The sequence below is a fragment of the Enhydra lutris genome, unplaced genomic scaffold, assembly GCF_002288905.1.
Source record: "Enhydra lutris kenyoni isolate GAN:26980312 unplaced genomic scaffold, ASM228890v2 scaffoldscaffold52, whole genome shotgun sequence".
Taxonomy (NCBI): Eukaryota; Metazoa; Chordata; class Mammalia; order Carnivora; family Mustelidae; genus Enhydra; species Enhydra lutris.
This window is the reverse complement of record NW_019154136.1, coordinates 4181488-4253576: the sequence shown is the minus strand read 5'-3', so window position 1 is coordinate 4253576 and position 72089 is coordinate 4181488. Positions and strand designations below refer to the sequence as shown.

At 43.5% G+C, this 72089-nt stretch overlaps 2 pseudogenes; both read right to left on the bottom strand.

Moving 5' to 3' along the window:
• Positions 1-32187: 32187 nt before the first annotated feature.
• Positions 32188-65367, bottom strand: LOC111157106 (annotated as a pseudogene).
• Positions 65368-65578: 211 nt separating this feature from the next.
• On the bottom strand, positions 65579-66073 carry LOC111157172 (annotated as a pseudogene).
• Positions 66074-72089: the final 6016 nt, after the last annotated feature.

Below are 72089 nucleotides of genomic sequence, written 5' to 3'. Positions count from 1 at the left end.
AGCACATAAACATGTTGCCACAGGGAAACTGATGTACCAGGGACTTCAAATGTGTCTTGAAGAATGGTTACGTGGTCAGTTAGATGAGAAGGAAAAGCATTTTAGCATGACTGAAGGCACATTCCAAAGGGTCTCTTCCTCAGTCTTTCCGTTTTTCCTTCTCCAAAAATGACTTGATATGACAAAGGACTCCTGTGGTATCCAACTTCCAAGATGGCCCCTGGTGATTCTCCCCTCCAGGTATTCATGCTCCTATGTAGTGAGTCCCCTCCCACACTGAATCAGGGCTGGTCTGGGTGACCAATGGAATATGATGGAGGTGAGCGTATGTGACTCTTCAGGTTAGCACATAAAGGGGATTGTGCCTACTACTTTGTTCTCTTAGAGTGCTCACTCTTAGAGAAGCCAACCACCATGTCATAAGGGTTTTCAAGCAGCCCTTTGTGAAGAGGACCACGTGCGAAAGGAGCTGAAGTGCCATTCCAACAGTCCGCACCGACTTACAAGTCAAGTGAGCGTGCCATCTTGGAGGTGGAGCTCCCAGTCCCAGTCAAGCCCTCATATGACTGCAGCTCCGGCTGACCTCAGTCTATAACTTCCTGAGAGACCTTGAACCAGAACTAGCCCAGTCTACTGTTCACAAATTCCTGACCCACAGAAAATATGAGTTAATAAATATTTCTTGTTTCAAGCTGATAAGTTTGAACTAACATGTTACATAGCAATATGACTAGGATTCAGACCAAAAAAAAAAAAGCGCCAAACCGAAACACCTCCTTAAATGAGTCAGAGAAGCACAAACAACATGATAGAACAATAGGCGAACAACTTGAAGAGACACTTCACCATAAAGAAATATCCAAATGGCCCGTAATTGTGTTTTTATACACTGAACATGTCCCCCTAAAATTCACATGTTGAAACCTCATCCCCAACATGGTAGTAGTTGAAGGGGATAGTATTTGAAGGGCTTTGAGAAGTGATTAGGTCATAAGGGTGGAGCCCTCATGATTGGTATTAATACGCTTGTAATGGAGACCCTGGTGAGCTCCCTCACACCTTCTTACACAGGTGCACACCGCGAGAGACAGCTGTCTATGAACCAGGAAGCCAGCCTTCTTCTCCAGACATCAGATGTACCAGTGCCTTGCTCTTAGATGTCCAGTCTCTAGAACCATGAGAAATAAGCATCTATGGTTTATAAGCCACTCAGTCTATGACGTTCTGTTATGACAGCTTGAACTAAGATCGAAATTGGTCCCAAGAAATGGGGTTGCTGCTAAAATAAATACTTTAAAATGTGGAAGTGGCTTTGGAATAGGATGATGGGTAGAGGCTGGCAGACCATGGGATGATGGGTAGAGGCTGGCAGACCCACACCATGGGTGTGGCCTGCTAGGGAGAGCATGGATGGCCAGGAATGGGCCATTTTGGGGCAATGCTGAGCACCCGGAAAGGAAAGAGGAGCAGTGTGCAGAAAGCTTCAGACTTGGAGAACCCCGAACCCAGAACAGAACAGCAGCAGGAATATGGATGGGAAAGGCTGATGGCGTCTTGGCCAGAAATAAGAAACGTGTTATTGGAAACCGGAGGAAAGGCTCTCTTGTTATAAAGCAGCCGAGAACGTGGCTGAGTGTGTTCATGTTCGAGTGTTTCATGGAGGGTAGACCTTGCCAGAGACGCAAGCAGAGAGGCGGCTAAAGCTATCAGTGAGGCAGGCGTCGAAGGTGCTGCTGGGCTCCTCCTGACACCGCTCACAGCACCCCATTGGAAGAGGGAAATAACTTCAAGACAGAATTGTTACACGAAAAGGAAGCAGAACCTAAAGACTGGGGAAATTGTCAGCTTATCCATACTGCAGCAAAGAGGATGTGAAGGGCGTTCCCTGGCAACCTAGATAAGGAGGTCAGTGTGACTAAGCCTTTTCTCCAGAAGCTGGGAGCTGCTTCCAAGACAGTGGAAGAATGATGCCCAGGGCAATTCAGAGAGGCTCAAGGTGGCCGCTCCCAGAGCTCCCCCAACACCCCACTGAGTATCGGGGGTTGGGGGGGCACCCAGCACCTGCAAGGCCCTCAGCACTCACTGCCCCGGGCCACCTCACCTGGCAGGCTGTGCTCCCCTCACTCTGGCACCCCATTCCTTGGCTGCCTCTGTCTGGCTCTGGCACGGGGGCAGGGGGTGGGTGGTGGCAGCAGTTGTCCCTCTAGAGGCTGATGGCAGCAGATGTGGTGGCCTCTCCCAGAAATGCCCTTTCAACCAGTCTGGAACCACCTGTTAGTGCTGGTGAGGGATCAACCCAGCAGACCCTTTCTGTCCCCTGCAGGAAGGTGACCTTGGCTGAAACAATCCACTTTTTGCTAGAAACTTCCTTTTCTCACCTCTTTCTGCCTATGAAAGCTTCCATTTTGTACAGCTGCCTTCAGTTCCTTTCTATCTGCTGGAAAGGATGCCGCCTGACTTATGTATTGTTGAATAAAGGCAATGAGACCTTTAAAATGTACTCAGTTGAATTTTGGTTTTTAACGCCGGCAGAGCCTCAGGCCTGGGACAGAGGTGGGGACCCAGGCCCGGAACTGCCGTGGGCGGCGTCCCCAAGCTGTAGGGTGATACTCCCCACACACAGAAGCCCTCTGCGGCAGGACCCTTGAATGAGTAGCCAGGACACACCGTGACAGGGCGGTCTCGCCGCATAGTGTTGAACTTCAGTGGGGAAGGGGACTGGGGGTGGCATTTCTCTACTTTGTAATCTGGATGCAGATGACACGGATGTGTTCAGTTGGTGCAGATCAGCCTCAATGTGAAAACAGATTTTGAAAGCACCCATTTTCCATGATGTATTAGAAGGCGAGAACCTTCCAGTTCAGACCCTGCCTGCCATCCATAGTTCTGAAGTCCAGGTTCAAGGTGAAGTCACATTTGGCTGCCTGTTCCTCTAATTCAGTGGTGAGCAAATTTATAGTTGGTAGGCAAAATCTAGCCAGCCAGTGTTTTTTTGTAAATAAAGTTTTACTGGGGCACAGACACATCCATTTCCACAAGTGCTATCTGTGGCTGTTCTGACCAGACATCGGCGGAGCCGAGTGGTTGTGACAGAGACCATTTCCTTGGCCCACAATGTCAGCAGCTGTGATTGACTGAGAAGCTTCTGATAGTGCTGCGTTTCTCACCTCTTCATCCTCCCTTCCGCTGGCTGGAGGCTGTGGATGGAATGCACGTTATCCAAGTGCAGACAAGTCCCCCGATGCTCTGGACAAAGAATAGGTGGGGCAAGGACCTTGCTGGCCATTGTCCTGCCATTCCATTGCCACATACCCCAGGTTTTCCTGCAAGGTGCACCCCGAGGTGGAACTATCAGACTGTTCATTTGGCTCATGACTAAGGTGCTCCCGGGGCGTGATTGAATCTGACAGCAATGGCTATCCAATTCAAGCTCCTAAGCAGAAAGAGAGCTGTGAGTGCGTAGTTTTTGGAACAGGACATCTGGATGGGATCGTTTTGATCGCTAACTTCAACTCCACTGTAGCACAGGATCAGAAATGGGCTCTGGGTTCTGACGGCTTTGTTTTGTTTATAGCCAAGAGTTTGTGACACACGCCAGGTGTTTGGCGATTATATCTTCCTGAATGCGGTCACTTACATGGAAATACAAAAATCATTCACTGAAAAATTGTCACTGCCAGACAGGTTCCAGACGTTCTTTCTTCTGAAGTATTTTCTCTCCCCCGTCTATAACCAGCTGTCTTTTCGGCATCGTTTTTTCCCTTAAGAAGGGAGTCATTGGAATGAAAGAAAACACTTTCATGAAGGATCATCCTGTAGTTAGAACTCTCAGTTTCAGCTGAAAAAGTTGGCCAGCTTGTCTGCATTCTTCCAAGGCTTTGCTCTGTGACCTTGGGCTTGCTTAGCCTATCTGGTCTTCCATCTGTACAAATAAATGTTTTAGTTCATGCTCACTGGATGTTCTCGACTGATGTAGGCAATGATAGTTGTCCATGAAGTTCTTTCAGCTGTCTAGGTGGACTAGAGATGGAATTAGCCCCTGTGACAAGGGCCAGTACAATTCTACTGCCAGTACTTTGTGATAAAGAAGAAAGATTAGTGTCCAGAGTTGGTCTTAACTTGCACAGTCTTGCGGAGTGATAGTCATTGTGTGACTTCACATACCTAGGGGAGGTGAAGAAGAGTCTGGGTCAGGAGAAAAATCCACTTCTGGGAGGGAGAAATTGTACAGAAGAACAAAGGGAAAGGCCTTCTAAAAGTATTTGTTATTTTTTCTTTTTCTTTCTTTCTTTTCTTTTCTTTCTTTCTTTCTTTTTTCTTTTTTTTTGCTTGTATTGGTTGAATGTTCAATTAAACCAGAAACACATATTCAACAATATATAATATTTCAGCCACTATTAGGAACCCACCTTGTGAGCTACACAAGCTTTCAGATGAAGAAACCACAAGGGCAAATTCTATCTACACCTGTTACCGGATATGTGATCTGGGGGAACCTACTTAGTTTATCTGAGCCTTAATTTTCTCATTCAAAAAATGGAGATTATCATCCATTATCCACGCATCTCTTAGCATTGCAGGGAGAAGGAAATGAAATAAAGGATACAAAGCGCGCAGCAGAGCACCTGGAAAGAAACCAGCGGTAAATCTTAGCCATGTGATTGTTGTTATGTTAAACCAGGTTTCACAATTGAATCTACTTTTGTTAAGAAACAATTTCCAAAACACAGAACACAGAAAGATTACAGTGTGCCCTTTCAAGGCTGCTAGAACATTACCTACAGGCCCACCTAAGGGGCAGCAAATGTAGGCAACTTTGCTTGACTTATTATTTATTTGATTAGACCCAAGTCTTTACCAAATTAAGTGGTAACTTGTAGAAAGTTGGTCAACTGAAAAAGGTTTTTGTCAAGTGGAGATGTCAATGGTTTCTAACAGAAAAGTATTATGGTTTTAGTACTCCGTCAGATATTAACCATGCTGTCGCTAACGTGGAGATCTTCTTCTGGCATTCTTTCTTTCAGAGACTATAAATACACCAGTCTTTGGTATCCTCTTTTTGACCTGCTACACCATCCTGCTGGCTGAAACATGCTTATTCACTGTAAGTATGTACGCTTTGTTTTTAGCTTTTCGAAAATTATAATCTGATGGTTTATAGCTTCATCTTTTTGCTCTCTTCTTTGAACTGAGTAGAGAAGGAAGGTATTTGAATCGTCCAGGATGCTCATTGGAGTTGCTGAAGTTGTTCTGGTATGAGAGGGCTAGAGTCTTTCGTAACAAAAGATCCATAGTTAAGGCAAAAAGTCACTGTACCTTGGTGCCTGACACACAGTAGATGACCTGTGTACTCGTCCACCCCCGACATCTACCCCCATCCTTACACGTTGACATACCATCACATTTTGAATCTAAAATGTTTCTCTTGTGGACAGCATAGAGTTAGATCTTGTTTTCTTGATCTCATCTGACAATAATTGTCTTGCGACTGCATTGTCTAAGCCATTACAGTTATTATCAATACGGTTAGATTTATGTCCACCATTTTGTTTCGTTCTCCAAACGCCTCAGATATTTTCTGTTCCTGTCTTCTACCTTTACTACATTCTGTTGCAGTAAGGGGCTATTTTCTGGTATATAATTTTAATTCTCTTAATCATATTTTTACCATCTCTCTCTCTCTTTTTATCTTAGTGGTTGCTCTAAGATTTACAGAATATATCTTATCATAATCCGCTTCAAATATACTAATTTAATCCCAGTAAAATATACAAACTTTATTCCTACACAGCTTCATTCCTTACTCCAGTAATGTGTGCCATTACTGCTCTACATATCATGTCTATATATGTTAGAAACTAAAACAATACATTGTTACAATTATTGCTTCATATAATTTTATGTCTTCTAAAGAAGCTGAGAGAAGAAAGGAGAGCAAGTATATATTTACAGGATTTGTTATATTAACCTTATTTACCATTTTTGGATTTCTTCCTTCCTTCCTGTGGATTCAGGCTAGCATTTGGTGCCATTCCCTTACTCCATACCCTCACAATTTAACTTCTTTATAAGAAATAGACTTTACAGTCTCAGCTGTGTGTGTTGCGGGGGAGGGGTTCAAGAGAAATGAACATGCCTTCTCTGATTCAGTGTAAGATCTTTGTCAATAAATTTTAACCTTACATCTTCACATCTAGAATATCTAGATGTTAGCTCTTCTACACACAGGAAGACAAATAAAACCGTTTCTCATTACTTAATCCCACCCTAAATCCTTTCTTCTATAAAATCTAAAACATGAAGAAATCAGAGGTCTTTTTATGGATACTGGCTTATTCAGACAAATGAATGATGGAATGTCCTTTGACTTCAACCTAAAAGCTTTTCCTGGGAAAAGACAAAAGTGGTTTTTAGGAGGCTTTTGCTTTAATCTGTTTTTCCTTAAGTTGCTGGGAGTTTTGATAGGTGACCACGCTGTCTCTTAGCACACTGTGCATTTTAATTACAAAAATCTAGTTCTGGTGACACATTCTTACTTTCTACAAAAGAATGTCTGCACTTCTCTCCACCGCTAGCGATGTTTCTGGTTAGATGAAGAGGTAAGGGAAGGGAGAAGGTGTCTCTTCTTTGGGCTAAAGTATGGGAATTGATCCTAGCGTCTCTCCTCATAGAGAGGCCGTGCTGAGTCTGTTTAGAAGCAGGTCTTCCCAAACCTCCTGCGAATGACCTGGTAAAATGCAGGTTCTGATTCAGTGCAAGGAGGGTTTAGCCCGGAACGCGTAATTGGAGTAAGCTCACAGACAATGCAGGTTTCCTAGCGGCTGGGAGACCACAGCTCCAGCAGCAAGGGTTAGAGCATGCATCCTTGAACTTCCAGAGCCTCGTAATCCCCTGCGGAGTTTTCAAAAACTCCTGGGGCCCATGCTCAAAGTTTGCAATTTGAACAACTGTGATTGTGATCAGAGTGTGCGGACAAGTTTGGGAAACTCTTGGGAGTTGCAAGTCGAGCGGCCGGGGAGTGACGGTCAAGCCGGGAGTATCCTGTCCTGGTCCCCGTGTAACCCACCCCAAGCTGGGTAGGCTTCCAGGACTGAGTCTCTTCTTGGTGGGCAGGTCCCACCCTTGGCTACCAGGTACATCTGCCATGTCTTCGTCTCTTTGGGGAGACAGCTCTCTTGTCCCTGAACTTGCTGCCTGTTGAGCCCACTATCTCCGCACCAAGGGGCTCCTCCATGTCCTGAACCCTTCCTACGGCTGCAGCCCTGTTCCAGATCACATCCCTCCCCCCTCAAGAGGTCGCAGCCTCTGACTCACTCCTCTCCCCCTTTCTTCCCGGCAGCAACCCCCCCCTGCCCCCCAGAGACCAGCCCGGGGCAGGGGGGTGGGGGGGGGCAGGCTCCAAACCTCAGCCTTTCACTTGGGTTTCTGTTTCCTGCCAATTGATCCCTGGCCCAGTGAAAATTAACATTTTCAGCCTTGTGTAATTTACATGGGATAATCTAAGTGGCTCTTCTCTATGAAAATACTCACAAAGTGTGTAATTTAAAGTAAAAAATGCAGGTCAGGAGCTGCTTCCAAACCAGCTGACTGGTTTCTCTGTTAGGGTACATTAAGCCTATAGTTATGTGTTTTGTTTTATTTTTTTTTAAGCCATTTACTTTTGTTGTTCCGGTTTGCCTCATTCTCCTTCCCCAAAGCCACCATCCTCACCACCCCCCAAACCCATCTAAATTCTTCACATTTCTGGGGTGTGTTGAAAACTCTCACATCGTGAAAACTAACCTACCAGCACATTCTTCCCACTATCTTGATTCTGCATCAATGCAGGAGAGAAATAATGTGTAAAGTGTTAAGAAAAATGATCCAAGTCTCAGCAAAAAGGCCGGGAGCGGTCAGGATCTCCTTTCAATGTCATCGCGGTGCCCTTTTCAAAGAGCCCAGCCCAGGACCGCGCAAGTGGCTACAGAAGGTATCTTTGTTTGACTTGCTCCTTACTATTTGTTACACAGGAAGCCCGGACTCTGTGAAGTTATGTGTTCACGTGTGTATTTTGTCTGGAAGGCATGCAAATCACTTCTGGCTAGTGGAAAAGATCACCCCGAAGGTCATGGTGGCATAGGCCCATAGGACACAGAACCGTGTCACGTGCAACCTGGCGAACTCATTCAAACATCCTTCTTTTTTAATGCCTCCAAAATACACAGTTCCTCCCGTGCTCCTTGCAATACCTTGACTGTCTCATTGATCCCATCATTAAGGAAGAGCAGAGAGTCTTTGACGGGAACCATGTTTTTAACGTTTTGGAAATTACACTTTGAAAAGAGTCCAGAACAGCCGGCGTATGAGCTTCTCGTGGCATCTAAGTCCTTCAGTGCAGCTGTTCAAACCCTCTCATCGAGCCCCCCTCGCAGTTTTTTTTTTTTTTTTTTCTCTTCAACCTATACTAGTAACGTCCCTCCGGGGAACGAGAGCCCCGGAAAAGCTTTTCCACAACATTAATTAAAAGGGGAATCTGAACACGTAAATAACATTTGTGGCCTCCACTGTGCCTGGTAAAGCGTTTCTGGCACGCAATGAAAGAGCCCCAGAATACAGTGGGTTTTCCAGCAACCGGCCCACCAGCAACTACCACGAAGGGGGAAAGGTAACTGGTTTTCCCAGAATAATGAGGGAGGAATAAAGCAGAACCCACTCGGGGCTAAGCATCAGCCACAAACACGCGTGCTGGAGCGGTGGCAATTTCACAGCAATCTGGAAAAGCCTAGGCCCCCAGCGAGTTCTGACAGCAAAGCCAGGCCAGACGGACAGACCCTTGCCTCCGGGAAGGGACCCAAACTTGCTTGGGAAAATCTGTTGGCAATAAAATATTTGAACAGCTGGGGTCCCGCGCTGAGCTCTGACATGAGCTGTTTTACACAAAGGAGTCTTTTTTTGTTCTTTCCACTCCAAAAACGGAAAGGTCTTTTCATGTTTGTGTTGAAAAACTAGCCAATCGTCCCAAAAGGTCAGTTGAGCTTTTCGTCTTCTGGCTTCTTTAACACAATTCCTTTTATTAGCTGTGTGTTTTCAATCACCTGGCGTGCGTTTAAGTGGATTTTACGAAGATAAAAGGCGTTTTGCTTTTTGAAGATATTAGAAGGCACGTTGGTCTCTTTGTCGTACTGGTGGTATTTGGGCGCTGTTGGGCACGGTGGGCCACTGTTTCCTGTTTCATATCCATCTGCCTCTAAAGGGTCAGCTGTCAAGGACACGGCTGCTTGGGAGAGACTGATAGTGTTGATCTCAATCATTCAGATCTCAGATCTTCGGGTTTTTCCATTTTGTTTGGGTTTGAAATATTAAAGTGACCGAGTGAGAACATAAGTGAAAAGCTTATTTGAAAAATAATCTCCTTTGCTAAAAGTACCCGGAATCCTTCCATGCTTTTTTTTTTTTTTTTTAATTATTTATTTGAGAAAGAGAGAGCATGAGGTTTGGGGTGAGGAGGGAGTGGCAGAGGGAGAGGGAGAAGCAGGCTCCCCACTGAGCAGAGAGCCTGAAGCAGGGCTTGATCCCAGGACCCCAGGATCCTGACCTGAGCTGAAGGTAGATGCTTAACCCACTGAGCCAACCAGCCTCCCCCATTCCCTGCTTTGGTAACTCTTTGGTGAAGCTGTTTTGTATTTATTAGCAGAAACACAAAAGGATTGGCCAGGGCCTAGGACAGTGCCCTTGTAATTGCTGGTTGAATTTTCTTAAATAATAAAACAACCTAAATGGTCAATTTGTATGTATTTCATTTTGCCTTAGTCTAAGAAAGTATCTGTGCCCAGATAAATCTAGAAAGCTGAGCCGAGGAATAGTGTAGGTTAAGGGTTTTACTGTTACCCTTCTGCAGGGCGAAACAGTACCTTCATCCATCCTTGGACCTGAAAAAAGATTTTTTTGATCGGGGGTTCCCTTACCCCCATGGCTAGTCCCCAGATCAGTGATGTGTGACATTCACTGCCTTCCAAGCTGGTGACAGGCTGCTCTGTTTGCTTCTGGCTTTCTCTGGCTCCCCCTCCTCCCGTGTAGTATGGCTGCTTGTCAGGAAGGAAACACAGGGAGGTATACAAAGATTGCAAACTTACAGCCTTTTCCTTAAATGACTTTAATGCTGCTTATTTTGCAATAGATTGAAAAGAGCTTCCTGAAAATGTGCTGCTTCCTTTTGGCGGTATCAGCTCAGGCTTTGCCCTTGCATTTTCCAGAAAATTCCATCTTCAAAGAGTTGAACATTCTTGCCCCGTCCATATAACAGGTTCAGGTTCGGGGTCTGCCTGACCCCCTCTGGCTTTCGTGCTGCTTTTGATACTCAAATTGCTTGTTCTTGGAGACCTTCACTTACTGCTTCAAATTGGATTTGTAAAGGCTGTATTTATTCAAGAGGAGGAACTTGTCTGTTTTTTCCTTTTGCCTTGCCATGAAGCTGAGATTAATGGCCGCACATAAATTGTTGGTCTGCTCCTTTATCTGCAATACCTGAAAAGTTCTGACCCCCGTAATACAGGTAATGAAAGTCAGCAGTAGCAAATAAATAAGCTTCAAGGGGGTCAGTCCATTAGAATAGTTTGCTTTGCTGCATTTGTCTTGAACCCCTGAAGTCTTGGCTCTACACTTTATGGTTCTGAGACACCATCAGGATGTCCTGGCCCCCGCCCGTGATCCTCCCCCCTCCTCAGGGCAAGCTGCTGTTGGGTTTGGGGCAGGGGACAAGCTCCGTGCAGGTTAGTGGCAATCTTTTCCTTTGGCCTATTCTCCTTCTCACAAGCCTCTTGGACTGTCAGGGGAGACCTGGCATCCTCTCACTGCCCAGAGGCCTAAAGGAAAGGTTGACCTCCTTCCAGGGGCCACTGCTTCCGTGGCTACACTCCTTTCCACCATGACAGCCATAAGCCACACTGTGGCTACAGGGCACTTGAAATGTGGCCTCTCGGAACGGAGATGTGCAAGAGATGTTAACATTCATACCAAATTCCAAAGACTTCATACAAAACAAATAAGTAAATGAAAAACTAGCAGATACTGCAATAATTTTTACAGATCATACATTGAAATGATGATATTTTGCATCTATCGGCTTCAATAAAATGTATTATTAAAAATAACCTCATCATCTTCTTATACTTTTTTAAAAATTTATTTATTTATTTATTTGACACAGGGAGAGGAAACACAAGCACGGGGAATGGGAGAGGAGAAGCAGGCTTCCTGTTGAACAGGGAGCCCAATGCAGGGCTCCATCCCAGGACCCTGGGATCATGACCTGAGCCAAAGGCAGACGCTTAACTGACTGAGCCACCCAGGCGCCCCTATATATATATTTTTTAAATGTGGCCACCAGAAATGTAAAATTCCATATGTGGCTTGCATTTGTGGCTCCCATTCCATTCCCATTGGGCCACACCGTCCCCCCCACTATGTGTCTGCCTTTGCAGGTCACCCCCTGTGGTGCCATGGCTTCTTTCCACCTGCCGCTGCCACCCCGACAGTCCTCAGTTGTCCTCTGAGCTGGGATTCCTGCTCTTCTCCACCCAGTTCCTAACTCTGGGCCAAGACGATTGTAACTGTAGCTGCGTGAGGCCAGTGAGCATTCATTTGGCGTTTACTGTAGTCAGGAGCTTTGAGGCTCTGGATCTATATTTCCTTAAAGAGTAAGAAACAGATTTAAAAAAAAAAAAAAAGAAAGAAAGAAAAGAAAAGAAAAGAAGTAAGAAACAGATTGCAAAGAACATACCACCTATGGAGAAAGAAGGGATTACGAACCAACAGGACAAAATGGGAAAGGTTCTGGGACACGTCTATGTATAAAGGACTATCAGAAGTGACAGGAGTGCAGTAACCCGGCCTGTGGTTATGGGGGGAGAGGGAGCCCCAGGAGGAGGCCACAGGCAAAGCAGACCACGGGAGACAGAGGTGGAAGTGCCTCACAGGATCAAATGAGCAAGCTCCAGGAGGCCAGGATGGCAAGGCTGCAGGGCGGGGAGGGGACCAGCCAGTGCTCTGGCCGGTACACTGGGTGGTCCACCTGCAGAAGAGCAGATGATGGCGGGAGAGGAGGATGAGCTGATGGGGCTGCAGGGGGGAATACATCTACAGTCCTGCCGGCTCTGGAGGCCGCAGAGGAGTATTTGGGTGTTAAGGCTGGAGCAGTGCACAACACTGAGGCCCTTACAGGACAGGGGTGGAGGCCTCCGTGGCCTCAGCGCTCAAGCTGGATCAGTGCTGAGCCTGGTCACGCGTCTTTGTGAGCATGCACCGGGCACTGGTGGCAGGGGGAAGGGCCTGGAGAACTTGCTCACGGGTCGCGGCTTCTAGAAAGGTCTGCAAGTCTACTCTTTGACAGGAGAGCTGCTTTTGCGCTCCAAAGTTGAGCAGAAACTATGACTTAGTTTCACCAGTCAGTGCAAAACACCGACGTTTATTAAAAGTGAAAAATTATTTTCCAGAAAACGCCTTACTTGTCAGAACCTTCTCCCCACCTCTCGGTGACAGGATATCCAGGGCAATGAGCAGTGAGTGGAGTGCATCGATTTTCTTGAAACCCAGAGACAACATGTTGGAGGATCCACCCTCTCAGCTCCAGGATCTTGCAGACCCTTTGCTGGGGGCGGGAGCAAGACTGAATTTCAGGCAGCAGGAAGCTCCAGGTCCCTGTGCCCAGGAGGAACACAGCCACCCCTGCTGGCTTTCCCTGCCACGTGTGGACAGGGTGCTCAGAGGGGAGAAATGTCTTGCTCCCCCAAAAAAGTCAACACTGGGGTGAAGTTTATTTTATAACAAAAATTAAGGCAGAATCTCTCCATGAAGCCAAGGCCAGAGCATTGCTTAGAGACTTTCAGCTCACGGGATTACATGGGGACCTTAAAAAAACAACCAGTGCAGCAAAGAGCTGCATCTTGCCCCCGTTCTCTGATGTCATTGGCCTGATCTGGGCTTTTTTTTTTTTTTTCTTTCCTTTCTTTTTTTTGTTTTCTTTTGAGCACTCCCAGGTGATTCCAGTCTGCAGCCAAGGTTGAAAAGCTGAGAACGACTGAATTCGATTTTAAAAGTCCATCTTAAAAAATTGATTTATTTATCTTTATTTTTATATTTTTAAAATTTATTTATTTATATTTTTATCTGATTTATTTTTAATTTTATTTATTTATAGATATACATCTTTATTTATTTAGCACTTTGCTCGGTTCTGATTTTCTGCCTGAAGTGGGAAATTCTGAGGGGAAATTGAGGTGGTTGATTCAAGGCTTAGGAAACCCAACGGAGCAGTCCAAAATGCTGGACAAAGTCCAAGGTGTGTCCAGGCTGGAGAAATCAGGACCGCAGCTGGAAAGCTCACCCGGAGCGGGGCTCCCCACTTCCTGGACTTTTTTTAGTGCTCAGCAAAAGCCACGGCAATTGTCCTGAAAGAGCCAGAAAGACGCAGTTGCAGATCAATTTCTCTAAGGCGCCTGGTGCCCAAGTAGATCCCCCCAGAGGGGCTGGAGAAAACACTGATCGCTCCATCCCGCGCCCAGAATTGCAGGTTCTCTATCTAGGCAGGTGAAGCCAGAAAATGTGAATTTCCAACAAGATCCCAGGTGATGCGGCTGGCCCCCGGAAGGCAGAGGAAGAAGAGAATTATTTCAAATGAAAATTCAGCAGGAAGCAGCAGACCTCTGCACTGAGCACCCGCCCTGTCCTGGCAGCATGCCACACCTGGGGGTCCAGAGCCAGAGCTCGTGCCCTGCCCCCCAACTTGACTGTCTAGAGACAGAGACCCAGAGTCCCGGGAGGGGACTTCCACTTTCTTCTTGGAGATGGACAGGGCTAGAAAAGGCCTGGCTCACACCCTTGCAATATCGAAAATACAGACAAACACCAAGTTTGTCAACCAACCAACCCAGAACGGAGGAACAGACAGACACCCACAGCAAGACATAGGACGCAAGCCCTTACCCACTTCCTTGGGGGCAGATGCTATAAGAATTTTCTAAAAAAAAAAAAAAAAAAAAAAAAAAAGAATTTTTTAAATTTTTTTTTTTTTTAAGTTTGTTTTATTTTTGTGGAGGTCCTCTGTGGGTTTTGGGCCCCAATTGGAAATTCATTTTGAGACAAGGTCCCCAGTTCTGCCACTTCTGGTTTCCCCAAATGACAGCTAGGCCATAGGGTAGGAGTGACAGAATATGAAAAGCCCCCAAATGTTCCATTGTATGAGGGTCCTTCAAGCCAGGAATGAAACAGGATGAGTTTGAACAGTTGAAGAAAGCCCTTAGTTTGAGGGTGCGAGAAAGGCCGGCTGGAGGCAGCCCACTTAACAGCACCCACACTAAAAAATGGTATTTGTGCCAACAAGCTACACAAGTAGGATCAACAAGGATTCTTTTTACTAGCAATGTCCACCACTGGTGGACTCGCCCCCTTGCACATGGGGGGACATTGCTAGAGCTTTTCTCTCCTGGCAGTGTTGGCTTTCTAGCACCATCCACGCACGGCCTCGCAGTAAATCCAACCTGCGTCCTTATAATAAAAGAAGTTGACTAAGTGCAGTCTCTTAAAAATTGCGAATTGCTGGGCAACTCCTGTAACTTTTTCTATATATAAAGTTTTAGCCTTGGATGTCTGAGATAAATCTGGAATGTTATTGGAAGCTCTGAAATCTGAAAATATTTTTACTGGACTCTGAATCCTTTGACATAAAGCCCATGAAAGTATATCATTTTTCTTTTCTGGGGACTTTTGCATAACATAAAAGAATTTCATGGGAAAAAATGCTCGTCTTCCAGAAAGCGCTAATAACCAGGATTTGCTGCTTCTTTATGAGAGGCCAAAAGAAGTCAGACTAACTGGACAGGGGAAGGGTAATTCTTCACCTCCTTTGTGTTTCTTATTTGTTGTATCTCATTCTTCATAGCTTTCAGGATTTCTCCATCTCTCTATAGCCCATACTCACTGGAAAGATGCCCGACTCAGTTCTTCCTCTCAGAATTTGTGTGGACGATTTTTACTTCCTGTGAAGCCTTTATTGCCTAAACCATCCTTTCTGCAACACACAGCTTGGCCCGCATACCAGGAACCCGGGGGGTGGGGGGAGAGATGTAGGCCCTAAATTAAGAAATGTTCTCTCTTTAGTTGTCAACATAAAATAAACTTTCTAGAATTTCCAGGAATTCATTAGTAATCTATGGTGAATCCTTGGCATTTCCTGGAATCATTCGCTTCCACTCATCCTCCCTTCAAGCTAATTGCATCATTTAGAGAGGAATCAAATCCATTTTCCAAATATCTGATGTTGTGTGTCTTCTACATTCTATGCTTAAACGAAATATTGACTAACTATCCCATACATGGTTCCTGGTCTCGCTGGCCTTGGTTTGGACCTGCTAAAGGAGTCTCACATCTACAATCTTTAAACTGGACAGTTGTGACCCTGATTCCCAGTTCCATATTCTGGGCTCCACATACACTGCCCAACATACAGATTGACATTGGGTTTGAGAACTCTCTTGGAACTGGGCAACTTCTCCCCACCAGTAGTTAACCCAGGTCCAAATCAGATCTCCTGAGCTGCCATCGACCTCAAGCTGACCCTTTGTGTCTACGCTTACCTTAAAGCCGGTGGTGTGTTGTTGGTGTGCAGGACCGATGTGCCGTGAAATAGGCTTGGGCCAAAAGCACCTGGAGTAACTCCCCACCCCATTTCCCTGGCAGCCGGCTTACCATTTGGGTTGAAGGAGATGATCTTTGCGAGTGACCAACCAAAGCTAGGCATGACATGAGATTTCTTTCACTTGGACATTCACGTAGATTTTCTAAAAGTCCTTACCTACCCCCAGAACCAAAAGCCTCATGTCTCAGGAGAATAAACACATCTACACCCCGCCCCCGACACAATCACTCACACACACTCACAAATAAGTCACGGAGGAGTATCACCACACGGGAAAGGGATTACGTTAATGAAACGCTACACCAAGGATCGGTCCATTTGCTCATTCTTCTTAGGATTAAACTGAAAGCTGTTTATCTGCCGCTAGTCACTCAGGGATAGATCTTGGCTTTACTTTTGAAAGAGCTTCTTGGCACAGTTTCATTGTTAGGGATACAGGATCCAAGACAAAAAAGAAATTGTCCTGAAGGAGTATAAAAGAGTTACGCTCCTCAGATCTTTATCTGTCTTGATGTTTGGAAAACTTGCTCCGAGAGCAATAACATGGGGCTGGAGAAGAAGGACGGGCAGGAAGGGGAAGCCGAGAGAGCCGCCAGGAAGCGGGGGGCTAGCCCCTCTTCTCTTTTTCTTAGGGGAATACAATTAGAGAAGAGCTATAAATACACGAGCGTAAATACACAGTGTGTCTGAGCCAGAGTGGGGCGGTGCTGAGTCCATATGGCTCATGCATGAGGGACAGTTGAAATTCGTTCCTGGAAATTCCATGAAGATGAATAAAGTTACTGCGCTTAGCATGGCGTTGGTCCCTAACATGGGCTTCCCCAAGTTGTATCAGGTCTCTCTCTCTGTCGATTTCCACTGAACCAGCAGAGCGAGTACCAACTTCTCTTGATTTCCACTTTTCAACATTAAACTGAGGTGTGCTTCGTGGTGACGACAGCTCTGAACCCAAGGCCACACGGATAATCTTGCAGGTCTCAGTGGCACATCCCCCTGGATTCGTCTTTATATGGAGGTCTTCATTTATGCCTTTCTTCTTGGCTCTTGGTCCAAACCCGGTCCCTGTAAACTACACAGCATGGTTGTTTATATTTCACTTTTTAGAATCAGAGTAAAGGCAGGGGCGCCTGGGTGGTTTAATTGATTAAGCAGCTGACTTCACCTCAGGTCACGATCCGGGTGTCCTGGGATTGAGCCCTGCGTTGGGATCCCGGCTCAGTGAGAAGTCTGCTTCTCCAAACACCCTCCCACCCTCACCCCAGTCATGGTCTCACTCTCAAATAAATAGATAATTAAGAATCTCAAAAGGAAAAAACAAAAAGAATCAGTTAAGGCAACAGCCATCTCAGACATTTGCTTTTTCAATATCGATGTCATAAATATGCACTCCCTCTTGTGTTTATTTGCTTTTCGCTCGGGGCCTGTCGCTGTCCAGATGTGTGAAGAGTATGTCTTAGCGGGGAAAATTACTACTAAAAAGAGTCTTCTTGTCGATTTTTTCCAACACCCGATGGATAAAGTGCTTGGACTGCATTAAAATCAGTTCGATCATTTATCAAAATTATTGAGTCCATAATATATACCAGATACCATCTTGAGCACTGGGCACAATGCAGCAAATAAAATAGGACAGAAATCTCTGTTCACCTGAAATTTACATTCCCGTGGTGATATAGGGAAAGATGAAAGAAGGGAAGTGGGTAGGGAACGCCAGCGTTCACGTGAATAGGACAATTTTTATAGAGGTCAGTCCCCAAAAGCAATGTTTGCAGAGATGTTTGAACAAAGAACAGAAGGAGAAGAAGGGTAAGACGAGTGGATGCGTGGGGCAGCAGATTGCTGGAAAAGCAAGTATCAAGTATGAAAGCCATGCAGTAGAAGGCTGCTGGGGACACAGAGGCCAGGGGGGCTGCAGGGAGTGAGGGAGGAGGGGAAGTAGTGAAATAATAATTAATATTTCAAAAAAGTGTTTTTTCTCAATGTGATTCTTAACCAAATTACTTTTCTAATTTTTCCTTCTCCATCCTGACAAGATAAATGACTTGAGGAGTCGGCTGTATTGTCACTAGAAATATTAAAAATTATAATAAGGGCGTGCTATCTGATCTGCTTTCCTGTATTACATTGTGTATTATAGTGTATTACATGGCACTGATTATTATCCTAATCACAATAATTTCCACTGTGATCACCAGTAACGCAGTGGCTCCACGGTCTACATCGTCTCATTTGACCCTGCAGTAATGCCTGGATAACTGTTATTTCCCATTTTGCCAATTGAGAAATTTTTCAGACTCATTAGGTGACTTGCCTAAAATCGCTCAGCCAGTAAATGCTGGTGGATTGTGGACTAGAAATTCATTGTTATTTTTGCTCAGTACTACATACTGCTTCGATGCCCACAGCATTCCGTATACCTGGTCAGAATATCTTTACCTTCTATAATTGTTCCTTTCAAGAGGAAAGATTTATAGATGGAAAAAATTGGTTTACCAAATAAGGAAAAAGTAAACTAAAAGACAACATTTATTTCAGTGTTCTAGTTCATAGTGAAAAATGAGAAACAACCTGCAGGTCCACTAATGAGAAATGGAGAAGGATGGTAGGCCGGATAATGGCCAGCCGAGGAGGTCAGCGTCCTAATTCCTGGGACTGTGAATGTCCCCTCACACGGCAGAGGGGCGTGGGGCTGGGCTGGATTAAGGCCATGGGTGGATTTAAGATTACTAATCAGGGGACGCCTGGGTGGCTCAGTTGGTTAAGCGTCTGCCTTCGGCTAACGTCATGATCCCAGAGTCCTGGGATCGAGTCCCACATTCGGCTCCTTGCTCAGCAGGGAGCCTGCTTCTCCCTCTGCTTCTGCCTGCCACTCTATCTGCCTGTGCGCTCTCTCTCTCTCTCTCTCTCTGACAAATAAATAAATAAAATCTTAAAAAAAAAAAAAAAGATTACTAATCAGGAGATGATGGAGCGGCCTGCTACAAGCATGAATGTCCTTAAAAGTAGAAGCAGAAGAAAGGCACAGAGGAAGGCCATGGTGCTGGCTTTGAAGATGGAGGAAGGGCCACAAACTGAGGAATCCGGGTGGCTTTTAGAAGCTGCAGAGGGCAAGGAAATATTCTTTCTGGAGCGTCCAGAAGGAACGCAGCCTTGCAGACTCCTGGGCTTCAGCCTGGTGAGACCCAAGTTGGACTGCTGAGTTGTCAGATAGTAAGTCCATGTGTTTTTGTGGTTTGTTTGTTTAAGATTTTATTTATTTATTTGGGAGAGAGGGAGAGAGAGAGAGAGAATGAGCAGGGGGAGCAGGAGAAGGAGAAGCAGGCTCCCCACTGAGCAGGGAGCCCGATGCGGAACTCATTCCCAGGACACTGGGATTATGATCTGAGCCGAAGGCAGACACTTAACTGAGCCCCCCAGGGACCCCAAATCCATATGGTTTAAGCTGTTTTATTTGTGCTAATTTGTTACAGCAGCGATAGAAAACTAATACAGTAAGTCAATAAGGACTGTACTTAAGGGTCTGTTGTGCACGCATTTCAATATGTCTGAGGTCTAGGTGGTAACACGGAAAATTTTTAGGGTCTACATTTAAAAAGCATTACACAGACATGTACACATAGGGTGGTTAAAGTTACACTTGAAAAACATAAAAACTAGTTCGGTGGATGAAAAATCTGGGAGAAAATTGGCAAAAATGTGAAAAATGGATAATGTGGGTGGTGAAATGATGCCAATTCAACTTTCTTTCAAATTTTATATATGTTTCGAATTTCCTTTACCGACTTGTATGGAGAAAATACGAAAGTGAAGTTTTAGGTTGATTTATGAAAGTAAAAATCTCATTCGGAAAACTGTAATGATGTATGTTGCCCGGACAGAGCACTATCCATCATCGCATCTGTGGGAAAACAGTATTCTTTCCTATTTTATCTAGGAAGCCATATGGAGAAACGGTTATCATTTTAGCAGCTGGTACCAGAATTTCTAGGTAGGGAGAGACCTGCCTTAATTGAGAAGTTGAAAAAAAGCTTTGTCAAGGGCACGAGAGAAGGCAGCCCTCAGGCCTATGTGTTGGGCTAATGCTTACATGGCAGAGTAGAGAATGAGCTGGAGGAGCAGGGGGACCGCGGCTGTTTGGGGATGGGGTCCGAAGAACGTGGGGTTGGAAGAAGATCTTTGAAGAAAATCATATACCCACAGTGTGTTTTCAAAGGAATTCGGTGTGTTGTAGATTGGGCAGCTCCTCGTCGCCCCAGATCTTCAGCGAAACTGCAACTTACCTGCACTGGACTGGATTTCAGGGGGAAACGCTAATATGGTGTGTGTGGCCTGTGTAGATGGGGAGAGAGCTGAGATCTGAAACACAGAGGCCTTCAAAATGAGGTCAGACATCCATTGGTGGCGTGCCTACCCTGTGCCTTCAACGTGGCTCAGTCACCAGTGCCGCTGCGGGGGATGTCTCCCCTTCTCAGGGTAACTCCCGGGCCTCCCGTCTCACACGGTGCAGGACAAAGTAGCAGGTGTTTACAGAGCTATTTCACTGCCTCGAGTTGCATTTCCATGTAAAAGCCATCTTAGAAACCAGCCCTGGGATTACCTGGGATTTGGGCCAGCGTGTTGCAAAGCAACCACTCGTGGGGTCCCCTAAGAGCCTAAGGCAAGCTCCCCACTACTGTTCCCCAGGCACCACGCTGCTACTCATTCTCCAGCTTCGGATGGTTTCAGGGCAGGGAACCTGCTGTTACTCCAAGGCGGCATGGCGCTCGGGCTGCATGCAGAAGCCCAGAGGGTGCTGGAAGGGGGAGGCTGTTAGAGAATCCACTGAGGGCTGTAGAGCTCCCAGGATCCTCTTGAGAGCTGAACCAACTCAACTCCCCTAGATGCTCCAGAAACAGTTCAGAACTCCTGAGGCGCCCATGGCTGAAAACAAGGAGCCTTCCCTAGAGGCCCCTTGGGTCAAATCCGTCTTTGTTCACACCGGTCTCTCTAGAGTTGCAATGGCTTCTTAGGTTTTCTCCAGTCCTGTTTGGAGGGCTCAATGCCCCAGAACTCGCTGGGGATCAGATGGTGTCCCAGAGGCCTAGTGTCTGCAGAGGATGGCCAAACTTGTTGCCAAAAATGTGGGGAAGTAGCAATGATGATGCCAGTGTGTGTGTGTGTGTGTGTGTGTGTGTGTGTGTGTGTTCACAAGCACACACATGTATACACTTAGGCCGACTTCTGCCTGTTGGGCAGATAGGAGCAGATCCAGATTTTGTGGGCCTGAGACATGATTTTGAGGGCCCTTTTTTAGAAAAAAGAACACGATGTGACAAATTCAAGATTAAGTATAAAAAGTCAAATGCATATTTAGAATAAGAAAAAAGATCGCAACAAATGACAAATATCAAAAAAAGCTTGCAAATACCAAAAGCATCACAAAATCTGGTAAAATAACATATGTTAATGAACTCCCTGGCACACCTCTATGATATTTTTTCCTACATTTTTTAGCTGCATTTCCTTTGATCAGCTCTTCAAATAACAACGCTTTTTTTTTTTAAGCTTTTATCTATTTATTTGACAGAGCATACACATGCGCACACACATGTGGGGGAGAAGGGGCAGAGGGAGAGGGAGAAGCAGACTCCCCCACTAAGCAGGGAGCCTGATGTGGGGCCTGATGTGGGGCTTGATCCCAGGACCTCGAGATCATGACCTGAGCCGAAGGCAGATGCTTAACTGACTGAGCCACCCAGGTGTCCCAACAATGCTTTTGTAATGTTTTCTGTAACAGGAACTGAAAGGCTTTCCTTTATCTAGCATGATTGATTTTTTAAAAATTATTGATAATATAGAAATGGATTTCCAGCTTCCCAATTCATTTTCAAGTTGAAACGACATCCATTGCCAAAAATGTCACTTAAATTTTTAGAATCTGTTGCCAAGCTTGGAAGACCTATCAAGTTTCTTGCATGTATGAGCTCTCAGATTTCAGGGCATTCAAGTTTCCTTACACAGGAACTAACCTTAAACATTCTTTGAACTGCTGACCCTCATTAAACAATGTATCACCACTGATGGCCTTGTTTACTGTTAATCGTTGTCGTTATCAGTATTTCTTATCAAAATGACAAGAAATTCCATTTTCTTCTTCTGTGTTTATATGATTCACTTTTTTTTTTTTCATGATCTGGATTAGCGAACAATCCAAGGGCCTATTCACCGCTCTTCTTCAAAATTTATTTCTTCCTCTTCATGCATTATTGATTTTGTTAGGATCTAAAAGGATCCTTCAATTGTAATTCCTCTCTCTGGGGGAGAGGCAGAGGGAGAGGAAGAGGCAGGCTCCCTGCTGAGCAGAGAGCCCGATGCGGGGCTCGATCCCAGGACCCTGAGATCATGACCTGAGCCGAAAGCAGAGGCTTTAACCCACTGAGCCACCCAGGCGCCCCTCTATCAGTGTAATTTCTATTGATTTCAAACATATGTCATATACATGGTATATTTTTCTATTGATTTTATATATATTTTACTCATACAGTGAAATTATATATATGAGATATGTACGTAGTGAAATCTATATCATATGAAAGTATATTTCATAGATTTGGAAATAAATATGTGACACGTTTCATAGACACATGTGATTTCACCACGTAACGAGTTTGTATACACTGAGCTGCCACAGTCTGCTCCTGATGGGGGAGAACGTCCATTTCAACTTGAGGTTACTGAGAACTAAGTCTTCTACTTGTAATTCAACTCACCTCATGATTGAAAGGTTTTCCACAGACCCGCTTCTGGCTTTCTGTATTTCAAAGTTGCTTTCTCCTCTACCCCATACTTCTGATGTTTCTAGGCATGACAGCACACATTAGTATTTTTGGCCTCTGGCCCTAAATGTCATGAATCCAGGTCACTCAGGCCGGGAGGAGATGGAAGTACTCCTGAAAGCCATTACTACATCAGGATGACTAGAAATAACTTGGGTATAAAATACAAATATTTCCCACTAGCGCCACTCTCTCTTAGTCAGGTTTCAAAAATGCCATGGCCAGGTCGCCTGGGTGGCTCAGTGGGTTAAAGCCTCTGCCTTCAGCTCAGGTCATGATCCCAGGGTCCTGGGATCGAGCCCCACATCGGGCTCTCTCCTCAGCAGGGAGCCTGCTTCCCCCCGCCCCTGCCTGCCTCTCTGCCTACTTGTGATCTCTGTCAAATAAATAAATAAAATCTTAAAAAAAAAAAAAAAAGAATGCCATGGCCATCTCCAGGGCCACCCAATACAAGGACAGGGAATCATAGTGGAAAGAGACAGTAGACTTAACTAATTGTGAGTGAAATGTATTACTTTTGCAAATTTTACCACAACACATGAACATGTGGAGACGTTGCCTTGGAGGGGACCCAGGTGTGCTGTGGAGCCTTTAAGCTTCATTAGTTTCCTGATCGATCCATTTCAGGGAATAAGAGTAGGTAACTGGATGATGCATTCTACTAGAACCTTCTCTATCCCCTATTGTTGAAGCCACCTATGGTTTTGCATATGCATATATTTTAATTACATACTCATACACCCCCGTATCACTTTCACTCATTGTTCCAACATTTCCAAGGGAAACAGGTATGTTAGAACCAGAGTTCAAAGCAATCTATTACAGGGGGGCCTGGGTGGTTCAGTCAGTTAAGCCTCTGCCTTCAGTTCAGGTCATGATCCCGGGGTCCTGGGATTGAACAGCCCCCACCCCCAATCAGGCTCGTGCTCAGCAGGGAGCCTGCTTCTCCCCTCTGATCCTCCCTCCTGCTCACACTTGCTCTCTCTCCCAAACAAATAAATAAAATCTTTTTAAAAATGTTTAAAGCCATCTATTACAAACAGAACCAATTTTTAACAGTTATTTTTCCCAAATGAAGGAAGAATCATACTTTCAAGTTGAGAAAGAAATTTTTATGTGGTGATTTCAATAAAGCTAATACTTTGCCAGGAATATAGGAGACGTCAAAAGAAATAAAATTATTCCTACACTACCACAATGATAAAAGTTTCCGCCTATTATGGAAACAAAATTTCTAATAAAGAGTAAAACAAGCCACCAGAAAGTTGTTTAAAAGGCTTTATTCTTTTGACTAACCGTACTTGCCATTTGAATAAGATTCACGTTTTCTTTCAAATCTCACCTACAAAGCTTTATAGAATGAGTCTAGATTTATTAATCATCTCTATATCTTTCATCAGTAGCCTGAAAAATCTTAATAAAGACGCTACTGACATTAGAAGATCCATCGCAAGAAGAAAGACTCTTTGTGTAGATTCATACGGGGCGTTGGCGGGGGGAATAAATCTGCGTCCTCTTGGTTCTTAGTGAATTCTTTCTGGTGTGTGCGTGTGTGTATGTGTGTGTGTGTTTCTCTTACACACAACCCAACCAAACACCTCCTTTTGCAAATATTATGATTATCATTATCTTTGTAGCACCAGGGGAATTTTCGGCATGCTAAAAATAATTTCAATTCTATGGAGTCCGAATGTTTTTAGTTACTGCTGCGCCAACAGTGGGGTTTCACATCAGATCCATTTTGAAATACTATTAAAGACTCAGAAAATGATAAAAATATGAACAGTGCTTTGAAAATTAGGATAACTAAACCTGATTAAAATCAACTTCTAGGGGCGCCTGGGTGGCTCAGTGGGTTAAAGCCTCTGCCTTTGGCTCAGGTCATGATCCCAGGGTCCTGGGATCGAGCCCCGCATCGGACTCTCTGCTCAGCAGAGAGTCTGCTTCCTCCTATCTCTCTCTGCCTGCTTCTCTGCCTACTTGTGATCTCTGTCAAATAAATAAATAAAATCTTAAAAAAAAAAAATCAACTTCTACCCTAGCGCAAGGATAAAATCCTAGTGTTCATGGTTGAGCTCCAAGGCCTGATAAAAACCTGTTTCCTTTCTCTCTTCCTCATCTTCTGTTTGCTTCCTTTCTCGCTGTCTTTTTTTCTGTCCCACCTTAACTGCCTCTAGGACTGGCTTCAGCCCCAACGCTTAACCCCTTGTCTGCCAGCCTTCATCAGAAATCTTGGAGTAAGGAGCCAGGAAGGCTCAAGGCAAAAGGTCCACTTTAAGGCAACTGATTTCCTTCTTGTTTTCTTCCCAAATCACCGGCTGCTGAGTTTAGATCTTTGTATAACTGGATGAACGTTTCCTCTCTCACCTGTACGCAGTTCATGATAGAGATAAGCAATTTGTTTTATTCTCACCGTCAAACGGCAAAATTAACTTTTTCAATTGGATTCATTTTGCTTATCAATGAAGACTAGTTACTGAAGTCTAAAAATTGCTCAATTCTTATAAAAAGCTTGAGTCATTGCTGACATTAGATATTCATGGAACCCAAGGGAAGGACCTTTGCAGTAACTGATAGCATACATTAGTTGTTGCTGCATAACGATAGTTCAGGGGTTTACAACAATTATCTATTTCTTCGTGCATTGCTCTGGGGGTCAGCTACAGCTTGGTGGCACTCCTCTGGGATTGGGGCAGGCTGGTTTTAGGTCTGTTCCATGTGTTTCTTCAATTTCCTTGAACCAGAGCTAGCTGAGGCATATTTTTCTCATGGTAAATCACAGGGGCCTAAGAGGTCAAGCTCAACCATACATGCGCCCTTAACATTTAAAAGTCCAGTCAAGTTTGTGAGCTTTCCGCTGACTAAGCCCAAACTCAGAGGCCAGGGACACAGACTCTGCCTCCTCTATGGCAATGCTAGGCCTTGTGGCACAGGGGAGAGGGAAGAATTAGAGACAGTGAGAGCACTGACCATTTTTTTCTGTGACTTGACGTTCCCATTTGTTAAGTAAGACAAAATGCAACAAAAATGGAAAACTCTACCTCCTAGAGTTGTAAGGATTAATGTACTTAGAACAGTGCCTGGCATACATATTTTAAAAAACAAAAACTTAAAAAAAAAGATTTATTTGTTTATTTTAGAGGGGTTGGGGAGGACAAGTGGGGCAGAGGGGGAGAGAGAGAGAGTCTTAAGCAGGCTCCAGTGCCCAGTGTTGAGCCCGACTTGGGGTTCGATCCCACGAACCCTGAAATCATGACCTGAGTCAAAACCAAGAGTTGGGGGCGCCTGGGTGGCTCAGTGGGTTAAGCCTCTGCCTTCAGCTCAGGTCATGATCTCAGGGTCCTGGGATCGAGCCCCACATCGGGCTCTCTGCTCAGCAGTGAACCTGCTTCTCCCTCTCTCTGCCTGCCTCTCTGCCTACTTGTGATCTCTCTCTCTCTGTCAAATAAATGAATAAAATCTTTAAAAAAAAAAAAACCAAAAAAACCAAGAGTTGGACACTCAACTGACTGCATCACCCATGTGCCCCACATCCCCCAATACTTAATAAAGTTAGTTATTGTTGTTGTCATGTCCCAATTATCCAATAAGAAGGAGAAGTTAATTCTTATGAATAATCGTGCCTTCAACCATTATGCAGTTATCAAAAACAGCTGTGAAGAGATGCAATAATTTGGAGAAATGTTTCTGGTTTAATAGTAAGTGAAAAAAGTGGGATGTACAAAAACATGTGGATAATGTCATCCCAACAACGTAAAAAATCTATATGAAACAAAGATTTAAAGGAAATACACCAATCATTAAGTCGGCTGATTCTGAGTGGTAATGGTTTTCTTCTTTGTAGTTTTCTGTATTTCCCAATTTTCTTTCTTTCTTTTTTTTTAAAGACTTTATTTATTTATTTGACAGAGAAATAGAGAGAGCCAGAGAGTATGAGCAACAGGGAATGGCAGAGGGTGAGGGAGAAGCAGGCTCCCTGCGGAGCAAGGAGCCCGATGCGGGACTCGATCCCAAGACCCCAGGATCATGACCTGAGCCGAAGGCAGATGCTTAACTGACTGAGACCCCCAGGTGCCCCCATACATCCCAATTTTCTATAATAACGTGTATTTTTCTCTAATAACAGTAACTTTGGAAAACATTGTTAAAAATAGAAAGAGAGGGTGCCTGGGTGGCTCGGTCAATTAAGCTTCCAACTCGTGGTTTCAGCTCAGGCTGTGATCTCAGGGTCTTGAGATCAAACTCCACATGGGGCTCTGTGCTCAGCAAGGAGTCTACTTGGGATTCTTTCCCTCTTCCTCCCTCTCTCCTTCTGCCCTTCCCCCCATGCATGCTCTCTTTCTCTCTATCTCTCTCTCTCTCAAATAAACACATAAATACATACATACATAATTAATTAATTAATTAAAATCTTTAAAAATAAAATAAATAAAAACAAAGAGACCTAGGGTTTGAGCCATTATATAAGCATCTGATCCCGGCCATTAATTCTTTGTTTTGTGTTTTGGGGTAATTCTTGAGCTCTTTGCCTTTCATCTTTTTGCCGTGGACCAATACTATTAGCTTGATTGTTCAGTTTTTCAAATAATCCGGCTCCTTCCCATTTACATCTGGCTTTGGATTATTTCAAAGGTTAAATGAGGCACTTTCCATGATTGGAAGAATACACAGCAGATGTTGGGGATGCTGTAAACTTAAGAATACAAGGAGATGAAACTTCTCTAATAACACAATTCATCCAAATACCTGATAAGTTCTGGGGGGATAGCTATAAATATTAATAGGTTATTTTAACATTTTTACATTTTTAGTCTGTTTTAGTTATTTGCCTTTTTCTTGAGTCTTCGTGAATAATGGTACTAACTGAGAGCCTGACCCTTTTAGAAAAACGCTACACTACTGTAATTATATTTTAGAGATACAATATTATTTGAAAAGTCACCTCAATACTATTCAGACATACTGTATTATGCCGGGGACTAAGATCTTTGACGAATGCAAACTCTTCTGACATTACTCGTTAAGTTTAGTGTAGATAGGTTGGTTGTGTGCATATTTTTAGCTCCATTAGATAAATTAAACTGGATTGTGTTTTTTATGTTTTGGGACTTCCAGACCTTCAGTATTTTCTGAAATCCAAAATCTGCTTATGTGAGGTGTTAAATGCCGATTGCTTTGAGCCACTGTTTTGGAGTAATCTGTTAGCACCAATAGATAAGTAAACCACCTTACCACATAACTTGACTGCTGGAAAACTCTCTTGAAAGATTTCATATGCACCCCATGTAGTGCCTACCATAAGTAGGGTCTGAACTTCATGGTAGGTTTATAGTGGTGAGGAAATCTAACCCAGGGAACGCCTGGGAGGCTCAGATGGTTAAGCATCTGCGTTTGGTTCAGGTCATGATCCCAGGGTCCTGGGATCGAGTCCTGTATTGGGCTCCCTGCACACGTGCGGGGAGCCTGCTTCTCCCTATCCTTCTACTATTCCCGCTGCTTGTGTTCTCTGGTTCTCTCTGTCAAATAAATAAATAAAATCTTAAAAACAAAACAAAACAAAACAAAAACAGAATCTGCTCTGGGGCAGCTTATCTTTGAATTCTACAAACATGGAGTGAAAGAAAAGGAGCCAAACCTTTGTGACGTTGAGGAAGTTACTTAATATCACTTGCCCTTGATTTATGAAACAGAGGATAATATTTATTTTGCATCATTGTGAGGTTGAGAAATGATTCTAAAGTACCTAGCACGAGTTGTCACTCAGAAGTGCTCGCTGTTATTAGTACAGAGGTGATTTTTAAAACCAGGTTTTTGTTGGTTTTGTTTTTTTTTTTCAGACTTCAGATTAGAGCCCCTGCCTGATCCCAAAAATGTCTAATCATTGCATGAGTGTGGTCAGCGCCATGGTCACTACTAGTTTTGAAAAAAGTTAGTGACTTTACCAGGAAGAGCTCTCCACTGTCTTTCTCCAAACTGTTGGGTTGAAAACCTCTCAGGGAAATTATGGTGCCATGGTTTATTTTTTGTTTTAAAGATTTTATTCATTTATTTAACACAGAGAGAGAGACAGCGAGAGAGGGAACACAAGCAGGGGGAGTGGGAGAGGGAGATGTAGGCTTCCCACAGAGCAGGGAGCCCGATGAGGGGCTGGATCCCAGGATCCCGGGGCCATGACCCCAGTCGAAGGCAGACGCTTAACAACTGAGCCACGCAGGCCCCCCTCAGTGCCATGGTTTAGATTTGACTCAGTACCTCTTAGAAGCTGGTTATAAATAGATCTTCTCATTATGAATCACTTCAAATAATAAATAAGCCAAGTTTTCACTCTGACGTGCCAACATACTAAATGCCATCAGCCATTTTGTTGAAAGGTAGAGGAATATTTCTCCTGCTGGACCACGCGTGTGATATTTTATTCCAAAGCAATCCTTTCATCATTTAGATAAGTACTTATACACCATCGCATAACTTAATCCAAAACAGCATGGGTTCCTCCTTTCCTTAATTATACTGTGGCTTCAACTCCATCTCTTCAATTATGATGATTTCTTAAGCTGTTGAGACAAGGGGATCTGACACATACTCACTTTATCCTCCTCTGCTCTAATATTCTGGGAATTATCAAGAGAAAAAGCTCAGAACCTACAGTTCAGGTAGATGATCAGTGATTTTAAGAGCCCAAATCTAGATAATCGATGTGTGAGGTGAAGGAACTAGATGGCAGTGAACAAGACAGTCGCTTCTGACCAGAGAGCAGCTCTCTCCCCGGCTGCCATTTCCTTATAAGCACGATCGGAGCCCCTGGATCGTTCTGTTGTTATGGCAACCACCACTGTATATCACACTAGAATCTGGTATTGAAATGTACTAGAAGCACAAAGCATACATTTTTCATATTTTCCCCAAGTTCTTTTTTCATGGTTTCATGGAGCAATCCAAAATGAAACATTTATTGGAGCTTTAAAAATCATAAATCCATCATCTCTCTCTCTGAGATTTACAGCTACCTTCTATGACTGTAATAGCGATTCTCCACCAAACGGATCGAATACATTTCAAACCATTAGACTTTGTTCTCAAAGAAACAAGGGGGAAGGGATTGCCCTTGGCGATCTTCTGTGAAGCTCACCTACATGGCTCCCTGATTGATAGAAGCAGAATTAGTCTTCAGATTCCAAACTGCCGAGAGAGATGATGTGGGGAGATTTTAAATGAGGAGTGACATTTTTGCCTCTGTTCTACCAGGAACGGGTCAATGTCGAAATTCTCAAGGTGCTCTGTTTAATTCCTACGGAGAAGTCTTAAGCTTCTTGAACAAAGACTAGTTGCTTCTCTCAGAACAGCCACTAGCTACTTCTGATTGCTACTTCAATGAGACACGCTGTTATTATCAGAATTGCTGGCATTCAAATAATGCGGAGAAGCCTGTAGATTATAGTTAGATACGGAGCACTGAAACTGATTAAAAAGAAAAAAACCTTTCAGTAACCTAATTCAGGAACTACCAAGGATGCCTCCTAGAAAGAAATTTGCATTAAATGTTCAGATCAAGAGAAAGACCGACATCCATTTAGCTGACACATTTAATCTACAACATCATTCCTCTTTCTCTAGGGAAAAGATTATATAACCGAAAACATCATAACCAATGGAAGTAGGACACAGGAAAACCCTGTTGTCGAGTACATTGCTGACCTGATGTGAGTTCTTGCAAACATTTCTTAGCTGCAAACTTCACAGCTGTTTTCAACATTAATATTGTTATAATACTCAGGGCCAAGACTAGACTATAGTGCTAAGAATTTGTAAAGAACTCAAAGTTTTGGAGTTTGCAATCTGCTTTTTCAATATTTTCAGTATTGTTCAATATTGGAGATATTGCTGGTTGCAACATCCTTACCTTATTATTTTTTTCATGGAAAGGCCATCTTTCCATGGAAAGGCAGTCATCTGGACAATCTCATCAGAATACAGCTTGAGAGGAAGGAAAGATTTTTCTTTTAATAGCTAAACAGCCCTAGGATCGCATTTATAAACTTTGGAAATGGAAATAAAAGTAAAGGTTGAGTGAATTAAAATGTCCGTGAGCCAGAAAGGAAGACAGGATGGAGGGGAGGATGTCATCCGATTTATTTTGCCTCCATTCAAATACCGTAAGCAAACTCCAGCCACTCAGAGGCCTCATTAAAGAAATAACCCCAACTAGAGGCCCTAGAGAATGGGACTAGGCCACAGCAAATCCCAATTGGGCCACTGTCCAGGAAGCTGCTGACCTCGTCGATTTCTGGAATGAGTTTGCGGCATCGTCAGAGAAAATCGCCCTCTGCCTCTACAGCTAGCATCTGACTTTCCTCTTGAGGACTCATGTCAATCAAGCTCCTGATTAAACAGTTTCTGCATTCTTGCTCGGTCTATTAAACCAGGGACTGTGTTCTTGGTACCGGGGCACCCAACCGTGATGCCGAATCACTACAGATCAAGGCACACCCTGGACAGGGTATGCTAGGGTATTTTCATCATGGCTTAAAGTTCTGTTCTAGATGCAAAGCAAGCGTTGAAAATTAATCAAGATGATTGGGTTTGCTTTAGAAAGATTTCTTGGGATAACATGCAAGCTTCAGATGCTTTAAATTCTACGACATCTTAGAAACGAAACATAAAATGCTTTGGTGGCGAAGGGAAAAAATCAATAAGGAAATAAAGGCTGCCTCTAGTCATAGAACCTATGGAATCTTTTTCAAATCTTTTAAAAAATGTTTTCAATGAAAATGCATGGCTCTTCTGCATACCAGAGGCTGTGCTAGGCATGCATTCAAAACCGAAGAGATACACATCTTAGCCTCATGGTATGCTCTAAGAAGGTCAAACAACGAGATATGAATGGGCAATATGGTTGATCAAATCTCACAGGTGTGTGTGTACTCCGGGTGTACAGAGCTTCCCTCGACCCCTTCGCAGGAAGGGGACATTGACACTGTGGCTTTTGGGAATGTTCCCTTCTAATTGCTCTCAGCTGATGACCTTCCCAGCAGGGGAGCACCCCGGTTTAGCCCTGTTTTTGCATAGTAAACCTATCCAAAGAGAAAATGAAGGATTTCCTCCCTTCTCTGTGACCTCTCAGAATTTTCAGGAGACAGAAGCCACTGGGCAGCAAGAGAAAATTCAAAGGAAGCAGTGATTAATGTTTAAGAGCGGGAGGTCATACCAAAGCAGGTTTTCCTTATTTAATGTACCTGCTTTTGTGATGTTTGGGGATTGGGATTGCAAAGGAAACAGAGTTTAGAGACCTAGTGAGTTCAGAAGGAAAATCCAGTGTTGGCCAGAAAGAGATCGGAGGCTCAGCCAGGGCGGATAGAACAAGGCACTCGTATCCCTGTGATGGAGGAAGGTCTTCCTTTCTTTCTTTTTAGGATTTCATTTATTTATCAAAGAGAGCGCACAAGCAAGGGGAGCAGCAGGCAGAGGGAGAAGCAGGGTCCCAGTTGAGCAAGGAGCCTGATGTGGGAATCCACATCTGAGATGGGGCCCAAGAATGTGTGTTTCCAGCCCATTCCCAGGTGCCGATCTCGTGCTGCTGCTCGGGGGCCTCGCCCTCTGACTAGCACACCTGTAACTCCTTGTCCTCACAGAGTGGGGGACCCGGGTTCCTCTCTGCCGCTCACCCGCGGCCTGATGCCGGACGCTCTCCTGACCCCTCCCAGCCTAAGCTGCTTTTCCTGTTCCACGGAGTGCTACTAACTTCATCGTGAGAACACGAAGACGTTTCGAAACGCCAAGCACCTCCCCCAAGCCCGGCCACAGAATATACTCTTCAAATTGGGGTCCGCAGACCAGCAGCACCGGAATCCCCTGCGAGCTTGGCCAAACGGCGGTGTCTGGTCCCACCCCAGACCGGTGCAGCAGAATCTGCAGCCTCACGACACCCTCAGGTGAGAGCTATGAGTGTTAAAGTCAGAGGAAAGTTCCACAAGGCCATGGCCCTCATTCCCCAGGGCCAGCTGAGGGTACTGAAGCCCCGAGAATGGGGGTTTCTAGCCCCAGATCGGACATCGGAAGCTTGAACCCCGAAATCGAACCCCAGTGTCCCCACTCTCTCTGATTCCAGCCGCACCCTGAGGGTTTGACTCCCCTTCTGGGGCGGGGAAGGCTCACCCTGACTCTGGGCACACGTTTGCCCAGAACGCGCGTCCACAGTGAACTTGCCCCCTAACTTGGGGCTTCGCCAAGAAATAGATACAGCCTGAGAAGAGAGAAAGGTGATTGTTGGTTTTGGCTTTTTCACACTGAGGTTCTGCATGAATCCTTGTGGGCAGGAGAGGAGTAGGAAACAGAAGGGATGAAAGCAAAAGCCACACAGGGTATAAAGAGTCCCGCGGGGAAAGAAAGAGTCTGGGCTGCCAAGGAGAGTAACTCGCTCACAGGGGGAAACTGGGTTCTGTTAGAACACACGGTGCAGCCGAGTTCCCACCACACGTCAGCCCCCTCAATGTTCTGGTGTGGGATTCTTTGCGAACAAAGTGCTGTTTGGGAAATCATTACCATTTGTAGCTCTTTTATTGTGCCAGCCAAATGAATCCTTCCTGAACATTCTAATGAGCCCAACAATACGAAGTGACTTTAGCAGAGCTGGAAAGGCGGCGTTGCTTTTTTTTTGCATACTGATGAGTAACGACATCTGAAAAATAATCTGACAGGAAACAGAAAATAACCAAATTTATCAGATAATGAATACAATTCTGGAAACTGTCCCTCCCCCGTTAAGTGTATGGCTAATTTTGTCGTCGAACTTTCTCTTCGACACCTCTAGCGCTGTGACTGAAGGAATCTGCTTTCGTTTCGTGGGACCTCATGGACCCAGACTCCTTGTTGTTCCTTGAAGCTGAAGAAGGCTGCATGGACATAAATGACATAAATAAGCCGTCATCCCAAAAACCGTGGCTGCGAGATTTACACTGCCCATTAGAGTGGAGATCAATACAGCAATGCTCCCTTTATAGCTGGAAGAAGTTCAGAGATGGGAAGTGATTTATCCAAAGTCATGGCCAGTCCAGGCTGGGGATATGCTTAAAATTTAGCTCCCTAGTCTGAGGCCTTTTCATATAAAGCATAGACATAAAAATGCTGAGTTCCAAGGAAGAGCTAGATATCAAATATTGAGTTTTGATTTCTCTACCTAGCTAGATTTTCTCCTCCCTGACCGTTGAGTCCTGACATCTCCTGGATTTGGCGCCAGGGTCATGTCCGTGAAAATAGAAGCTTAACTTTGGGGAAAATGGATTTCAGCTAGACCTTAATCAAAAGCCCATTTGTGAAAATTAGGCTCCCAGTTCAAGACTGGGCAGAGTCGCTTTGGATGAACCCACAACTTAACTCACTTAATGAATGAGGGATCTCAGAAATTTGCCTCCTCTCACTCCAATCCCCAAATACACTTCGAGATTCAGTGCGATGGGAAAATCAAACATTGCCTGCCTCTAAGCAGGAGAGGATAGTGAAGGAGCAAGGGGGAATTTTCTGGAGGGGAAGTCCTGACCATTTTCACCGGGGTTTGGGTTAGGTGGTGTGGCACGCGATTGTCAAAACACTCCAAACGATACACGGAAGATTTGTGTGTTTCATTCTGTGTAAATGTTAGCTATCATCAATCCTTGGGTAGTGAAACAAACTCCCAGGGAAAATATTTGGGATGGTGATAGGGTTAAGAGCTAGAAGTATTGAATTTGTGTTTTTATCATCTGTCCTCATCCTCAACCAACCACAAAATACAAAAGTCTTTAGACCACGTCTTGGGGAGGGGGGGTGCGGCGTAGGTGAGTGAAAGTAAAAAGAAGCCAAAACCTGTATCTGAAGTACAGGATGCAAGTTCCCGGGGCGATCGTCCTTCTGCCGGCACTGCCAGGAAACCAGACCTTTGCCCTGAACAGAGCCTGCTTCCTTTAGTAGCCAATCCTTAGATAAAAGTAACCACTAGAGCTGGGGTGTGTGGAGGGTGGGGAAGCTGAAGACTGGCAGGAACTCCATCGTGAATCCCCTGGAGGAGACCCTGCGCTGGGGGGTGGGAACTGGGCATCTCCTGTTCTCCGATATCTTCCTCTAAGGAAATGTAGAAATGGGTCAAAAACTGGTAGGGAGGAGAGGCCCTCCTTCAGGATAAAATCCATTACGTTATGGGTTTGGGAGAAATTTAAAAAGCATGTGGGTAAAGAATAAATGTTACTAAGATTGTACTGTTTGAGGGTCTTCACCCTGATGTTCCCACTTTGAATATCACTCTCTTTCCCCAGCTTACCAATGTGGTGTGTTTCTTTTATTATTATGCAGATTTCAAGCATAGAAAATACAGAGAATAATATACAGAGAGTAGTGTATCCATGATCCAGTCTGGGAGCACTTGGCTGGCTTGGTCCATGGAAAATGCAACTCTTGATCTTGGGGTCCTGAGTTCGAGCCCCATGTTGGGCATAGAACCCACTTAAAAAAAGTGTATTTCCATGATCCAGTCTTGTCAGATTACTGTTTTTTTTTTTTTCTTTTTTAAAGATTTTCCTTTTAAGTAATGTCTACACCCAACATGGAGCTTGAACCTACCACCCCGGAGATCAAGGGTCACATGTTGCACTGACTGAGCCAACCAGGCCCCCCCCATTACTTCTTTTTCAAGATGGCAAGTGTGTTTTGCTTTGTGATCAGTGGTTATTAATAACTAAGTAGTTCAAATGAATCAGAGTTGTCCTCCTAGGAACACTTACCCTCTGGACTTTTTCCTCACCTTTATGTCATATGTACTTGGAAAGAGACGTTTGGACACAATAATTGGTAATTGGTTATCACTCCTCTTTTCCTAAACAGGTACATGTAACTGTATGAGTGACAGCTCTTAGCTTTTGTGATTTATAATTGATAGAGGTTTTTTTTTGTTTTTTGTTTTTTTACTTAATTGGACTTACTGTTAAAGTAATTGAGGCATATCTGCTTTTCTGTCTTTACAGGCTACAGTCTGGTTGCTTTATAATTATATATTTTTCTGCTTTATGGAGATGTAATTGACATTTAACAGTGTATGAGATTAAGGTATACAATGTGATGATTAATACACTTATATATCGTGCAGTGACTACCAGAGTAATGTTAGACACACCTGCATCACCTCACATAATTACTTTTTGTTGTTGTGGTAACACAAGAACACGTCTATTCTCTTAGCAACTTCCAAGTATGTAACGCAGGATTGTTAACTATAGTCCGCATGCTGTGCATTAGATCTCTAGAACTTATTCATCTTATTACTGTAAGTTCATACCCTTTGACCACCATCTCCCCATTTTCTGCACCCCCCGCTCCTGGGGTGCACCACCAATCTACTCTTTTTTTTTTTTTTTTTAAGATTTTTAAAATGTATTTCTTTGAAAGAGAAAGAAGAGCACACACACGAGTGAAGGGGCAGGGAAGGTGGGGAGAGGGAGAAGCAGACTCCCTGCTGAGCAGGGAGCCTAATGCCGTGCTCGATCCCAGGACCCCGGGATCATGACTTGAGCCGAAGGCAGATGTTTAACTGACTCAGCCACCCAGGTGTCCCACCAACTACTCCCTGTTTCTGAGTTTGACTTTTTAAGATTCCACATATAAGTGAGATCATAAAGTATTTGCTTTTCTCAGACATATTTCACTTAACGTGATGACCTCAAGGTCCATCCATGTTGTTGCAAATGGCAGGATTTCCTTCTTTCTCATGGCTAAATAATACTCCATTGGGCATTATATATCCATATGGATATATATATATATATATATATATATACACATACACATAATATAATATCCATTTAGAAACATCTTCTTTATCCATTCATCCATCCGGGGACACTTGAGTTGCTTCTATACCTTGGCTACTGTGAATAATGCTGGAATGAATGTAGAAGTTCAGATATCTCTTTGAGATCCTGATTTGATTTCCTTTGGATACGTACCCAGAAGTGGAATTGCTGCATCGTAAAGTAGTTCTATTTTTAATTTTGTGAGAAACCTCCATACTGTTTTCCACCATGGCTGCCCCAAGCGACACTCTCACCAAGAGTGCACAAGGGTCCCTTTTCCCCACAACCTCTCCAACACGTGTTATCGCTTGTCTTTTTGATACTAGCCATTCTATCAGGTGTGACTCGGTAGCTCATTGTGGTTTTGACTTGCATTTCCGTGAGAATGGGTGAGTGACATTGAGCATCTTTTCATGTGTCTGCCGGCCATCTGGATATCTTCTTTGGAAACATGTCTATACAGGTCTTCTCTTCATTTTTTTTTTTAAAGATTTTATTTATTTATTTGACAGACAGACACAAGTAGGCAGAGAGGCAGGCAGAGCGAGAGAGAGGAGGAAGCAGGCTCCCTGCTGAGCAGAGAGCCCGATGCAGATCTCGATCCCAGGACCCTGGGATCATGACCTGAGCCGAAGGCAGAGGCTTTAACCCACTGAGCCACCCGGGCGCCCCTTCTCTTCATTTTTTAAATTGGATTGTTTGGTTTCTGCTATTGAGTTGTATGAGTTCCTTATATATTTTGAATATTAACCTCCTGTTATAACACTATCAGTAATTTCAAAATTTTTTAAATGGAAATCTTTATTTATAACATAAATCAGTTCTCCAACTGGAGAGGACTGGTCTCGGGAGTCATTTAGTCTTAAGAATCATTGAGGATTCCAAAGAGCTCGTGTTTGCGTGGATTTTATCAATTGGTGTTAGTAGGTTAGAAATTGAAGTGGAGAAAAATTTTCAAATGTTTATTAATTTATATAAAATCACAATAACAAACCCAATATATGTTAACATAACACATTTTCATGAAAATAACTATTTTCTTAAGTAAAAAGTATATTAGGAAAATGGCATCATTATACATTTTATTTTCTTAAAGATTTTATTTATTTGACAGAGAGCAACACAGCAAGAGAGGGAACACAAGCAGGGGGAGTGGGAGAGGGAGAAGCAGGCTTCCTGCTGAGCAGGGACTCCATGCGGGGCTTAATCCCAGGTCTCCAGGATCATGACATGAGCTGAAGGCAGACGCTTAACGACTGAGCCACCCAGGCAACCCTCATTAAACATTTTTGCGATCTTTTTCATGTCTGCCTTAATAGAAGCAGCTTCTTCTTATTCAATAGATTCTTCTTCTTTTTAATTTTATTTATTTTGTGAGAGAGCACAAGATGGGGGAGGGTCAAAGGAAGAAACAGATACCCTGCTGAGCGGGGACCTTGATGCGGGACTCGATTCTGGAACTCTAGGATCATGACCTGAGCTGAAGGCCGTGGCTTAACCAACTGAGCCACCCTGGAGCCCCTGTATTCAATAGATTCTGAAACACTGTTTTGTTTGGAAAATATGGAGAAAACCCAGCCTCCCACAGATACGTATTTGGAAACAGGAATATATTAACAGCTTTTTCAGGTAGATGTGAATATTCTTCTTTGGTTCTGCACCAAACTGTGACGAGTCGTAGTTTCTTGAAGAAAATATGCATTATGAGATTTGAAACCATAATAACGATGTTTTTGTACTCTGTTACATTAAAATTCATTGGTTTTACATTTTGAATGAATATTTTACCCATGCATAATTTTGTAACATCATGTGTTGATCACAAGGGAAATATTGTTTCCCTGCATTATGCAGATCTTCCTTATACAGTATAAAATAAAATCACACTCATTAATACCACTGATCTCCTCAAAGAAGTCTTTATGTGACGGGAAGCTGTCAAGCCCATGGGGGCGCATTCAAGTTTTCTAAAATTGTCATTGTCCCTTGAAAAGTCAAGCTCAATCTCAAATTTTATTACTGGCAGCAAATACCGTCGATTGTTTTCCTCAAACTGACAAGCAATCTTGTTCATTTTTGAGAAAATGTCCACCTAATCCTCAACTCTGTAAAAATCCCTGGTTGTCAATTAGCCTTTTCGGTTAAAACAGTATCATGTGAAAACAGCGGCTAGTTTACCTGGCAACTCAAAGATTGGCACTTTAAACAGTCAGTAAGTGCTTTTCTTTTCTTTCCTCTTAAGATTTTATTTATTTGAGAGAGCGTGAGAGTGAGTGAGGGAGAGTGTGAGCGGGGCGAGGGGCAGAGGGGGAAGCAGTTTTCCCACTGAGAAGGGAGTCCGCCTGACACAGGACTCAATCCGGGGACTCCAGGACCATGACCTGAGCTGAAGGCAGATGCTTAACCGACTGAGCCACCCACGTACCCCCAGTCACTGAGTGCTTTCTCTTGAGACAATATACAAACATTGGTAGGCTGCAAAAAAGATTTAGACATACTTCTCACTTTGTCACACAGAATTTAAGAAGGTGTGTACTCAGGGATTGAAAGGTAGTAAAAGTAATAATTTTACTGGCATTTGTGTTTTCTGCAAGTGTGTGGTGGTGAAGAACACATCCCCCGCTAATACAGCATGGCGCCAATGCCTTGGTTCAAGTTCAGGTGCCAACAGCTTTCCTCTCCACTGCTTTGTAGCACTAGTGCAAATATCAACATGGTGAGAAAGACAAATAACATCTTTGGGGCATTAGGAGAATAGTTTTGACTTCACAGAACCCTTGAAAGTGTTTTGAGGACCGCCCTCCCCCGCCCAGGTATCTGGGGACTACACTTTGAGATCTACTTGTAAAGGCTCCCAATACTTTTTATCTCCTTTAGGTAAATTTAGTGTCAGAATTTTACATATTTAGCACTACAGATGAATTTAGCATTCTTTTATTCAGGAATTACATGCGTATATACACCAGAATGTGCTGGCAATACAATGGTGAGCAGAAACAACGTCTTTGCCCTTATGGAATTTCTATTCTAGTGTGTGAGACAAACTGTAATCCAATCATCAGTTAACTGTAAATGGATAATTGTCATAAGTGCCATGAGAACCACAGTAGGGGCAGGTGGCTTCATCTGTGGGTGGGAGGTTAAGATATAGTGTTCCTGAGGACCTATGTTTGCCTTAAAACCTCAAGGGCCCATAGGTATGAGTATGTGGAGGAGGTGGTGATAGTGTTCCAGGCAGCAGGACCAGCATGTGCAAAGGTCCTGAGGCAGGAGGGAGTTTGGCGTGTTGCAGAAATGGAAAACAGCTCTGAAAAGCAGAGAAGCTGATGGGAGATAATGCCAGAATGGAACGTAGACATGAGAATATTTCATAGTCTCCACTAACATTTTGGCTTTTATGCAGAGAACAGAGAGGTGCCGTTGAAGTGTTTCTAGAAATGGTGGCTTGATCAACTTGGCAGTATGAAAAGATTACATAGGCAGCAGTGTGGAGAATCAATGGATGATGTTGGGGGGTTGGGCAGATGAATGCAGGGAATCATTTTTCAGATGGGGAGGCTTAGAAATGCTGATGTTTGCCAAAAATCGCAGAACTCCCAATCTTAAAAACTAGAATTTCCACAGTTTTTATTTTTCAGCTTCATTGAGGTATAATTGACAAACAAAAAATGTAATATATTTAATTGCACTATTTTGTTTCTTCAAGCAACTGAATGATATTTCTGGTATAGAAGCTTCTATGTTTGGGGAGAGGGTGCAGTCATGGACACCTGTGGGATTCTATGGACAACTAAAACCTTCTCCCTAGCCAAGTTCACGTTTGGACACACACAAAACTGACACGTTTCTAGAGGTTTTCAGGTCTTTTGAAACCCATCCAGAGATTGCCCAAGACCATTTGAAACCCAAGATTAACAAGGCTGATTCTAGGCCCTTTCAAAGCTATCAGTGGTGTTAAGTCTGGTCACTGGTGGGTTTTTTTAAACAATCCTCGAAAATACCAACCACTTTAGATTTCCGCATTAAAAATGGGCTCCTCTTCATGGAATTACCATGTAACCCAGCAATTCCACCTCTAGGTATGTGTTCAAAAGAACTGAAAACAGGTGTTTAAACAAAAACCTGTACACGCATGTTCACAGCAGCACTATTCAGAATAGCCAAAAAGTGGAAACTACCAAAGTGTCTTTCAATGGATGAACAGATAAACAATCTGTGGTCCTAGTCCTACAATGGAAGTATTTGGCAGTAAAAGGGCATGAGGTCCTGCTGCATGGTACAACATGGATGAGCCTTGAAAAGATTATATTGCAAACATGTCTATCCAGTTTATGTATATATATATAAAGATAGAAAAGGCCACACGTTGTGTGATTCCATTGATATGACACGTCCAGAATAAGTAAATCCATAGATAGGCAGAGAGTAAATGGTGGTTGTCTGCGACTGGGGAGGGAGCAAAGGGAATGGCTGCTTCATGGATCCAGGGTTTCTGTGGTGATGAAAATGCTCTGGAATTAGATAGAGGTGATGGTTGGACAACATTGTAAATGTACCAAAAGCCATGAAGTAGACAGTAATCGCTGGGCTTTTTAAAGACTTTAAACCCAAAGCACCGTTCTTTGTATTTTATCTCTTTGGCCTCTTTCCTGAGTTGCTCTGGGTCAGCTCTTCCTGCCTTGTTGACTTCAGCAGTGGTTCTCAAACGTGGGGGCAGGGAAGGGAGAGGGTGGATCGTTAGGACTCCTAGGGGACATTCCGTGATATCTGGAGACACTTTGGCTGCCGAGACCTAATGCTATCCAGTAGATAGAGGCCAGGGGTGTTAAATATCCTGCAATGCACCAGACAGCCCTCATAACAAAGAACTCTCTGACCCCAAATGTCAATAGTGCTAAGGCTGAGAAACTCAGGACTTTAGTATTGATACCCTATAATTGAAAATGCCAATAACTACTTCCTGTGGGTGTTCTTAGGGATACAGCTCCCATTCTCCGGGTCTCTAGGGCTTGGGATGCCAACGGCTGGAACAGCCCCAAGGAGGGGTTTTAGAACTCTATAGGGAAATCAAAGACCTCACCCTTGTTACTTATGGATCCCACAAAGGCTATATCCTGGGGACATCATGGAGCTAGAAAATTGAAGTTAACCCTTCCATGTCCGGCCACATGGTATCTGCATACTAACCACCTGGCAAAGATGAGTGGATAAAGAAGAAGCATGTTTTCCACAGCGTAAGAACAACATGATCTATAAAAGGAAAGAAATGAGTATATTATCATTTTTCTTTATCGTTTCAATTATTCTTGCTCAGAATTGCATTGTCAGTGATTTCATTCTGAACCAAGGTTTATTTATTGATTTTTTTTATTAGACTACTTACAGAAGGTTGGTCCTTTTATCTTACAAGGGAAACACTGGATATATGGAACAGTTTCATTCTCCTTAATATTATTCGAATATCGGTAAAAACAAATGCTTTTAAAATAGGCATGGTCTTGAATGAAAATCAGATCCTCCATTTTAAACATCTTGTCCCTGCCTTTCTTGAAGGGAGCAAACCCAGACTGCATAAAACAGCAACAGATTCTTAAATATTCGCCTTATTATTTCGCAGAGAGATGACATTTCAAAACACCCTTAACCTTACTTACTCATATTACTTTAGAAAATACCTTAGGGAAAACCTTCAGTAATTATTTACCTGCTGGAAATTTACTCTCTGAAAAATTATGCTCGTCCTCTCCCTAGCTGCCGAAAAATGTCACAACTAGGAGATATCATGTTGAGCACATTGTTTGACAATTTGAGGGTCACACGGAGGAGGGGCTTCATTATGGCTCCTCTCTAATGGGTTTGCCAAATGTATCTGTACCTGCCCCTGCAGTGATAAACTTTCCAACAGTGGCCATCCAGAATAAATGGAAAAATCAGGTTCGAGGACAAGGAGCACTTGCTTATGTGAATTCACTCATACTGAAAATGCCAGGAAGTCAAATTCACATTTTTCTTCATCTAGGGGTCTGGCCAACCCTTTCTAATAACAGTGCACACTTCCGTGAGGCCACAGAGGCCAGGACTTCATATGTTTGTGATCGGAAGACCATTGCTACAATAGGAAGTGACATATTTGAAAGAAATTAACAAATACACAGGAGGGTGAGTGTGAGTTTCTTAGCATAGAAATGGATTCTGTCCTCAAATGGTTGCATGGAAACATCTGTTTCAAACCATTCTGAACTAGGAAGAATGTGGGGACCAACCATATCGTTTGCCTGGAAAACGCTTACCTCACCCTCTTGACCCAAGGGATAGTGTCTGGACAGGGGAGGAAACAGAAGTGGCCTTGGAATCACATCCTTTTCAAAACAAAACAAAACAAAAACCATGTCCGTATGCTTTTTTGAAGGGTTTCTTCACAGCGTAAAATTCCCCAAATATCCTCTTTGTGTTTATTTTTCTAACCCCTTACACAGTTTCCCCATGGTTAGTATCTTTCATGACTGTGGCATATTTGTCAAAGCAGGGAAACTGAAATTGGAGCATTATAATTTAACTAAGCCCCAGACTTTATTTGAATTTCACTAGTTTCTCCGTACTGTCCTCTTTCTGTTCTAGGATCCCATCCAGGACTCTATACTGCATTTAGTCATTATTTCACCTACTCTTCCTTCTTGGCTTTTGATGACTCTCTCTTCTTTTGCCTGAGACTATAAGCTTCAAAATGGGCTCTTAAGAAGACCTTCTAAACATACCAGGGCCAACTTTTCAATTACGTCTATTGTAAGGGAGAAAAAAAAAAAAAAACTTTTCCTCTACCTTCTCAGTTCTGCAGTTAGGTTCCTGGAAATTAAACTGACAAGAGACAGGTCAACAAGAGAAAAACTGAGTTTACTAACATGAGCAGAGTGCATAAGTGTGGAAGAAATTCAGTGAAAACTCGAAGCGATGGTTAGAACTTGAGCTGTTATGGCATCTTCACAAGAGCAATAGATTTGCAGAGAAGTGACAAGACAAAAGGAAAAAAGGCTTAGGCTTTTAGGGTTGACAAGCCATGGTAAAGTAAATATATGGGTGGGGGGGGACTAATGGGAGATAATGGTTAGCTAGTGAAGTTTGTTATGGATAGATCCCTCTCATCTCCGGGCTACTAAGAGGCTAGCTTTGTCCCTGGTGTTTGGGAGTCTAAGAACTGTCCTTCTCTTCATGGTACAAGAGAGAGACACCTATGCAAATGGAATTTTATGTTCTATTTTGAGGCAAATGGGGGGATGGCAGAGAGCTTTTTCTGGCATCTGCTGTTTCTCAATTTTCTTCAGCTCAAAATCTTCTGCCAAAATAGTTTATTTGCAGGTGGCACATTCTCATCCCCCACACTATAATTCAAAATACAAATAAACCAAAAACCAGCACCAACAACAAAAAATTTTTAAAACCCAATCAGAAAAACACAGGAAAATTTTAAAATTCAGCCAAAAAGCTCTCCTGGTGGCCATTTGGCCTACATAAAATCAGTCATCATCCGTTTAATGAATTTATTTTCTATGATTTTAGTGCCTGTTTTGACATAACTCAGCATATAGCTGGATCTATCTCATGAGTCAGAACAAAAGGTCATCAGGCAATAGGAAGGACTTGACGAGGCAAGGAAGGTATTAGAAACTAGACTTCTGGACTGGGAAAGGACAGAAGTTTGGACCAGACCACGCCTAACCATATGAGGGGAAGTGCAGACAGCTGGACTATAGAACATCCGGGAGACCCCAGACAGGCAGCATCAGAAATTGGAGCAAATAAGAGGAGCATGAGGGTTGGCAAGGCATTAGGAAAGGTGGGCAGGCAGATGGACTAGCAGTGAGGGCCAGACAAGGTTAGGTGATGTGCCAGAGCCTGTCAGCCATGAGCAGGAGGTTGACCAGAAAGAGCAAAAAGGACATCAGCCTGGGCTCAGGCTGCCTGTGAATCAGAGGCAGGATCCTGGTTTGAGATCTCAGAGCTTAGGTTCTGAGTTGTATCTCTGGCAGGGTTTGACCATGCAGGGACTACCCAGAAGCAAGATACCCAGGATAGCGAGGTAGAGGGGTGAGCGCAGGAATCCCAGCATTAGAATTAGGGCAAGGTAAGAGCAAGATCAGAACACAGGTTAACCTGAGATTGTATTAACTTCCCTGCCCAACAAAAGATACTAAACTCCCCCTGAATAGGAAAAAAGAAGTCATCACTAACTATGATTCAGAGTTTCAACCCTGGCGCCCATGAGACTTTGGATGGGATAGCTCTTTGATGCAGGAGACTGTCCAGTGCCTTTGTAGAATGTTTATAGCATCCCTACTCTTGACACACTAGGTACCTATAGCGCCTCCTTCCCCTGCCAAGTTGGGATGCTCAAAAATGTCTCCAAATGTTGCCAAACAACTCCTGTTGAGAACCACTGCTCTAAATGAGCCTAACCCAGTAAGAGGCATCAAGTGGCCTCAATTTTAGTAGAAAAATGTCCGGGGGAAGAAAAACCAGGCCAGTTCTTAGAACCTAGAATGGGAATTAAGGGAAGTGATACCCCTAGAAAGGCAGTGTGGATACAATGGCTCCTTCATGGAGAGCCACCCCATAGGCAAGTGTTAGAAAATGTTGGTATTCAATGGAGGGAGTCTGGGACCATACATTGCCTTTCTCTGTATAAACAACATATACGGTAGAAGTGGGTATGTATTCACTGATTTGATGGGTCAAGTGAAATTGAGTTGTGCTGAAAGCAATGTTTGACACCTAAAGCCAGAAGAAATGAAAATTGCATTGTGTTTTCATACCATGAAAGCTGTCCTAGCCTTAAAATGCCTTTGTCCAATGAGGGACATATTTTACTGAATAATGCCCTTTTGCACTCTTATGTTTGTTTTTTTTTTCCAGTTGAGTCTTACAAAGACACTGCATAAAACTTTTTTATCCCCGAAAATAGCGGTCATTGAAGCGTTTTGGTGGACTTGTTACCACTTACAAACAGTTCTAGCCTAGATTTCTCTGATTTCCTGTGTGGTATTGAAGTTTGGGAATAAACTGGCAAAGAGCAATGATTTCCATATACTTTGCTGCTTAAATACACATGAATTTCTTAATTTCATGCCATGTTGTACCACTACACTGTGGTTGGCAGGTTCCAAAATGGCCCCCATGATCCCTACTTCCTGGTAGTTGATGTGGGAAACAAGGCAGAAGAAAAATTATTAAATTTCCTAACTACCTATAGCCCATTGACAAGTCCTTGAAACAGGCAGAGTACATTCCTCTTGGGACTCAGCTGCCTCGCTGTTAATACTTTGAGGAGGATAAAAGGCTCAAGCCACAGGATCCTGAGTCTACTTTAACATATAAAAATTCCTTTAGAAACTTCCTTATGGGGCGCCTGGGTGGCTCAGTGGGTTAAAGCCTCTGCCTTTGGCTCAGGTCATGATCCCAGAGTCCTGCGATTGAGCTCCGTGTCGGGCTGTCTGCTCAGCGGGGAGCCTGGTTCCTCCTCTCTCTCTCTCTGCCTGCCTCTCGGCCTACTTGTGATCTCTGTCAAATAAATAAATAAAACCTTTTAAAAAAAGAAAAGAAAAGAAACTTCCTTTATCTCTACCCCCCAAGATACATGTTGGCAATCATCCCCCAAGCATATGACTTACTGATACACGTCTGAAGGGTCTCATGACTGGGTTTGTACTAAACAGTAATTAACGACCTTTCCCCCACAATAGCTAGCCCCCTCAGGATCCTGGAAATCTTGTTTTTAAAATACCTGGGAAGTTCACGCTCTCCCTGACCCCCTCCCAACCTGAAAGTATATAATGGGCCATTCCTTATGACCTCAGGGCAGCTCTTTTCTACCCATGGGTCCTGTCCCGGTGCTTTAATAAAACCACCTTTTTGCACCAAAGATGCCTCAAGAATTCTTTCTTGGCTATGGGCTTTGAACCCTAACGTCTCTCCTACATCAGTAGTCGTACCTTGTGTAGTCCCCTCCCTTTGCGTGGCAGCCGGACCTAGTGATGTCCTCTTGGCAAATAGAATATGGAGCAAACGATAGGATATGGCTTCCAAGATTAAGTTCTAAAGATCATCACTTCAACTTTGCTTTTTTTCTGGCTCTTCTTGCTTGCTTCCCTGATGGAGCCAGATGTCATGTTGCAAACTGGCCTACGGAGAGACCTGTGAGACAAAGAACAAAGAAAGACCTCTGGCCAAAACCCAGCAAGGAACTGAGGCCTTCAGTCTCACAGTACATAAGGAACCGAATCATGCCCACAAGCTCCTGAGCCTTGAGATAACGATAGCTCCTAGCCAACACCTTGAGCACAGCTTGCGAGGGACCCAGCTGAGCCACTCCCAGATTCCTGACCTGCAGAAAGTGTAAAATCATAACCATGGTTATTTTTACTTGTTATATTTTAGGATGATTTGTTTACGCAGCAATAGATGACTAACACGTACACTAAGGTCAGTCTGCACTCAGATCGGTGGCCTGTTCTTGTGTCGTCCGATGTGGCAACACACAGCTAGGAAGGCAAAGCAGTGAAACTTGAACTCCAGCTCCTGGCGGGTAGTGAGGGGGTCCTGAGGTAGGAGGACAGCAACTGACCATGACACACAGAGTTTAAGGGTGCTAATGAAAGAGAAGCTACCTGTTACGTGGAAACAAGAAGTCTGTCATTTGTGGCCATAAGACAAAAAGACCCGAGTGTATTGAATCTGCCCAAAAGGGCAAAGTGGGAGGAAACAGAAAAGCAAAGAGGAGCTCTGTGAATACCAGGCAAAGTCTGCACTACTCAGTGGGGAAGGGGCTCCAGAAAGAAGCAGATCCGGGCTTTGAGGAGCACCAAGGAGTCCCGGAAGAAAATGATGGCGGTTTTAGGGGAAATGTGAAGCATGTTTAAAAATAGATTTCTAAAATGTGATGCGTGATAAGAAGTGAAACATCCCTAACAACCACATGCCTCACGAAAGAAGAGGCCCCAGCCTCCCAGCCCTCTAGGTGACTAAACTATATGGGATTTTCTGGACAATTCCATAGGCCCAACAGACAAGAAAGGAAGGAGAGAGGGATGTGATAGTGCATTCTTTGTAACTGGACAAAAACACTTTCAGGCAATAATAATAATAATGCCCTGAAACACTTTCTAGTTTCTTGAAACTTCATGTTTTGCAGCTGAGGAAACGAAGCCCTTGTGACGAGGCGTGTAGCTGGCGGAGCCAGTGGAAACCCAGGACGCTTGATGCTGCAGCGTGACCTTTACCTACTGGTGCTGTTGGCAGCTGTAACCACCGTGCAGCACAAAGTACGAGCAATTTGAACAGGATGGCCCTTGAGCTGAGCTATCCTGGGGACCCTTGCTGGGCCATGGCGGCCGGATTGCGGGAGGCTAGTGTGGTGACCGTGGAAGGAGGGGACCCCGCGATTGTTCAGGGCACTGTTGATTGAGTATATGTTTATATTCCAACTGGTCCTGCAGTTCTGTCCTTTGGTACTTAAGTGTCCCATCAGATGTACCAGTTCTTGTGGGCTGAAAGCAACTTTGTTCCCAGCGAGTCTGGTCCCAGGCCTCCTTTCTGCAAGGTCCTGTCTCCACTTGTCACACAAAACCTGGACGTTTATTTCCAGCACAAACTGACTAAAAGTGAAGGAGAAACCAGATTGTCTGTTCCCTCGAGCATTTGTAGACAGACAACTTTTAAATAGAAGCGCACACATGGGATTCTGAAAGCTTCGCTGGCACAGTGAGTTCTGGTAGGAGATTCCTCTAGAAAGAGAAACTTGAGCTACCGTCTTGTGTAAAGGGATGGGGGTGGGATTTGACTGTTTAGGGAAAAGCTGGTCTCTTCGTCTCATGTAAAATCACAGGACCGTGGTGTAAATTTAAGGTAGTCATAGAGTTGCCCTTCTCCGGCCTGGCTGGTTCATTTATGCTGAATGCAGATTTGAGGAAGAAAGCCGTATATGTGGCCTTAGGCTGGAGGACGCCACTGACCATGGAATGTAGAGAAGTGCTTCTCCACCCTAGAGTCACCCTCCAGAGATTTTGGTAATCAATCCACAGTGTGGCCTGTCAATGAGATTAAAATCTCCCCTGATGATTGCCACGTGCAACCCAAGGAGGGGATCACTGATCTAGAAGGGTGGTAGGACGTTTGTAGGCACCACAGCTTGGATGCAGTTCTACTTTTGCCACTTATGAGTTGGACCGAGTAAATGACCAGATTAACCTAGTTCATTTTCCCCATAAGCCCCATAGATGTTGGGCCAGCTTTCCCCTTCTGATGCGCAGAGGGAACTGAGTTCTGGTCTTCGTGACTCGCTCTGTTTTTATTTCCCCTGTTTGCACTTGAGGGGAGAATTCATGCTTTAACTTCTTCTCCACGCTTCTGTTTTATCGTCCTAGAAGTGAGAATAGTCTCTATTTGACAGGGCGGGCACTCAGGGATTGGTAGCAACAAGTTTCGTCGCTGGTCATCCAGGGATGTAGCTAATGAACCTGTAGGGACGCGGTTGGAGCAGCATTCGGTGGCGAAAACTTGCAGAACCGGGAACAGTAGCAAGGGCGGGAAGCCCCATTGCCTGGGGCGTTCTAGCATGGCTGTGCTAGATGCAGCAGAGGGACCCAGCGAGAGAGTTAGGGAAGCCCGGACCCCTCTGTGTACGAAGCTTCCTATAGAATTGTAATATGACAGAGCACAAACCTTCCTGCGCAGGTATATGCACGAATACTTCCACAATCACGGCATTATACAAGGGAAGATGGAATCATTGTAAGTCTCCTATGTTTCCATGCACACCGGAGTCCTACCCGTCCTTAACGTTGCTCCATGTTGGGATTTTCTGGGGCCATTTTCCACATAGCGCCATATACCATTTCTCAAACTTCAGTGCACATGCCAGTCACCCAGGGCTCCTCGTAAAATGCAGATTCTGATTCAGCGATCTGGGCAGGGTCTGAGAGTCTGCATTTCTGTTTTTTCAGCATCTCAGTGATGCTGATGCCTCTTCTATGAAGAAGAAATCAAGCACTCTTTCAGTTGCTCCGTCTCAAGGGATACATTTGGCCATCAAACATTGCCCGTTGCCATCTTTCTCTGGTGTCTTGGCCTCTGTTTAGGGGTGCCAGATGAAATATGTATGTCCTAAACATACTTAGCTGAAAGTTAGCCCTCGCTTGTCTGAAATTCATACATAACAGGGCTTCCGGCTAAATCTGGCTACGCGAAACCCCACTAGCCTCTTCCCCCTTGTAATCAGCTGCCTCTTATCTGCTGGGGCAGTGGGAGTTGAAAACCAGAGCTTGAAATGAGAGCTGCCAAGTCTAAGAAGTTCTCGATTTTCCTCCCTGTCTACACTTGCTTCCCCATAGCATCACACCAGCTCCAATCTGACCAAATCTGTTTCCCCAACTCCTCCCTCCTGAATTCTGAGTCTCTGACACCCAATTGCCCCCTCGTGGTCTCTGCCAGATGATCTAGCAGGATCTCAAAACTAATGGGCTCATAGCAGGACTTCTTGGCCCACCTTCTCCCTGGCCCTGCCTGGGTCCCGCCAGTCTCTCCTCTCACAGCCCACTTCCCCGTGCGCTGTGGCACTGAGGGCCAGCAACCTCAGAGCCATCTGGAGTCCTCTTTTCCACACATCCCATTTGCAGTCCATCGACTGGCCCTGGTGGCTCTCTCAGAACATTCCTCCAACCCATCCGCTCCTCTGTTGAAAAATGAAATTCAGCTGAGGAAATTTTAAAGACCCTATTGACTTTATTCACGGATATTCATGACTTATTGAATAAGCAGCATCCGTTCTAGCAAATAGAATGGACCTCTGAGAGCTGCACAGTATGAAAGAACTCTCGTAGGCAGAAGGGGGCGGGACAAGGAAGTTCCTTTGGGGGACGGCAGGGGTCCGTCAGGTCTGTGATCTCCTCAGTGCTGGCCCGGTTATTCCAGGTTGACCTGCTTGAGATCCCATTCCCCGGACAGGCTGAAACTGGCAGTAAGCCAAGTGATAACATCTCCATTTGGTGACGTGGGCTTCACACAAGTGACTCCATTTGGGGCCTGCTGTCCCCCTTGGACCACCTCTCATTCCTACTGCTAAAATCCCTACCTAGGCAATCAGCCCTTCTTGCCTGGACTAGAGCGTGGATTTAGCTGGTCTAGAATCTCTTGGCGTCCCCTTTCCTCCCAGTTCCCACAGAGCAAATCTCTCCCTCACCTCCTCCATCGCCAAGGCCCCGCAGCGCCTCTGGTTGGAATTATTGGCTAGAAGCTGGTAAGTCCGCCAACAGAGATTCTGAACTGGGGGTGATTTTGCACCGCATCCCACCCCCCATCCCCCTGCGGGGCAATGTTTAGAGACAGTTTGGGCTATTTTCACTAGGGGCATCACTGGTATCTAGGGGATGGAGACCAGGGATGCTGCTGGGACAGCCCACGGATGCCAAACAATGTCCAGTCCCAAATGTCAGTCGTCAAGAGATGGGTACAGCCCGCCGTCCAGAGAATTTGCAGAGAACAAAGGCCTCTGATTTTTTCTCCCCAAGCTGTTAGCCTTAAATGAAACAAGAAAAGTTCCTGTCTCTTTAGAATTAAAGGATGATGTAGGGAAAGTGTCTTGATCTCTCACAAAAACCATGAAAATTTTTTTCTTCCATTGAAACATCTTTGTGACGACATTTCAACAAATTAACAAGGGCAGCTTCAAAATGTGTGTTTCCTCCACCTTAAAAAAAAATGTGAAAACAACTGTTCTTTTCTACTTCATTAAGCTAGACAGACTTGCGATAAGGCCAGCCTTTCCCGCTACTGAGTAATCCCACAGCGTATGAATAAAGCCACCAAAGAACTAATAGTTGCTAATGATCTCCCTCCACTAGCTTTCCTGTTAGCCATTTTTAACTCTGGGTTTCCCCTGCTGGGCAGGAAGCACTCTATGGTGTGGTTTACCAGAGAAGCCCCTCTAATCCCCTTTCACTTGATAGGCAAAATCCAAACCTATCTTTGTCTGACAGGTCTCAGGAGCCCCACAGTGACAAATAGGCAAGGCAACATGGCAGCCGTCCGGGGGGAAGATGGCGATGCAGAGGACTCCATGAGAGACACAAAATGGATGTTTTTAGGAATCAGGTATTTAGCAGTTTAGGATGGTGAAGGAGTTCTCAACTCTGGCTGTGTGTTAGTTTCAGATTCAGTTGGCCTGGGAAAGGCCCAGGGCATTGGGATACTTTTTAAAGTTTCCTAAGTGATGCTAGTGGACACTGAGGGCTGAGAAGTACCGCCCTAGACCAGGATTTCTCTACCATAGTGCCGATGATGTTTTGGGCCAGATCCTTCTGTGCTGGGGGAGAGGCTGTCCTGTGTGCTGTAAGATGTTTAGCAGCAACTCTGGGCTCTACCAACAGGAGGCCAGTAACATCCCCTCTTCCTGTGGTGACAAGCAAAAATGTCTCCAGATATTGCCAGATGTCAAATGTCCCCTGAGGGACAAAATCGTCCCCCCGCTCCATCCCCCACCTCACGAATCACTGTCTTGGACACTGTGTGCAGAACGTAGCTCACTGATGACCACACGGATGGTGTGGTTCGAGGAGTGGAGGTGGGGGGAGGTTCCGTTCTCCAAAATAAAAATCTAAGGAATGAAAGAACTGTTCACTGTCCCATCCTCAGCTTCAAGGTGGGATCAGTGGTGCCTTCCATAACTCTACGCTGAAATACCTTTTCTCCCCATTGCAGACATACCGACTGTGTTGGCCCTATAATACATTGGTCTATATATTGAATATACAAATCCAAAATCAAGATTGTTTATATAACATTAGAGATCTATCTCTGAGAGAAAAAGAGGACCATGCATTCCCTCTCTAATGGAGTCACTTGTTCCCATAGGAAGCCACCTCGCCTCCATTCCCTGCTGCTCCCGGGATAACTTTCCCCTTTGGGGACTCCAACATCGCGGCCTCCAGCCACCAGTCACACATGCCTTGGTAGACTTCAGCTTAAATGAATATGAAGGAGATAAAAGTAGAAATTCAGTTTCTCAGTCACACAAGCCATATTTCAGTGCTCAGGAGTCAGGCACAGCTAGTGGCTACAATATTTTAATGCCGCCGGAGAACATTCTGGCCATGGCAGGGAGTTCTGTAGGACAGCCCTGTTCAACTGGAGAGCTCTGGTGACATTCTCACGATTACCTGCCTCTGCTAGCACCTCACTGCTTCTTGGACCAGATTAGTGTGACATTTAAGATGGTTCACGACATAACCCCAGCTGTCCCTTCCAGAGCCCCCTCTGCCCCTCCGTCTCCCCTGTAGAGCTGGATAGAAGAGACCACTGTACTCTTCCACATTCGTGGCTTTCCCTGTGCTGTTTCCTTTGCTACGAATGCTATTTCTCTAACTTCTTCACTGGGAAAACTCACTCACTCTTGATCTTCTGATTCAGTTCAGAGTCATTTGCACGCATGTCCTTATGCACATGGCAGAGCTCCTCAAGGTCAAGGAGGGGCTCTGGTCCTCTTTATATCACGGAAGGATAGCACTGTGTGGGCACCCACATCTCCAGCAAAGGAATTCGCCAACTAGCTAATGAATGAAGGCGGCATGATAGACACATTTAACATCACAGGAGTCCAACCACCCACATTTCCATGAAACTGATGGCACCTCCTTGGGAGAGGAACATCTGCCTTTTCTCTTCCGGGCAGAATGAGCAGATCTGGTAACTTCAGGCTCTTGGTTGGGATAGAAGATAAATGCGCTTAAAGCTTATATCTGATGGGTTGATAAGTCATGAAGAGTAAGAAAGGAAATAAAGGGGGAATTCAGTGCTCTCCTCTGAGGATTTCAACTCTTCTATCAGTGAAACAGAAATATCCCAAACAAATAGTAAATAGTAAAAAACCAAACCAATAAAAGGCAACAGCAACAGAGAGGATCAGCTGAGCATTACAGCTGCACAGTGTTTCTTCCCTGGCCGATTTCTGACTCTCTCTAAAGGGTAGTTTGTCTCTATGGCAGACCCCAGAGATGTAACTTACACTTCCTTTCCTTTTCCCTCACAACCTAACACGGTGTCTGGCACACAGCTTCACCTCCTCCGGGAAGCCCTCCTTGAGTTCCCTTGACTACCCCTCTTCTATGATCCGGAAACACCACGTACACTGCTTTATCATGTACTGACCTTATGGTTTTACATACTGTCCCTTTAATGTCACTATGTTTTTCCTCAGATCAGAAACTATATTGTACTCTTCTTTGAGTTTTCATGGCTGTTAGACTATCTGACACCACAATAAATCTTTGATCAATGAATAAAACTTGACAGCGGACAATCCAGGTTTTAAAGGAGAAAAACAGTATTTCTGTGCAATAGTTAACAGTATTAGTAGAAATTTTTAGAATTTGAAAGGAGGAGTGAGGGAAACTTTATGAGTGTGAATTTATTTGGATTTTAAAAAAACTTTGATGGCACCTGGGTGGATCAGTCAGTTAAGGGTCTGATTCTTGACCTCAGCTTACGTCTTACTCTCAGGGTTGTGAGTTCCAGCCCCGCATTGGGCTCTGTACTGGGCATGGAGACGTCTTTAAAAAAATTAAATAAATTTGTTTAAAAAAACAAAAACAACCAAACCTTTGGCATTACTTGGTCTGGATAAAGACAGAATGATCATTAAATAATTCTAGAAAGTAGAGACACTTCTAGAAAAAGAATCCATGCAAGATTCCTTTTAAACCTGTTGATTTCAATCCAATGAATAAATATTGAAGACTTAGGATGAGCAAACAACCCTGCCAAGAGAGAAAAAAAGAAAATACTTCTGCCACTTAACATTTCATAATTCTGTGACCTTATGATTCTGAACGCCTACAGAAGGTATTTTTAAACCTTGGCAGTCACATGGGGTGGATTTACATGAAGAACCATGGAGTGAGAGCTTGCACAGATTTTTCTCATCAAAGTTTCACTACGGGCTGCTGCCAACGGGTCATTTTCAGACCCAGGCCATTGGTTTATGGCCTCACCCCAGAGTGGGCTAGACAGTCACGTGTCACTTGGCAGTTTTCAAGGTGTGCGTTCTTGCTGTTTAATTTTCTGTCCCTTCCTCCAGCAGCCAGATGGTTAATGGCCCTTCCTTAAGCGCATGCACATTCACAGAAAAGGTGCGAGGAAGAGCCCTGGGAAGGGGAACCTCTCACACAGTCCTGCCTAGTCACGGGATTGTTGACCCACTGATGGTGCCTGAAAGCCTTTTCAGCCACACAAAACCCTGGGTTTCTTCATTAGCATATCAGAGGGGGCGCGGTGGTGGGAAATGCCACCGGTGACAAAGGACACAGCTCAGGGGCATTATCGCATTGGTGCTTACAGAAGCAGAAAAAATGATCTTCGGGCCAGGGCTGCAGTGATGGACAGATGTTGACATATTTTCTTGGGTGACCGATGTCTGCCCAGCACCCCTCCCTCCTCTTGATTTGTACTCAAGGTTGCCCATCCCCCTCCAAGACCAGTATACCACGAGGAAGAGCCGTGTCCCAGTCAAAACCTCCCTCTAGCTAAAATGAAGATACAGTTTCAGCTCTAATTTCATTGTGGCTGGAAGGGACTTGCCCCCCCTCCTTTTTTTTTTTTTTTTTATTTTCAGTCTTGAAAGCCTTAGCAGAAACATGATGTGTTGATAAATAGGAGACTCCATTGTCAGTTGCTAATACCGCCCTCGAGACTGAATCACTGTTTATATCACTGTAACTCTTGTCAGGAACCCGCCATCTTACCGTTTCATATGGGAAGGGAGGAAGGGCATTTACTAACAAAGTAATTTCACATTCCCGTTGTTAAATGATTTTCCCTTCTGTGATCTAGACTCTCTAGCAGTGGTCCTCAATTGGGGTGGGGGGTTCCACCAGAAGTGGACACTGGGTAGTGTCTGGGGACATTTCCAGTTGTCGCCCATAAGGGTGGGGAGGTATGCTGCCAGCATCTAGTGGGTCAAGATGAGGGGTCCTGCTCAACATCCAAAAATGCACAGGGCAGCCCCATACAACAAAGATTTCTTTGGTTCAAAATGTCAGTAGCGGGGCGCCTGGGTGGCTCAGTGGGTTAGGCCGCTGCCTTCGGCTCAGGTCATGATCTCAGAGTCCTGGGATCGAGTCCCGCGTCAGGCTCTCTGCTCAGTGGGGAGCCTGCTTCCTCCTCTCTCTCAGCCTGTCTCTCTGCCTACTTGTGATCTCTCTGTCAAATAAATAAATAAAATCTAAAAAAAAAAAAAACTGTCAGTAGTGCTGAGGCCGAGAAGCCTTGCTTTGTGGCCTCCTTTGGGAATGTAATTTACAGATTCCTATCCAGACAAATTGCTACTGACCGAGGGGCACCTAGAGTGACTTAGGTTCCCATTTTGCTGTATTCATTTAGAATATAGAACTGTTTTTGACAAAGAAACAGGACTTAAATGATAACTTCTCATCTTTGGCTCCATCATTGGAAGCTTTGATCTAAGCAGTGGGTGTAAAAGTTTAGAAAATTGTATATTGAGCACAGAGGGGTGAAAATTTTCCTACGCGCAGTAATTTTGCTTGCTTACAGCCAACAACATGTCTTTACTTCATGCTCAGCTGAGTCTTAAATATACTCCAAATGGCATGAAATGTGATTAAAGAATTCTTCCTCCTCACTTCGAAATATTTATAACCTCTTAGAATATGACACATTGGGGTAAAATACACATTGTTCGAATATGCGTGCATATTATACACACACATAATTAAATCTGTATCTAAAATCATATGTTGCAGTAGGTTTATGTTATTTAATATCATGTTTTCCCGGATCAAAATTTTTTCAGTTCAATATTTAGAAATCAGAATATCAGTAATCTCATATATACACATATCCATTCGCATATATACACAGATATAAATGCATAGAAAAACATATACAGCCGAGCCTTGAGCAATGTAGCTATTAAGGATGTTCACCCCCTGTGCAGTCAAAGATCTGTATATAATTTTTGACTCTCCCAAAACTTTACTACTAATAGCCTACTGTTGACCAGCAGACGTGTCGATACCATAAACAGTTGGCTAACACATATTTTATATGTACTGTGTACTATATTCCTGCAAAAAAGTAAGCTAGAGGAAAGAAAGTGTGATTAAGAAAATCATAGGGATGAGAAAATACACAGAGTGGTGTACTGTATTTACTGAGAAAGAAAATTCCCCATGTGAGTAAACTCAACACAGTTCGAACCTGTGTGGGTCAAGGACTAACTGTGGTGTTTTCCTCAGACACCGATTGTTCTACCCAAGTAGCTACATGCTGACCAAACCACTCCAGAAGACTCTAAGGACTATTGATCACTAGTTATTATGTACATTGTTTCACAAGTTAGCTAAGTGCTTTCTTAGTAGTGTCAACTAGATGGTAGATGCCAGGGAAAAAAATGGCAGATAAAGAGGGACATAAAATGGAGACCAAAGTGAATTGCCTTAATCCATCTTCAATTATCTTATAATATAGTCTGCAGAATATATGGTTTTTTTACCTTAAAAGTTCCTAATTAAAAATTATTCTAGTGTTTAAAAATCACGCAGTCCTGGGACACTGGCCAAATCAGAGTATGCGCTCTGGTGAAGATATTTCATAATTCACCATTTGTAAAAATAATTTTACTTTCTGTAAAACACAGTGGTTCATATTAGACTCAATTGAGCCTGGAAAGCATACTCATTTCTTATGCTCCACTCAGACTGATTGGATTAGGATAACTGAGGATGACATTAAAACAACACACACACACACACACACACACACACACACACACACACACAAACGTGCACACACATCAGGCCATTCTACCATGCCCCCATAGTGGGAAGACTGACTGGAAACCCAGGTGTAAAGCTCAGACCACCAGAGACTACCACATCAGCAGGTAAACTGGGTAAACATTGCCCCTTAGAGACGGTAAGGACATGTCTCTGTCTCAGTCTAGTGGGGGCAGGCAGTGGGAATCGTCCAGGAGAATACATTTGGCATGGTAACAGCTTAGTGATGATTCACTCTTTTTTTTTTTTTTTTTTTTAGATTTTATTTATTCATTTGAGAGAGAGAGAGAGAGAACAAGAGAGAGCACAAGCAGGGGAAGCAGGAGAGAGAGAGAGCGAAGCAGACTTCCCACTGAGCGGGGAGCCGGATGTAGGGCTTGGTCTTAGAACCCTGGGATCATGACCTGAGCCGAAGGCAGATGCTTAACCCACTGAGCCACCCAGGCGCCCGTGATGATTCAGTCTTTAAACTGCCATCTTGAATGAGAAGAGCACCTTGGTATAAAGTAAAGAATGCTAGGGGCACCTGGCTGGCCCAGTTAGTAGAATGTGTGATTCTTGATCTCGGGTTTGTGGGCTCCAACCCTGTGCTGGGTGTACAGACTCTTTGAAAATAAACCAAAAAAAGAAAAAAAAAGAAAGATTGCTAGAACCCGGGCAGTGTTGTTAAATTTGACTCTTTCTCCGACTAGCTATGGGTGAGCTCTGTCAAGCCCCTCATTCTGCCTAGCGTCATTTACTCACTTACGGAATGAGAGGACTTGGTTACACAATTTCTACTGTTTCATTTAATTGAGAAAGAAAAATAACTGTGAGCGATATTAAGTTAATATTTTTTTATTTTTTACAAATTTATAAAGCATTATATGACAAAATAACATACAGTTTATAAAGGAATTTGGGATAATCTGTCAGAAATATATCTCATCCTATCAGAAAAATAGGTCTAGTGTTTTGGTTATATGATATTTCTGTAGTTCACTGTATCTTAGACTAGTGATCAGCAAATTTTTCTGTAAAAGAGTAGAGAGTCAATATTTTAGGCTTTGAGGAGCAGGCTCTGGAAAATTTCTGTTGCATCATTTTTTCTCTTTAGTCATTTAAACACATGGAAGACAGGGAATGGGCAGGATTTGCTGACCCTTATTTTAAAGGATAAAATTTACATTTGCATAAAATCAAAATCACTTGCTTTATAATAACAACAACATCACCATCAACTAGAAGTTCCTGTTACATGTCATTACATGGGCACTGAACTTAGACAAAAAAGAAACCCACCGAAGTTGATCCCTAATGCCTACTGGGGCCAACCATCCATCTGCCGGCTGGGACCAGTTTTATCCCTTGAAGTCCCCAGTCCCAGGGAACCTGGCATGACTGGTCAGCAACCACATAAAACCCTTGGACAGCTTTCTTTCATGGGAAATCTGGGACCAAATTAAAAGGTAAAAAGCTTGAAATGGAAATGCTTTCAGGAGCTTCAACACATAAACAGCAGGCCAAGACCCCAGCTGGAAGACTCTAAAGGGAAAATTACAAGAGACTATTTCGTAGTCCTTTTTTTGGATTAAGCTTGATTGAGCCTAAATCTGCCTCCCAGTTATAAGTCCCAACCCAACAGGCTGCAGATGAGGAAAGGGCTTATTCACAGGCTTGGCAGGTGGTTTTGAACACAACTTTATACAACCTCCGGAGATGATAAATGCTAGATGTTAGGAGGAAACACAGCCCAGCCTTATTACTCAAAAGTAAACGAGTTTATAATTACTTCCTGGGTTAGTCTGAAGCGGACACGTGACCCAGACCTAGCTGTGAACCTAACTATGAATACAAAAAATTACTAGTTGGGACTGCTTTGGAAACAGCCAGGAGTAAAAGAGAGAACAATATTGTCCACATGTTTTCATTATGTGCATTATTATCATTAATTTGAATCTTTAAGACTGCAAACTTGAAACTCAAAGGCAATCTTTCTCTTAGGAACTTGACTTGAAATTAGGTACACCAACTCCAAGGGAGCTTTGTTATTACTACATGGCTTTCCATTTGTACTTTGTAAAAACAGGAAGCTTTGTTAAGACATAAATATTAAAAAACAGATCTGATAGCTTAAAAGATGATGTCATTGAGTAAAACCAAATCAAGGAGATAATTTAGAATCTTTTGCAACATTTTCTTTCATTGTCATCGATTTGTGCCAGTTCTGATCTTGTTTGGAGCTGTGGTTCTATCTTTACGACTCATCCCACTTGGGTCATAAAAGCATCTTTTTTTTCTTGGCATCAAAACCTCTTGCATCTTTTGAAGCTATGGCTATGGGTAGTTCTCCTTAGAATCTACTTTAGCAGAATCAGTGACACTGGAAAATAATCACACATTTCTCTAAATGGATCTTCCTACCCCTTCCATGGTATAAAATCCAAGGGAAAGAGGGAAGACCCATTTAGGTAGTGGCTTGATGTGTTGATTCTACAAGAAACCTGAAAATGAGTGTCTTTCCCTAAGTGGAAATTTTGGTTTGTTGTAAGGGGAGAAGGATGGGGTGTTAGAGCCACAAACTAGGTAAGTTGCAAGGGGTCATGGGTGAGCAAACAAAGACCAGGGTCCACTTGGGTGCATTGAACATGGCCATGTGGGGTCTGAGTGGTGGAATTTGAAGGAAGCGCTAAAGTAGTACTTCAATAAAACATTGAAAAAAATAAAACACAGAAGAAAATATATTAAAAAAAATAATAATAGGGACACCAGGGTGGCTCAGTCAGTTGGGCTGCTACCTTTGGCTCAGGTCATGATCCCGGGGTCTTGGGATCGAGTCCTGCATCGGGCTCCTTGCTTGACAGGGAGCCTGCTTCTCTCTCTGCCTCTGCCTGCCACTCTGCCTGCTTGTGTGCACACGCTCTCTCTCTCTCAAATAAATAAATAATCTTTTAAGAAATAATAATAATAATAATAATGGGGCACCTGGATGGCTCAGTCGTTAAGTGTCTGCCTTCAGCTCAAGTCATGATCCTGGAGACCTGGGATCGAGCCCCACATTGAGTCCCTGCTTGGTAGGAAGCCTGCTTCTCCCTTTCCCACTCGCCCTGCTTGTGTTCCCTATCTCACTGTGTCTCTCTGTCAAATAATAAATAAAATATTAATAATAATAATAATAATAATGAAAAAAATAAAGTAGTACTTCACTGGGGTGCCTGGCTGGCTCAGTGGGTGAAGAGACCCAATCTTGATTTCAGCTCCGGTCATGATCTCGGAGTCCTGGAGTTGAGCCCCGTGTTGAGCCTCTCATGTGGATCTACAGTGGGGCGTCAGCTTGAGATTCTCTTCCCCATCACCTGCCATACTCACTCACTTGCACTCTCTCTCAAATTATAAGAAATAAATAATTCTTCAAAGTAGTGCTTCACCAGCTCTCTGCCAAGGCACATAAATGCATATTCCTCTACAAAGTGTGATATGTGTGTCAGAGGTTCTGTTACTCACCCACCGCCATTCACTCAACTCCAGAAAACAAGTGGACATCAGCTTCCTGTTTTACCTGGTGATCAATCAGGAAACTCTTAATCATGTTTCATTGAATTTTAATACCTCCCTTCCAAAACCACTGGATGAACGCAAGTTAACTGTCTCAAGATGAGTTTCTGAGCTTCACATAAACACAGGAACTGCTTTTTTCCCAAAGCTTGTATAAGGGAAGGGTGTTAGCTGGAAAAAGAAGCACAAGGGACAGAGGACATAATGGCTTCCCATTTGGTTGCTGGTCCTGCCAAGGTCACCCTCACCATGCTTCCTTGCCCTGTAGCTGTTGCTTCCAATAATAGTTGGTTCCAATTTCCAGGATCCTTCTCCACTCCCTTGAAGGTACCAAGGCCAGCCAGCTAGCAGCTGCTTCCTCAGCGGTCTGGAGCCTGGCTCTACTACTAACTACTACCAACTGCTGTTAGCTCCCATGGGCCTAGGGGTGACCACTGCTTCCAGCTGCCGTGACTGCTTCCGTGTCACTATAGCCTTCCCTCCATGACTTCTTGGTCCTCTAATACCTATTTCACTGAGTATATTAAATTCTCTCTGTTAAAATAACTGGTGTGTTTCCTCCTAGTTTAATTGCTTCTCTCTCTCTCTTTCTCCCCCTTTTATTTTAAGTTTATTTATTTATTTGTTTTAGTAATCTCTCCACCCAATGTGGGGCTTGAACTCATGACCCCAAATTCAAGAGTTGAATGTTCTTCTGACTGAGACATCTGGTCACCCCTTTTTGTTGCTTCTTGATGGAGACTCTTCTCTGTAAGCTTCTAAGGAATGGAATGGAGGGAATTTCTCAAACATGGCATGTAGCAATAGAAGAGAGCCTAGAAACATCCTTTCCAACTTATCTAGGATTGACTGTCACCCCACTGGGGTCTATGTGCTTACATAAAGTGGTCCCCAAAGGGGGCTCCTCCTTCTCAGATCCCCATCACCCCCCACACATGCCACATATACATTCCTGTTGCAGGTTTGTCCCTGCTGCGTGGATTGACATCACATCAATGGTTCTGCTTAAGAGTTCTCTTTCATCTTTACTCAGAAAAGAATCAACCTGCCCGCTAGGGGACCACAACAAATAGCCTGGATTCCAGAACATTCCTCTCATTGATTCCCTCCATAGCAGGATGGCCTATAACTTATCCAGGGTCAGTCTGCTTTCCATTCTGACTATTTAGGACGGTCGGCCCCTCTTCAGAAGGCCACACACTAGGTGATCAGAGGGCTTCTAGACAAGCCCTGAGACTCCTCCTTTTAGGCCCATGAGTCCCTTCTTAGATACACTTAGAGTTTATAAAATGGACCTTAAAAATTATCTATCATCTATTCCAATGTTCATATTAAGGAGGATCTATACATTCTATATATATTTTTAAGTGACAATTTTGGACAAATAAACCAAAAAAAAAAAATTGGCTGAATAGGTAATTCACAGAATACGAATATTCCTTTTGCCTGATGCTGTAAAGCAGCCAAGATACTCAAAGGAAATCTGATAAAATACATTTAGATTTCGTTTTGATCTTTAACCTGGGTCTGCACATCTTCAGGCCATGGGGTCACAATCTCAACAAATGCCGGGTTTGGGAATATGTAGATTTTATGGAAGAGCACTAGAGCAATTTTCCTATCATTATTCAGCAGCTGCCACTCCTGAAAATTGTAATTGCAGAGAAATAGAATGTTCTCAAATCATGATGTGGGGAGGCAATGTTCTGTGATCTGGAGCGTGCAGTCCTAGCGAGGAATACAGCATAAAATCTGAATATTTTGAATATAAAATGAAAATATTGCTCGGTCTTGCTGGGGTACATGAGGCCAGCACTCTTCAGTTTTTCAAAATAGTTGACAATATTTTGGTCCTTCGAACACCAGTGGTCATGTTCTGATGTGGACCCACATAATCTTCTGTGTGTTCCAGTTCTGATATTTGATTATGACATTCCCACTACTATTGAACAACCACACTCATGTACATTTAGAAAGCACTTTAAACAATGAACTCTTTATTTTCCCCATAAATGTACAATAGCAACCCAAGTTGAAAAACAGGGATGGGTCTCCACAGTAATGTTTAAATGTCTTCATTCCATTCACGATGTTAACGCTGAGATTATCCTTTTATTTTATATTGTTATATAATGAACTCCCCCAAATCATAGTTTAAACCAGCAAACATCTATTATCTCTCCACATCTGTGGATCAGGAAGTCAAGAGCACCTCAGCTGGGTGATGGCTCTTGGACCCTTACGAGGTTGCAGACAAGCTATTGACCAGGGCTGCGGTCCCTTGAACATGGGGTTGGAGGATCAGTTTGCAGCCTCCCCATGTGGTTATTTGCTCACCTCAGTTCCAGGGGGCTGTTGGCCAGAGGCTTCAGGTCCTCCATGGGCCCGATCAAAACAGAAGAGACTGTTGCCCTTAGAACAAGCAATCTTTGAGACCCTGCTCACAGTTCTTTTGGATATAGACCCAGTAGTGGAATTACTGGATCATGTAGTAGTTCTAGATTTAATTTTTTGAAGAACTGTCATACCCTTTCATACTGCTTGGGCCATTTTATGATCTTGTCAACAGGATACAAGGGTTTCAGTTACTCTACATCCTCACTAATTGGTTTCTCTTTTCTTATCTTTTATAAGCCACCCCAATGGGTGCCAGGCAGTATCTCATTGTGGTGTTGATGTGCATTTCTCTAATGGGTGTGTGAGGTTGAACATCTTGTCATGTGTTTGTTGGCCATTTGGAGAAATGTCTGCTCAAGTCTTTTGGCCATTTTAAAATCATGTTATTTGTTTGTTGTTAATCTTATTGAGTTGTAGTTCTGTGTCCTAATTATTCACCCCTTATCAGATAGAGGATTTGCAAATATTGTCTCCCATAAGATGCCTTTTCACTTTGTTGATTATGCTCTTGGATACACCAATTTGTTTTGTTTTGCTTTGTTTCCTTGGTTTGTTGGTTTGTTGTCTGATCTTATTGATCTGTTACTCTTAGAAAATCCTTTTTGGCTGGACTCCAAGCTAGAGGTAGAAACTCTCGGAAAGGACAGCCTCCGTCTCTTGGCAATCTGTTTCTGGTGGGTTTTCTTTGGCCTCCTTCATCCTCTTGGCCAAGAGTTTAGCATGTTCTGCAGCCTCTTCCTTATCTTTCTTAGTGTGCTGTTTCTTCAGAGCGATACACCGTCATTTGCTTTGGAGGACATGTGGAGTAACAAGACGCTGGATCTTGGGAGCTTTTTTTCTAGGTTTCTCACTGTCTGTTTAAGGGCTTTCTCACGACATACCGGGGGACATTACCTCTGCGAGACTGAAGAGTTTGTGGATTCTGGTAGCTCTTTTGGGCCCTGGGTGATGAGGCACAGTACTATCAGTGAGCCCAGAAATATCCTTGTCCCCTTTTTTTTACAATAACCAAACTGAGAACATTGAGATTGATATCCACAGCACAACCCTGAGCATACTTGCACTTTCCTTCTCCAGCCCTCCTTGGTCTGTAGCAGGAATACCCTTACTCAGGTGCAGGTGGACATGGCCATGTGTCAAGACACGCTGCTTCCTGGGGAAGCCTTGTTCCTCATTGCCACATAATTTTGGCAAGGACCACATAACCCTTCCATTCTTCACCCAGAGCATCAGCAGCAACTTCTATAGCCATATGCTTCTTTTTTTTTTTTTTTAATTTAAGTTCAACTAGCCAACATATAGTACATGGTTAGTTTCTGATGTATGTTCAATGATTCATTTAGTTGCATAACACCCAGTGCTCATCTGCTTCTCAGAAAAGGTACGGAGTTTGCGTTCATCTTCTGCTTCACTGAGTTTCTGGCAGCCAGTAGCTGGGAAGGAGATGTTCAGCTTTATCCTAAAGCAGCCTACTGCCTCCGAGGCACCACAAAAAGTGCGATACACAAAAGCCTTTAAGTTTGATAGAGTCCCATGTGACTCTTACTGCTTTTATTTTCTGTATTTTTGGTGTCATTTCCAAGAAGTCAGTGTCAAACCCAAAGTCACGAAGCTCTTCCTCGATGCTTTTGTCAGGGAGGAAGACCGTGTCCTCTGCCCTTAAAGGTCCTTCAGCTAGAGCTGGACTTGGAATTGAAGGACATGAGGTAGATTAACAGGAGAAAATCAAATTTAATAGCATAGATACAGGGAATCCACACAGACATGAGATTCCGAAGACCATGAGGTAATGTGAAGCTTATACGAGCTGAGGGAAAAGGTAGGGGTCTGGTCTGCTGATACAAAGGGGAGAAAACTCATTAGCAAGAGGTGAAAGGAGATGTTTGGAAAAACAAGATGGTTCTATCATGCAGATGAGTTCCTTCCTAAAGGGGCCTCTGTTCCAACTTCCCCTCCTGCGGGCAGGCTCTCTTTTCTAATGTAAATGTAGGTAGTCATGGGGGTGGCAGAGCACCTTCCCTGCCCTGCTGGCTTTTTATTACTTTTAACTTGAAATAATCTTTATGCCAAATGGCCTGTTTGGGGGTGTCTCATCCTGCAGCTCTTCATGTTCCTCTGGGAGTTTTACAGTTTTGAATCTTTAGTTCAGTCTTTAATCTACTTTTAGTTAATTTTTGTATGTGGTATAAGAGAAAAGTTCAACATCACTCTTTTGCATGTGGATGTCAGTTTTCTCAGTATTATTAGTTGAAAAAACTATCCTTTCCCTAACAAACAGTTTTGGCACCTATGTTGAAGACCATTTGACCACCTCTCTGAGGGTTCGCTTGGGGACTTTGTATCCTATTCCATTGGCCTATAGGTCTGTCTTTATGGCAGTACCACACTCTTTTGATTACTATAGCTTTCAAATATGTTTTGAAATCAAGGAGTTGTGAGACCTCCAACTTTACTCTTCTTCTTTTTTTTTTTTCTTTTCTTCTTCTTTTTTTTAATAGTGAAGAATTTGTATTTAGATTCAGCCAGCTGGACTCAGTTTAGACGATCCCAATTTTGTTGGCAACATCCAAAGCATCATAGTCAGGAACTAGTCGAACATATGCCTTCTTCTTTCCATCAGGCCTGATCAAGATGTTGACCTTGGCCACATCAATGTCATAGAGCTTCTTCACAGCCTGTTTGATATGGTGCTTGTTGGCCTTGACATCCACAATGAACACAAGTATGTTGTTGTCTTCTGTTTTGTTCATGGCTGACTCAGTATTCAGGGGGAACTTGATGATGGCATAGTGATCGAACTTGTTTCCCCTGGGGGTGCTCTTTCGAGGATATTTGGGCTGCCTTCAGAGACGCAGAGTCTTGGGTCGCTGGAATGTAGGTGACCTGTGGATCTTCTTTTTTCTGTGACCATGGAGGCCTTTTAGCACTACTTTCTTGGCCTTCAAAGCCTTTGCTTTGGTCTTTGGCTTTGGGAGGGGCAGGGGCTTCTTTCTTAGCTTTCGATGCCATCTTCACAAAAGGGCTAATCTTCTTTTTCAAGATTATTTTTGACTAATTGTGGTCCCTTGAGATTTCACATGAATTTTAGGATGGATTTTTTTTTTTTCCCTACAAAAAATGCTGTTTGGATTTTGATAGGGCTTGTATTGAATTTGCAGATCTCTTTGGATAGTATTGACATCTTAATATTAACTTTTTCAATCCACGACCATAGATGTCTTTCCATTTATTTATGTCTTTAATTTCCTTCAGCAATGTTTTATAGTTTTCAATGTGTAAGTCTTTCACCTCCTTGGTTAAGTTTATCCCTAAGTATTTTATTATTTTTTATGCTATTGTAAATATTTTTAAATTTTCTTTTCAAATTGTTCATTGTCGGTACATGGAAACACAATTGGTTTTAGTGCATTCACTTTGTATCTTGCAACTTTGCTAAATCATTTATTAGTTCTAACACTTTTTTGTGGGGTTCTTTAGCATTTTCCCATAATAGCTCATGTCCTACAAACAAAGATGATATTACTTCTTCCTGTCCAGTTTGAATGCCTTTTCTTTCTTTTTCTTACCTCATTGCTCTGGCTGGGACTTCCAATACTATGTTGAATAAAAGTAGCAAAAGAGAGCATTCTTACCTTGTTCACGATCTTAGAGGAAATTTTTTGTCTTTTACTACTGAGTATGATGTTAGCTATGGAATTTTCATATATGGTTTTTATTATATGGAGGTAGTTTTGTTCTACTCCTGGTATGTTGAGTGTTTTTTATCATGAAAGGGTTTTAGGTCTTGTCAAATGCTTTTCCTTCATCGATTGAAATGATCATATGGTTTTTGTCCCGTATTCTATCAATGTATTATATTACATTGATGAATTCTCATATGCTGAACCACTGTTATATTCCAGGAATAAATCGCACTCACTCATGGTGTATAATCCTTTTGATGTGCTCTTAAGTTGGATTTGCTGGTATTTTGTTGAACATTTTTGCGTATGACATCATCTTAACTAATTACATCTACAATGATCCTATTTCTAAATAAGGTCACATTTTTAACTGCTGTGAGCTGGGACTTCAACATCTCAAACCCCTGTAATTTCCACCCTAAGTGCCCACATGCTTTATTTATTTTGAGTTCTGCAGTTCCAGAGAATTGCTTTTCATTGTTTACAGAGGCCCTTTGAATGCAAACCATTTGTATCATTCCCTTGATTTCTCTGCCCTCCCCCCCTGCTGTGGACACCAGCCACTTTTGTACAGTGAACTCATTTTTAATTCAGGGAAAAAAAAGAAAATAAATGATTGGTATGTAGGTCAATTCCTAGTTCTGTCTCAGAAAACAAAGGACCAGGGTTCAGCTAGCATAGCGTTCAATTATTTCTTCATATGGCCTTTGTACATATGCTCACGTGCATTTCACCTCTCTCTTTCCTGTGACCCAGAGATAGTAAATTTCCAAAGATCTGGCTCAGAGCTAGGTAAAAAGTCCAAATTTATCACATCTTGGATGAATCTTATTTGATGCTTTTGAGAATCTTTTGACCTCACCAAACTAGACTGGTTTCTATACAGAGGTATGGATTGTTAAAAATGAACTTCATATTTTTTTTAATGGAACTGGGTTTTTCCACCAGCCGGGTTGATGATTACTCTAAAATTTTAAGCATATTGTTGAGACTTTAGTAAAAGGTCTCTCAAAACACTCAAGGAATACATAAGGTCTTTGTTACTTTCTGGTATCGTTCTCTTTAGGAAGTCTCCCTGGTGCCCTGACCTTCCCATGCCACCCTGGAGCTCTGAGCAGTTTCTTACAGGTTCAAGACCATTCTCCTATATCTTACCGATTGAGAGCCTTCTACTCAAAGCTTCGGCATGTTGGAAATAAATTTTCCACTGTGGGAACATTTTCATTTTTCAAATTAAAATTGCAACACAGTGCTATGGTTAGAAGAGTGACATTTCTAATTAAGGTGACACCAAGTCACACACATGATACAGATGAATCACTTTATGGTGTTCACCACACTTGACAGACAGAGCAAGATGCTTCTGAAAAATTAGGCATTGGCTTGTAGCATCTGTCCATGTTAATCTATTCTTGAAAGATGTGCATATCCAACCTTCTCTTGGGAGATTAAGGAAGTAACAGGATGATTTTTTACAAAATTGAATATCAGATTTTCTTATGAATCAGGAAGAAGGTTATGGTGTTTCTTCAGAAGGGACTTCTTATTTATAGCATTTTGTCAAATGGGGTACTGGAGCCAGCTCACAAAAGCCCATAAGATCTAATTCTTAAAAATGCGGGAATTTTGTGAGTTGATTGACATCATGTTGTTTGCTTGAAATAGGCCATGGTGGAAGGATTTACACCATGGAAATCAGAAATGGTACAAACAGGGGCTTTTGCCAACATACCACTGAGTTTGTCCCTTCTTCTTCTTTTTTTTTTTTAAAGATTTTATTCATTTATTTGACAGAGAGAGAGAGATCACAAGTAGGCAGAGAGGCAGGCAGAGAGAGAGGGGGAAGCAGGCTCCCTACTGAGCAGAGAGCCCAATGTGGGGCTCCATCCCAGGACCCCAGGATCATGACCTGAGCTGAAGACAGAGGCTCCAACCCACTGAGCCACCCAGGCACCCCTGTCCCTTCTTTTTTAATACAAGCAATGAACACTATGCATAAAATGCCTGCCATGTCCTTTTTAAAATGGTGGCCCCACAAAAAAAACCAATATATATATTTTCTTTTTCCTAAAGAGAAATGTGTGTGTGTGTGTGTGTGTGTGTGTGTGTGTGTGCATGTGCATGTATTTTTAATGGAATGCATAACCTATTTGAGAAGAGAAAACAAAGAGTAAACATTATCCATGAGGATAAAAGGAGTCCAAAGAAGAGGGAGAAAGCAGTGGGCACACATATGGCAGAAACTTCGTGAACATGTCGGACTTTGAGCTGGGTCTCAAAGTACAGGTAGGAAAGGAAAAGGAGCAATTAAGTGGAGAGGTCATGACAAAGAATTGGTAAGCAGATGGAAGGAGTCCAATCTACCGTGCGTAGGAACAGCAAGTGTGGAATGAGAGGGCGTAGCAGTGTAGGAAGCTTGCAACTGTGTGCGGCGCGATACAGTCTGTGAAGACTTTCTTACACGTCGTCTCATTCTTTTCTTCAAGCCTGAGAGATGAGGGCAACTGAGGGTCAAAGGATCAGTGTGACCCAGCAGGATGAGCCCACGTTTGGAAAAAAATAGGAGGCTTTTATGCCCTGCTCGTCTTTCTTCCCACTGTCCCATGTTGATTCTGTTCATCTATGTTGTAAGGCATGTAACAAAGAGAAGCAGCCATGAGAAGGGATTCTAAACGAGTAATAATGCAGTACACCCTGGTTTGCTTTAAATGTGCAGCTGTGATGTTCTGGGTGGCTCTGAATGGCAGTAAGGTCTGACTTCTTTATTTTTAAGAATTTATTTATTTGAGAGAAAGAGAGAGCACAGAGGGAGAGTGAGAGGAGAAAGCAGACTCTCCGCTGAGCAGGGATCCTGATGAGGGGCTTGACCCCAGGACTCCCTGATCATGACCTGAGCTGAAGGCAGATGTTTAACAGACTAAGCTACCCAGGCACCCCAGTAAGGTCTAACTTCTAAGTATAATTGCTTCCAAGAGTTCAGATACAATTTCTGTGCAAGATGTCCAATATACCCCAGCCCACAGCTTCATTGTACTTAATGCTAACTCTGGACAGGAAACAGAATAGTAATTAGAGTTCAATTTCTAAGAAAAAGCACAGAACAAGTAAAAAATAGTACTATCTAAACCAGGAGGCTTGCATTCTTAGGTCCCCTGAGAGTCAACTTTTCTAAAAGAAATATTTTTGTTCTTTTCCCCATACCATACACTAACCTTCAAAAGGGATAAACAGGAATTAAACTTTGGAGCTTAAAATTTTCCAGGAACCCGAATCCCACAAACACTGTTGAGCGAAAGAAGCCAGACACAAATGCAATACTTGACGACTTCGCTTCTGTAAAGTATGAGAAAAATGGGCAAAACTAATCTGTGCTGTTAGAGGTCAACCTTGTGGTTATTGTTGGTGGGGTGGGGGGCTCAGGGCCAGGAAGGGGTCAGAAGATAGCTCCTGGGGTATCGGTGATGTTCAGTTTCTCCCTCTGGGTGCTGTTTACACAGGCATGTTCACTTGGCAACTCATCAAGCTTCCCCATATAAAGTGTACATTTTTCCTTATGTATATTATACTTTAATAAAAAGGTTCTTAAATATTTCCTGCAAAAAATATTAAGTAGGATAGAGCCAGGATTACAGTACTTTGAGAGACAAATAATGTTTGATGCTGGAAAAATGCTCAGTGATAAGAGAGTCAAGGACTGTAAGTCTGCTCCAGCCGATGTTCGGGTTGAGCAGTCTATGGAGGTTCTGTGGGAAGAGGGCCATGTCCACGGGAACGATGGGACATTCCAGCCTTCCAAAGGGGCGCCAGAATGTGACTGAGGGATACTCGAGAGGGTTACAGGAACACTAGGAGGCCCGAGATGGCATGCAATGTATGATACTGAACTACAACAGATAACAATCAGGGTGTGGCCCACTCTGAGGCCATTTTCCCATTACTCAACTGATTGGTTGCCCTTTAATACCTTAATTTAGAAGGAAATCATTTCAGATGAAGATGGCAAAGGCCATATTCATATAGGCAAAGGAAAATGTTTTAGTCACTCAGTGAATAGGATACAATTTCGTTTTTTTTTTTTTAAGATTTTATTTATATATTTGACAGACAGAGACCACAAAGGCAGAGAGGCAGGCAGAGAGGGAGAGAGGAGGAAGCAGGCTTGCAACTGAGCAGAGAGCCCGATGTGGGGCTCGATCCCAGGACCCTGAGATCATGACCTGAGCTGAAGACAGAGGCTTTAACCCACTGAGCTACCCAGGTGCCCCTAGGATACAATTTTAAAAGGAGGGTATAAGTCCCCTTGAATCCCATTTTCTCATGGCTCTTCATAACTTTAGCAAATACTCAAAATCATGGGATTTTTTTTTTCCTTAGCAAAAAGAGTTTGACAATTTAAGAGACATACTATCTTATCTCCCTTCTAGATTTTCCAAACCTGTAACTTGTATCAAGTCAGATCATCAGAATGTTCTGTACCATGTTAGGTTAGTGTCTTACCTCTTTGGAGCAGGGATCTGATTTTTTTTTCTATGCTATGGAGCCCATTGGTGGTCTGGTGAAGCCCATAGGACCTTGTCCAGAATAAGCATTTAAATGCATAAAATGAATGCCAAAATGCATGGAGTTACAAAGAAAACCACTTATACTAAAATTCAGTTAGCAAAATATTTCAGTATAGCAATATATGTGCTTCTTAATTAAAGCATTACAAACAAGAGCTGCCTGAGTTCTTTTTTTTAGAATATTTTTATTTATTTATTTTAGAGACAGGAGGGGGTGCCCACATTAGCAGGGGGGAGGGGCAGAGGCAGGGAGAAAATCTCAAGCAGACTCTGAGTGAAGCTCAGAGCCTAATGGAGGGCTCCATCTTGAGACCCTGAGATCATGACTTGAGCCAAAACTAAGAGTCGGACCCTTAACCGACTGAGCCATCCAAGAGCTGCCTGAGTTCTAACAGTAATTGTACTTTCAAAGTAGGAACGAGAACATGAACTTCTGAGATTCTGGTGGTAACTATATCATTGATAAGAAAATACCTGTGATATTAGTTAACCATCTCCATTTTAGAAACTGTTCTTGGCCTATATTCATGTTAACAGTCATTTGACCATAACATTCTTGATTTTTTGGTAAAACTATTTAAATCATTGAATAACCTGTAATTCAAGCCCTTGTGAATAAAGGGTTTAGATTCTAGCAGTAAGAGCAATCGCCTCTGTAAACTAAGAAGCTTCATGTGTAACTGACCTGCTTACATTTTCGCTCTGGTTAAATTTTCCATTTATTGAGAGTAAAAGTATTAACCCATGTGGCTTCCATATTTGGCTTCTTTGACTTTATAT